A 72,089-nucleotide genomic window follows, 5' to 3' on the forward strand; every position below is an offset into this window, starting at 1 on the left:
GTAGTACTTTAAAGACTAACAAAATAATTCATTAGATGATGAGCTTTTACGGGGCAGACCCACTTCTTCAGATCTGGAGATAGTGGCATACTGGAAATGGCATGATGGTTTTATAACACAGAGATTCAAAAAAAATTGAAATAAAAACTGACAAATCAGATATACAGGACAGAAGGGGGGTGCAAGAGTGAGGATGAGGGGAGAGAATTACTAACTAAGTGTCCTGCCTGATATGACTACGAATATCAAAGAGAGGGAAGCTGTCTTTATAATTCGTGAGGTAATTGCTATCTCTATTAAGACCTAGTCTCAAAGTATTGAATTTGAGCATAAATTGCAGTTCACACTTCTCCCTTTGTAATCTGCTGTTAAAGTCTCTTTGTTTTAAGATGCATATTCTCAGGTCTTTAACAGTATGGCCCACTCCGTTGAAATGCTCAAGGACAGGCTTATGTGTATTCAGATTCCTAATGTCTGCTTTGTGTCCATTCATTCTTTGGTGAAGTGATTGTCCCATTTGTCCCATATACATAGCAGAGGAGCATTGCTGGCATATGAAGGCATAGATAACATTGGTTGAGGTACAGGAGTATGAGTCCCTAATCCTGTAATTAATGTAGTTAGCTTTTGTTGTTCACAGGTGCTTAAACACCCCTCATCCCCAGACTGACAAAGGCTTTGCTGCTGCAAGTACTGCACTAGTGTAAACAGTGCTTTTCTGTAAACAAAGCAAACACCACTTCTAGTGGTGGAAGATTTTTGTCAGCAAACATGTCGGCAAACAGTGTTTATGCTGCCTGATTTTAGCCGTGTCTACACGTGCACGCTACTTCGAAGTAGCGGCACTAACTTCGAAATAGCGCCCGTCACGGCTACACGCGTCGGGCGCTATTTCGAAGTTAACTTCGACGTTAGGCGGCGAGATGTCGAAGTCGCTGTCCTCATCAGGAGATGGGGATAGCGCCCTACTTCGATGTTCAACGTCGAAGTAGGGACCGTGTAGTCATTGCGCGTCCCGCAACTTCAAAATAGCGGGGTCCACCATGGCGGCCATCAGCTGAGGCGTTGAGAGACGCTCTCTCTCCAGCCCCTGTGGGGCTCTATGGTCACCGTGGGCAGCAGCCCTTAGCCCAGGGCTTCTGGCTGCTGCTGCGGCAGCTGGGGATCCATGCTGCAGGCACAGGGTCTGCAACCAGTTGTCGGCTGTGTGTATCTTGTGTTGTTTAGTGCAACTGTGTCTGGGAGGGGCCCTTTAAGGGAGCGGCTTGCTGTTGAGTCCGCCCTGTGACCCTGTCTGCAGCTGTGCCTGGCACCCTTATTTCGATGTGTGCTACTATGGCGTGTAGACGTTCCCTCGCAGCGCCTATTTCAATGTGGTGCTGCGCAACGTCGAAGTTGAACATCGACATTGCCAGCCCTAGAGGACATGTAGACGTTATTCATCGAAATAGCCTATTTCGATGTTGCTACATCGAAATAAGCTACTTCGATGTAGGCTTCACGTGTAGACGTAGCCTTTTAGTGATATGACTGAGTCACCACAACTCTGTCGCCAAAGGCTGTGTTGTGTGGGCATATTCTGAATAGGGAGCAGGCACAGTTTTGGTATGTACTTGGGAAGGTTGTGAAGGCAGACTTGCAGCCAGGAAGCAACTGAGGCATTTGGTCCAAGGCAAAGAGGGTAAGGTACATTTAACAGCATTGCTGGGGAAGGAGGGGTGGATTTCCTCACCGCTCCGGTTGACTTGTTTGTACCGTTTTATTTTCTGACACTAGTCTAGGCTTTTGGTTCCTCAGGACAATTCTGTGTCAAGAGGTGAGGTTTGCAATAAATTTCCCAGTTGTGGAAAATGGGAGTTTTCATTTGTCCTGCTCACCGAGGAGCATTACATAACATGAGCTATACATCTAAGCTAATATTCTTGAACTCCTGACATTAAAGATGAACTGATGGGCAGCCAAAATAAACTTCATGTGATTGCATTTAATGAAGCAAGTGGTCATTTGGGCTTATCCTAGAGGAGTATTGTCTTTCCAAAATTATGTCTACCACTCTAGTGATTTTGGCTATTTGGGATGAAAGGAACTAATCTGACATCATCTCTACTCAGAGTTTAAGACTGCTAAAGAAGTCAAGTGACAGCAAATGCAGCTTGTATCACTGATATTGCTCTCTATAAAGCAACTCTTACTGATGTTAACATGAAAAATGGCAATCTAGCAATTTTACACTGGATTTCTGCCCCTAGTTGATCTGCAGCAATAACACAATTTCAGAACAGCATTCAGAGTGAATTGAATATGATAATCAGTGCTCCAACTGGAAACCACCCATTCCTGTACAGACAGGAGAAGGTGGATGGAAGGAGGGTTTTCCTGGTTGACTTAAGGTTAAGCCTGTGATTGTGACAATTTATGTTTCTATGGTAGTGATGATATGTTCCCTTCTGCAATCTTATTTCACTGTCACATCAGCATGTGTCATGAATGAACATTAATTCAAAGCAAACATGTAGTGAGGCTTTTGGGAATATCCCAGGATTAATAAGTGACGAACAATACAGAGCACACGTTTTTGGACTTGAATGTTCTGAAATAAATTCTCTTGTAGACTTCAGCACCAATAACAATGACTAATGTTTCATTTTGTGCTTGATCTTTTTGTGCCTCCTTTTTAAAAATTGCAGAAAGTTTTGTGTGTCTTATTTGCATTACATTAGCATATGGAGGCCTCAAATGAGATCAAGGTACTCAGAGGTCTTAGGTACTCTATATGTCCATACTACAAAACTGTCCCTGCCCAGCATTGCTGGCCTGGGGCTCTGCAGCCACCTCCAGCTGTGGCTATGTTGCCAACTCCCCTGAACTGCATGCCATTTGCAGCAATGGTGTCCAGTCTGTCTGGCCCGTGGGCTTTGGCAATCTTAGGTGTGTCCCGGCCTGGGGCAGTGAGGGGCATGAACAGATTTTGGGGGGAGGAATAGCTCAGCACCCTACCCTAAAATAGCTCCAGTGCCACTCGTCTGTGCCCCCTTTGCAGGAAGATCTGTCCTCACTATGCTATGAACACTGTATTATGGGATTTCTTCTTTCTGCCAATGTGCCAGGTCTTCTTGCTCCCAATCCCCTAGAACATCCCAAGTTAATCAGTAGTGCCTATTACTGGATCTGCATAAAAAATCTTTCTGTACACAAGTGAGAGATGAAGAAGACGAAAGTCTGTCAGCATTTTCAAGTGATAGACTGAATGAACACCTTCACTTTAACCCTTTTCCCTTGCCTGTCTATAGCATAGGTCACTGCTAGCTGAGAGAAATCCAGGGTGAGGGAACCCACCCTGAAGCAGGTAGCAATGAGACAGCTGCCATTTTGTATTTCAGTTCAGATGCAGATTGTTGCCAAAGGAGTCTCTCCTCTGGATATTTATTTATTCTTTTTTTTGCTCATTATTTTTCCTAAACTGAAATAAACCATCAAGATGGAAAATTGCTTCTCTTCCTCTTTTTATGTGAGAGAATATGTCGCTAGCAAACACATTTGTTATGATCATAGAGGTCCTACTGCTCATGTCTACATTTTCCTTTATCACATGTAGGCTGGGTCTACATGGACCCCTAGTGCTGGCATTTCACGGAAATGAGCAGTCTCACAATTGCAAATGGCTGCTCATTAGCATAATCCCATGGCTAATTAGCATAGTCACGTGAGATCTGAATTCAGGCATAAGGGGCTGGCGACAGAGGGTGTTTTTGCTGTCAGAGGTACATCTACATGGCCTGTTTGCTGCCAGCAGCAGCCTCAGCTGGCAGGGAGATCTCGCATGGCTATGCTAATTGGTCACATGATTATCCTAATGAGCAGTCATTTGCAATTGTGAGACTGCTCATTTCCATGAAGCTGCTGGCACTGCAGGTCCATATGGACTCAGCCTTATTGTAACCCGAAGGACTCTGCATCTAGTTTAGTGCAAGGTCATAATCCACCTTTTCTCCCAAGAGGAGTGTAGTATTTTACAATAATTGGCAATATTCAAAGTTTTACTGTTTTGGCACTGTTGTTTCTTGTGGAGTGGCATTGGACTGCCTCTTCTTTGATGATCTCTGTCGACTCCTAGGTTGGAAGATGGCCATGGATTATTCTCTGAGCAGTAAAGGTATCAGCAGTTGGCTGTATTATCTAGAGGAAAGGTCTTTTTCAACAACTTTTGTAGAACAAAGTCTAAGCCTGTCAATAAACATAAGATTTTTCTTACAAAGGGTTGTACTACCCCTCGATCCAGCTGCTATAAGATATTTTCCTGTGCATGGGTTTTGAACTGTCCCCAAGGGTAAATATCCATCAATGAATCCAGAGATACTACTGGTGTGAAGTCCATTACAGACTTTGGACGTATTTTGAAGATATGTGACAAACACAACTATGTAGATTTCTTTGAATGTTCACCTGGTACAGCAGAAAGCAGTGTCTGGCCCTTGAGGAATTGGTTTTCAGGAACTAGTCTGAGCGGATCAGTGCTCTGAAATTCTAAGAATTTTTCAACTTCCCCTTTTGATTCATTCTTGACTCATTCCATAGTAGAACTTAGATACTTTATGAAATGTCCGAGTTCACTTGTGCTTTCTTGGGTAACCGCTGGCACTGAACCTAGGCTGACTTTCCAATTATGATTCAGTTACACTATTTTGCTTGACTAGCTGAATGATCAAATACGACAAACTTTGCATCCAGAAGATCTCAAAATTCCCCCTAACACCAGTGCCACATTGGCAGGTCTAACCTCCAGGTTCATTCTGTTTGAAACAATTATGAAGTTTTTAATTTTTCAATGTGTGTTATTTTTTTAAAAAAAGCAGCGACATACAAAGCTTAACCTGTAGGTTTTGCCCTTCTGAAAAATGTGTGTGAATTCATTGCAACATCCTGCCTTTTAACTGGGAGAGGAAACTCAGATATTGTGCCCTGTATATTTGAGAGCAAATAATGGGCCAAAACATAAAAGTTCATCATGTGGTGTTGGGGCCTCCCTGTTAGGGTGTTTGAAATTACTGAAGTGTCTTAGGTTGTGATCTACTTTACTTCTGTGCCTTGTTTTTTTTTTGTGACAAGATTGGGCTAAAAGTAAAAAGTAAAACAGGGGGTGAAAACCCTTACTTCTGTTTGTTAATCTTTCTTCTTCTATCTTTCTTTTTTCCTCCCTTCTTTTTATTAACAGGGCTCTTTTTTTTCTCTCTTTTGCCTCAATAGAAAGAAAAAAAGTTTTGTCAGCACTCCTGTTTCTTTTGTTGTTTTCTTTTTCTCAGAAGTCTTTTCTGCTTTTATCCTAATCCCAGTCATGCATGAGAGAACAGTTGTGCTCTGTTGTTTGTCTGTTCTGCTAGTTTTGAATCAGTAGGGCTCCTGCTTTGTTCTCTTTATTTTCTGAACACAGAAAGGTAAAAGAGTAGAAATAGTGATTGAAACTCTTAAGAGAAATTTAGATTTAATTCATTTTTGCCATGTTGGTAACAATTAAGGGACTATGACAAATAAAAAAAAACCCAAAAAACAAAACAAAAACTCCTCTGAGATCACAGTTTCCTTATCCGGAGCATTTTTTAACTCGTAGCCCTTGAGGCATTGTGTTTTTATCCCCATCAACCAATTTATTCACTCTGTGGAACCAGTTGATGATTTAACAGATGCCCAATTTTTTGCCCACCACTTGGAATTGTTCCTTTGTATCAACTGTTTTATGATTCAAACACATATATTTGAAAAGCTGTATAAAACTGCTCTACCTGTTGTGATGTTAGCATGATTTTCAAGCCAGAACTAGGTTTAAAGCCACACATTTATGGCCTTTAAACCCATCCACATTCTGGAGAGCTGTTTGTTCGAGGCATGCATTGCAAAATGGCATTTTGTACAAAAAAAAAGTTTATTTTTGCAATATTTTGAAAAAGTGCATGATAAATGGACTGAAACAGTTAACAAATTAAACTAAGACTAAGCACAAATCCATCTGTTTCTGTTTCATCCTTGCAAAACAAACCTTTTATGATTTTGGTATCCAGCATGTGCTTGTTCTCTGTTGCCATGGAAATGCTATAGGCCTGAAATTTTTCACAGGCTCTTACTATGAAGTTTTTGAAAACTGTTTTGATTAATTTTTTCTCCACTTCAACTTCTCTCTCACTTAAACTGTTTTCTCTTTTGTTTCACACTTGATTTATGGCAGGTTGCTGTCATTTAAATAGATGTGCGTTTTGAAATTCCTTCTTTCTGTTCTAATGCAAAGAAAAAATAACCCATGCAAGTCATGCTCAAAGACTTGGTTATTGTTGCTTGCTGGATTTCTGCTCTCTGTGGTTGTCGGGCCTAATTCAAAGTAATTCAGGCTACTCAGTGGGGGCAGTGCATAGCTCCACAGGAAATTATGATAGCAAAAGTCTTCCTGTAGAGTTCTGCACTTGGCACTACAAAGTGCCTCAGGCTGCAGTTACCTGAATAGGGTTGAATTAGACCAGACAACCGCATCATCCCACTTCTTAATCTATTAGAGCGATATACAAGTGGCAATTGTTGATTGCAAAAATGGGATTAAGAGGCTCTTCAAGTGAATTGATTTTCTTGTGAGAACAAAAAGAGGAAAGAGACGCCTAGTTTGAATCACACAGCCAGAAAGTTTCGTGAATGGGTTCCACTCCAAATGTTAGAATTAAAGCAATCAGTGTTTCCCCATGGGGTATGCAGGTGAGAGGAATAAACTGCTAGAAAATAGAAAATGATGTCTAAAACTTAAAAAAAAGTTTGTGGCATGCTTGCCATGAAATTTGCCAAAGCATGGGACCCTTTTTCGTTCCTGACACCAGCAAGTGCTTGTTTTAACTGTGGCACACAGGATTTTGTTGCTGTTCATCACTCTCCCTATATTACTTTTTAGTCTTTCTTTTCACTGGCATACTTTTTTTTTGTTTGAACTCAGGTGAGTTAAAGGGAGCAAAGGAACTGTGTCAGTTTCCTTAACACATTCTTCTAAAATTTTCCTGTACATTTAAAACTTTTTGTATGTACCAGGATGAAAGAAATCTTTGCTCTCTAGCATGAGGCATGCCAAGTTTGGTGTATCTGCTGCTCTAAAGGAAAGCCTTTTAGGTTATTTTGAACTGTGTCCCCGGGACATGATAGTAACTCTGTCTTAGCTAATATCTCTTCCGTCTCCCAAAGGTCAGTTTAGAAAGATAAGCATTTTTTGCTTCCAGTGCAATCAGGTTTTATTAGGGCGAATAAGGCAAATCTTTTGTCACTCTTAAAACTGACAATAGGAAAAATAATTTGGCTGCAATTGGTTTAACATACAGGCCTTTGCGGTGTGTGCACCCTGTGCTTGTTGTCAGATGACCCTCCATGAAATTGCAAATCATTCTGCCTTGACTAAAAAGCCTTTGCAAGACAATGTACCTGATATACATGTGCTTGCCTATATCATTTCTGAAATGATATTTAGCTTTCCTTGGAAGTTAGCTGGTTTCTATGGCATATCATGCATCACAAATGTATCTGGAATGATAACCTATTTTGCAGCTTTAGCTGTCAGAAGTTCCAGGAGTGTGGAGAATAGAAATGACACACTGATGCCAGCTGGGGAAAAGGAACTGACCAGAGCAGATGGAGGGAAGCCTTGTATTACCTCTGGCTTTAGGACAAGTCACATAACAACTTGTAATAAATTTCCAGTTCTTGGACACTGAAATTAATGGTTTCAACATCTGTCCTGTTTAAATAACATCATTGTGCAAATGGTCATGATTAGAGCACTAAATGTGAATATAAAATCTTCACCTTCCTGAGACAACCCAGAAGAAAACTCTTAAGAGATACACATAGGAGAGAAGTGCGTGGCATTAACTCGCCAGTCAGGAGCTGGAGTTAGGGAAGGAGCTGATAGGTGATGGCACTTTCATTACAGCCTCAGAAAGGAGACTGTCTCTTCCAGCTTCAAAGATCTATTTGGGGAAGGGAAAAAGAGGTGGAATGTAGCTCCTTATGCACACTGATGTGACTATTCTTCTGAAGTGCACTTCAGCAGGGCTGGCTCGTGGTTTCTAATTTGTCATTTTGGGATTTTGCTTCCTAAGCCTGGACCCTTATTAGCAAACAGCCCTGTAAGAAATGTATTGGAGCAGAAACATCGGATGGAGTCATTACCGGTTTGCAGCTCTGATGGCAAGCAGAGAAGGATGCAGCTGATCAGATCTTGACCTGTGGGTGGCACTACATTCAATAAGAACTTTGTAAGAGGGGCTGCAGGCAAAAGGGCAGAAGCAAACTCAGAACAAAAGCAAGGCATCTGGGCATTGATTGGTAATATTTTATTTAAGAAATCAACTAAACTAATAGATTGCAAAATATTCCCATTAGTAGGTGGGAACACATATTTAAAAATAAGTGGCGGCATTTTGGTAAGGAGATATATTTTCTGTGGCAAAAAGAATAACTGAAATTAGTCTTGTCAGAGCTCAAAGTTTGAAGGACATAGTGAGAAAAAATGTGTATCATACAGAAAATATTGCCTTCAGTTTTGTCATGTACATGAAAATGTGATCACAATCAACCACGGTAATGCTTCTTGCAGTAGTCAAGGCTGTTTCGTTATTTCTGTTGTGTTTCAGTTAGAATAGCCTTTCTTGGTTTAATGCCAAAGATGTAATTTAATGGGGATATTGCGTCGTCAGGTGACATTTTCCAAAATCTTAGGTGGTGAAAGAGGAGTTGTCCTAGTTCTGCATTCTATGGTATACATTGGGGGAGGGGGGGGGTAATTGCCTCTTTATGGTAATGTTATTTTCTCTAATTACTATGCATTAATTGTTTCATATTTAATTACCTACAATTGCTTAAGACTTGAGTAGTGTCTTGGCACATGCTATCAATTATGTCATAATAAATTAATTTACTTTTCAGGATTCACCATAGCTGATTGTTGGGCTTCTGTTCCTGCTTGACTGTTCTGACTCTGAACAGGTTTATTCAGCTGTTGTCTGCTAAGCTCGACAGAAAAGAACAATGGCTTCTGATCTGCCTTTTATGGTTTATTGGGAACTGGTGGTCCGCACTACAGCTTTGGTCAGTGATTAACCAGAGTGAAAACAAACTACACAAGGCTAAGTTGATGTTGGAGGAGGAATGAGCCCACTTCATTAAGGCTTTAAGAGGAAACCTTTTCTTCTTCAATGCTTGTTCAAAACTTTTCAGGTCTCTATTTAATCACGTAATTCTCTCTAAGTAGCAAGAGAAGCTTGCTGCACAGCGAGAGGTCTTTGGCCACATGACAACTTAGAAAGATAAATTATATATAAATATCTTCATGGTTTTGCGCAGAGGAAACCAACTTTAGTTTTACCGTGTGAAATTAATTCATGCCTTTCATTAAGGAGGAAGAGGTAGATTCTTCCTCATGTCAAAACGTACAAGGAATTAACACCATTTTCTCTTTTGGCTTATATCTGTAAGATAAGCAATTCATATTGGGCTAGAGCCAGACCAAGGCTTTAAAGGGGGAAACAATAAAGCAGCAGCAATAACCACAACACTTTAAAAAGGACAGTGAAGCAGGTGTCAGCTGAGCTGAAACTAAGTGATTCCTATGAGGTAGCTGATTCTGGCTTCCTGAGAAATCGAAGCCTTTAAGGCCACTGCAAGGGTTTTTGTGGGGTGAAGCTGTAACCAGCCACAAGCTTGGGAAGTTTTGTATTACAAATACTGTGGCAGGTAGGAGACGGGCTAATTAGGTGCTTTCAGCCTTTGTCTCCATGGGTGCCCAGTGTCTCTCCTCCTCAGCTGCCCGTTCTGGCGTTGTGCAGCGAAGTCACACAAAGTGAATTATATTGCAGTGGACCACATTCTGTAAATTTATTTTTAATACGGAAATTCATTATAATTTGGGGAGTGTAAGACTGAAATTCAAAGCAGGGTGATGCCCAGCCATCTTGCAATAGCAAGCACCTTGCTGTGATTGCAGCCCCATTCCCCCTGCACTGGCTGCACTTAGTAACTCAAATAGCCCACTATGACAAATCGTTGGTGAACATTACAAAAGTAGGAACAAATGGCAAGATGCTATTTAGACATATTTTAGTCTTTGAACTGTTGTCTTTGTAAACTTTGCCATCTTTAGCAGGCCTTTAATAGCTGATGATTAAGGCTGTGATTTTGCAAATACTTGGAACACGAGTAACTTTACAGATGCAAATAATGTTTGTAACAGAAACCCAAGGTCCCCATTAAAAAAAGACACTCGAGCATGAGCTAATGTGGTTTATTAAATGGGGCCTACATTTTGAAGTGTGTTTTAAATGTTAAACTGGTCGGGTGTCCTTGCCAATGAAGGTTGCGATTTGTTTTTTGTGATTTCGCTCTTCTGTTTTGAGCAATTGCTCTTTGAAATGAAAATGGAGAGCTATAGAAAATACAGTCCTCGATAAATAAACCATAGGTCAAAATTAACATACAGCCAACTAGAGTTTAGATGCTTTGCTTCTTGGCCTGGGTATTTCAAACTGTTCAGAAACGTGTTTGTTATAGTAAACTCATTCTCATTCTGCCAAGGCTGCCAGTTATATGATTTCACATAGGCCACCTTACAGATGTGCTACAGCAACCCCATTCTGTCCCTGCTGTTATGGACTGGCTTTGAACAAGCCATCCAGAATTGAAGAGCTGCCTTATTCTGTGACTTATCCTCTGAGCACTGCAGTCTCCCCTTGCAAAAACCTGGAGAACTTGGAGACTCCGATTTAAAGCTGTGCTGCTTTTCAAAGGCTGTAATTAGTAAAACCAGAGGTAGGACTGGGAGACACACACTGGCTGAGCAAACCAATAGACTGACCAAAAATGGCAGCTCCCATCTGAGGTGTCTGAAGGCTGGGACGAGCATTCCCAAAAATGGCAGCACCCACCTGAGGTGTTTGAAGGCTGGGATGAGCATTCCCACATCTGCTCTGAGGTGTCCCCATACACCCCTCCATCTCTGTTGATGTCTTCTCAAGATAGGTCTCAACTAGTCAGCCTGTCTGCTGGGCTCCAAGATATGCATGCTCCAAGGCTTCCCTGAGGTCAGAGGTAGACTGTGCAGAGGAGGGCACTTCTGCTGTGGGGAAAATGCACAATGTGAAAGAGCTGAGGACTGCAAACAGCCAAACAGGGCAATTATCTGCCTCAGTGAGTCTCTTGGCTTGGACCCAGTGACTTCCATTCCCTTTCTCTCCATGCTGTTCTCTTCTCCTCATGACTTGGTACAGAATAGACAATACCCAGGTCTCTTACCAACAACTGTTCTGACCAGGGAGAATTCACCACCCACCATGAAACAGGCAGTCCTCCAGCCACTACAAAATAATCCACTGCTTTTCATAAGGTACGAGCACTGAAGGCCAGAAGGGACTGTTAGATCATCTCATTTGCAGTGTAGCCAGGGCTGACTGAAAAGAGTTTCACTGTAGCAAGAATGTCAAGATTTTGAAATATGTTTTCATTCCTCTTTAAAACAACAAGGGGACCCTTCGAAAAGTTCCGGATTGGAGAGCATGCATATCTAGATGGGTGGTTAGGGGCCTGACCAGGGATGTGGTTGACTTAGGTTTCAGGCCCTTTTCTGTCTGATTCAGAGCAGAGACTTGAAGCTGAGTTTTCCCTGGGGCTGCCCCAATCACTAGGTTTTTCTGGGTGGATCTCTCTCTCGCTGCCAGTGGTGACTGGTAAGAGACCTCTGGGGTTATGCACATCCCTGCAGGTCTTCTGCACCTCAAGGCCCTCCCCCACATCCTGGCTCCACCCTTGCACCCCCTCTTCCTCCAGAAACACTGCACCACTTCAAGTGAGCATGAGGGTGGTCCCCCTCTGCCCCAGAGTGGCATAGCCCGAGAGTCGTGTGAGCTCACCTGACGCAGCACAGCATAGTGCTGATCAGTGAGTGCAGGGGGGAGGGAAGCTCTGGGCTGTGTGTGTGCATGTGACCCCTTGTGCACCCCCATGAATTGTTTGGATCAAGAAGGCCAAAGTGCAACTGGAACTGCAGCTAGCATGGGATGTGAAGGAACAAGAAAGTTTCTGCAGGCATGTTATCAAGAAGGTGGTCAGGGTAGGTGTGGGACCCTTACGGAATAAGGGAGGTAACCTATTGACAGGTGATGTGGAAAAAGCTGAAGTATTGAATGTTCTTTTTGCCTCTGTCTTCACAGACAAGGTCAGTTCCCAGACTTATGCACTGAACAGTAAAGTGGAGGGAGGAGGCATCCTTCTGTGGAGAAAGAACAGCTTAAAAACTATTTAGAAAAGCTGGACATGCACAAGTCTATGGGGCTAGATCTAATGCACCTGAGGGTACTCAGGGAGTTGGCTGATGTGATGGTAGAGCCATTGTCTTTGAAAACTCAGGTCAGTCGGACAAAGTCCTGCATGGTTGGGAAAAGGCAAATGCAGTACTGATCTTTTAAAAAGGGGAAAGAAGGAGCATCTAGAGAACTACATAATGGTGTGCTTCATCTCAGTCTTGGGAAAAATCATGGAGAGGATCCTCAAGGCATCCATTTGAAGCACTTGACTGAGAGGAAAGTAATCAGTCAATATGGATTCACCAAGGGCAAGTCATGCCCAGCCAACCTGCTTGCCTTCTATGATGAGGTAACTGGCTCTGTGGATATGGGAAAGCTGGTGGATGTAATATATCTTGACTTCAGAAAAACTTTTGATATAGTCTCCCACAATATTCTTATCAGCAAGTTAAACATGTATGGATTGGATAAATGGACTGTAAGGTGAATAGAAAACAGGCTAGATTGCCAGGCTCAGTGGGTTGGGATCAATGGCTCGATGGTAGCAGGTATCAAGTGGCATGCCCCAGGGGTCAGTTCTGGGGCCAGTTTTGTTCAATATCTTTATTAATGACCTGGATGAGGGGATGGATTGCACCCTCAGCAAATTTGCTAGGGGGAAATGTAGCTATGCTGGAAGATAGGTATCGGGTCTTGAGTGACTGAGACAAATTGGAGGGTTAGACAAAAAAGAAATCTGATGAGGTTCAACAAGGACAAATGCAGAGGCTGCACATAGGGTGGAAGAATTTCAAGAACACTATAGGTTGGAAACTCACTGGCTAAGCAGCAGTTTTGCGGAAGAAGACCTGGGGGTTGCAGTGGATGAGAAGCTAGATTTGAATCAATGATGTGTCCATGTAGCCAAGAATGCTAATGGCATATTGGGCTGCATTAGTAGGGGCATTGCCAGCCAATTGTGAGAAGTGATTATTCCCCTTTATTCATCACTGGTAAGGGCATGCCTAGAGTATTGTGTCCATTTCTGAGCCCCCTATTACAGAAAGGATGTGCATGTATTGGACAGAGTCCAATGAAAGGCAACAAAAATGATTAGGGGGTTGGAGCACATGACTTATGAGGAGGGACTGAGGGTTTTGTGCTTTTATAGTCAATAGAACAGAAGAGGGAGGGAGGATTTGATAGCAGCCTTTAACTACCTGAGGGAGGTTTCTAAAAAGGATGGAGACAGGCTGTTCTCAGTGGTGTCAGATGACAGAAAGAGGAACATTGATCTCAAGTTGCAGTGGGGGAGATCTAGGCTGGATATTAGGAAAAACTATTTCATGGGAAGCATGGTGAAGCTCTGGAATCGGTTACCTAGGGAGGTTGTGGAATCTCCATCCCTAGAAGTTTTTAAGTCTTGTCTTGATAAAGCCCAGGCTGGGGTGAGTTAATTGGGATGGGTCCTGCTTTTAGGAGGGGGTTGGACTCAGTGGCCTCCTGAGGTCTCTTCCAACCCTACAATTCTAGGATTCTAACACTTACTTTTACCAGCCAGACTTGTAACCTCAATTTAGGATTGAATAAGGATCTTCACTAGTTAATGCACTACGAAGGCAATTTCCCTCTCTTGATAGTCACAGCTCCACAGCAAATGCTGCAAATAAGATGCAGTCTTCCCCCACCTTACGAGGGTAATTCGTTCCTGAAAAACTCCTCTTAGGGCAAATTCTTGTAAGTCAAAAATATAATTACCATTAATTTCAATGGGAAAAAATGTTGTGCGTTCCTGAGCTCCAAAATTTACACCCACTTACACTTATCTGGCAGAGGGCACAGCTGCGCAGAGCAGGTGGTGGTGGCCCCCTAGCCGCCCGGGGAACGAGCGGCAGGGGTGGGGCCAGGATGGACTGTGTGCCCGGCAGCCACGTCTCCCAGGAGTGCCTGGGAGTGGCCGCCAGCTACTGCAGTGCCGAGGCAGACACCAGACCAGCCCCAGGTAAAGGCTGGGCTGGGGGATCTGGGAAACTGCTGCCAGGTGGCGAGCAGCGCCCAAGGCACAGCTGTGCAGGGCGGACAGAGGCAGCCTCCTAGCTGCCCGAGGAGCGAGTGGCAGGGGCAGGGCCAGGATGGGCTGACTTTCTCCAGCTGCAGGGTGTCCACATCCCACTGAGGCACTCGTAAACTCGAGTAAATGCCTCACAAGGTGAAGTAGTGGTCCTCAATCAAGCTGCTTGTAAACTTGAATTCTTGTAGCCTGAATGGGCGTATCTCAGGGTATGACTGTATATTATCCAAATTGACTTGATTAGACTCATTAATACCAGTCCTACACTTAAGAAGTATTTCTTCGGTTGTTCTTTTATATCTACCCCTGCCTCTGCAATTTCCACCTAGCTCATCTGATGAAGTGGGTTTTACTCATGAAAGCTTACGCCCTAATAAATCTGTTAGTTGCTAAGGTGCCACATGCCTCATTGATGGTGAGCTGCAATGAAAACCATATAGGACAGCCACAGTAATCCCTAATATCGCAGAATCATAGAATCACAGGGCTGGAAGGGGCCTCAGGAGATCATCTAGTCCAGCCCCCTGCTTCAAGCAGGATCAACTCCCACTAAGTCATCCCAGCCAGGACCTTCTCCAGCCGGGACTTAAAAACCCCAAGGGATGGAGAAACCACCACATCTCTAGGCAACGCATTCCAATGCTTCACCACCCTCCTGGTGAAGTAGTTTTTCCTAATATCTAACCTACACCTCTCCCTCTTCAATTTCAGACCATTACTCCTTGTTCTGCCATCTGACACCACTGAGAACAGTTTCTCACTCTCCTTTTTAGAGCTCCCCTTCAGGAAGTTGAAGGCTGCTATTAAATCACCTCTAAGTCTTCTCTTCTGTAAACTAAACAAGCCCAAATCCCACAGCCTATCCTCATAGGTCTTGTGCTCCAGACCCTTAATAATTTTTGTTGCCCTTTGCTGAACTTGCTCCAGCAAATCCACATCCTTTTTATACTGGGGGGGGGCTCAAAACTGGACACAATATTCCAGATGTGGCCTCACCAGTGCTGAATAAAGAGGAATAACTACTTCTCTAGATCTGCTCGAAATGCTCCTCCTAATGCACCCTAGTATGCCATTAGCCTTCTTGGCTACAAGGGCACACTATTTACTCATATCCAGCCTTTCATCCACCATAACCCCTAGGTCCCTTTCCATCGTACTGCTGCTGAGCCAGTCAGTCCCCAGCCTGCAACAATGCTTGGGATTCTTCTGCCCCAGGTGCAGGACTCTACACTTCTCATTATTGAACTGCATCAGATTTCTTTTGGCCCAGTCCTCCAATTTATCCAGGTCCCTCTGGATTCTCTCTCTACCCTCCAATGAATCTACCTCTCCCCCGAGTTTTGTGTCATCTGCAAACTTGCTGGATAGAGTTCACAGTGTAAATATGTGAGGGGCACTTGCTTCCATTATATCCTTGGGTCATATTGTCAGAATTTCTGTGGTGCGGATAGAATAGAGGTGGACCATGTGGATGAGCATGTATTGTACATGATGTGCCAGATCACAGTCTTCAGCCGACAGGTGTCTGGGGGAAGGGGAACATTTTGGGCATTGGAGGAACACCTTTCTGTTTCCCTGGTAAGTTCCCAGAGAGCACAGTCCTGCAGGCTGCATAGGCAGCTGGGGCTCATCAGGGGTCAGCCAGCATCAGGCCAAAGTGGAAACACCAGGGACTAAAAGTCCTTCAGGCTCTTCTATGAAAGGTTTTCCCCAGGCAGCAGGAGGGGAGGGGCATGGTGCCTGGAGAGAACAAGGCTGGAGGTGTGGAGAGTGGAGACCAGGCCAGTCCTGACCCAACCTGACCTGACCTGACCCGAGCACAGCACAGCACAGTACTGGGGAAAGGTCTCAGAAGGTGGTGGTGGGGTGAAGAGACCCAGGGAAGGAGAGCTGTCGTGGGGCCAGGGCAAAAAGCTCCACTGGCTCCCTCCTTGCCTTGGTTCCCTGGACTGGAGTCCAGGGCAGTGGGTGGGACTGGACTCCCCCCACCACTCTCCCTGGTAGGGCTGACTGACTGGGCCAGAACAGCTCAAGGCAGGAGAAGAAGGGAACCTCCTCCACCCCAAATTGGGACTGGCCTATGATGAACATGGCTTGGTAAAGGGAGACCCTTGCCTTCAGGAAGACCCAGGGCAACAAAGGTGGCCTCCCTGAGTTTCTGAGGCCCACAAGGAGCCAAGGAGCTGCCTGGAAATGCAGGACCCTTTAGGGATGGTCAAGCGGTTTGTCACAATACTTATTTTCACTTTTTTTTAACCTCTATTTGAGGTCTGGGAATATCTGTGCTCCACTGATCACCATGCTTTCTAGAATCTTTACTGAGGCTACATAAATATAATACTCAAATCCTTGGTTACACTGTGTGTATGATTACAAGTTTAGAAAACATGACCTATGAGGAAAGATTGAAAAAAATGTGTTTACTTATACTGAAGAAGAAAAGGGTGAAGGTGGGAGGGGGCATAATAGTTTTCAAATATGTAAAAGGTTGTTTTAATGAGAGAGTCACCAATTCTTCTTCTTCTCCACTGAGGACTGGACAGGAAGTAATGGGATTAAATGCAGCAAGATGGATTTAGGTTAGACATGAGAAAAACCTCCTAACTGTCAGTGTAGTTAAGCACTAGAACAAATTACTGAGGGAGGTTGTAGAATCTCCATCATTAGAGGTTAGTAAGAAGAGGTTAGACAAACTGCTGTTAGGCATGGTTTAAAAAATACAAGCAATACAGTTCCCTTGTTAAGAATACAGATATCGTGGCTGCTACATTATACACTCCTTTTCAAAACAACTGCTTTTTTCCAAAACAATAATAAAAAATCCAAGTGTGTATGTTTGACTTGTGTGAATTGTCAATTAAAAATCTGAGGAGATTGTGACTGAAAACATGTACCCAAATAATGTGATTTAGTATTGGGTTGAAATTCACGAATGATTCACTTTAAAGGACTTGCTGAGGTCTCTGGCTGAGCTTTTCTTTGCTGTCTGATAGAGGGACTGGTATTTTTCATCTGTCTACCCCATGGCTGTTAAGAGCAACACAACATTTATTCCCCACTTGTGGTAAAGTGAGGATCAACTTTGCTGGTTGGGAGCTATAGATGTTCTAAGAGGGTCACATGCTCCAATATACCTGGGCTCTTGTGTGTCATCTTCTTCATCTTTCCCATGTTTCTTAGCTTCTCCAATTTTATGATCAAATCAGGTTGATTGGAGTGCTTTTATATCTGGGATCTTGCAAATCATTCCTTTGCTGGAAACCTAGGATTGCGGGAGTTTGCTGTGGAACTCCATGATGTCTGGGCAAGCAGGGAGGGAAGCCAAAAGAGTGGAAAGGAAGAAGAGGAATGCTCTGGAAACAGATTACCAAAGGCTTATGGCAGCCCTTAGGTGAACTTAGAATACTGGGGAGAATCCCCATTGGTGGGGACCGTGGAGAGATGCCCAAGTTGGAAGCTGGCTGATCCATGAAAAACAGAACACATGAGGTGAACACTCTTCAGTTAGGCAGCTCTGGAGTGAAGGAAGAGCCTGTAGCCTATAAGTCAAAGGTGAGGGTGGCCTGGTTGTCTAGAAGCTGTAGTTGACAGGAACAAAATGGAGCAGACGAGAGAGAACTGCTATAGAACTGCCTCTTCCCCATTATGTAAACTCTGCTTTGAACAGGGAGAGCATGCATGGTTCCTGATGCTGCTGCTCGCAGGAAGCCGCTGCTCAGGTTTTTAATTTGAAGCTTTAGGGACAATGCCATTTTAGTGCATTCCACTGCAGCATATTTACTGGGTATCATAAGACCTGAATTATCACGGCACATTAAGCTCTTGTGCTAGCTGAATGCATCAGAGTTGTTGCCAGTAGATCCTCCAGCTGCAGAGATAAACTGAGCTAAAAGGCTACCTGAAGTGACGGACACCTTGCATGGGGGTGCAGAAAGGAATGCAACAAACCACCCACTAAGGCCCTCACTTTATCATGCAGGATGTGTGAAACTCACCCTAGAGTGGAGAGCCCAAGCAGGTGCACCCTGGAGATGGTTTGCTTGCCACGCCTATGTCAGGTAAGAAGGGTCATGATAGCCATGACAACATGCATTTGGCTGGCCCTGACATCCTGTGCAACTGGTGCAGAGGGAGTGTGTGGCTACTATCCCAGCCTGTAGGCTGGAAATAGGGTGGGGGATGTAGGAGTATGGTGAGAAGAGCTGCATTAAGCTCCATATCCTGGGCTTGGATGTGGGTCAGAGCTTTTTGCTCCTCCAGCTCCTTGCCTTTCACTCATTCTGCAGCCCAGTTAATTAGTCTTTGTTCAGGCAAAGTGGATTTCACCTGGGCAGTGTGGGTGCCCTCTCAGTGCAAACACTCTTCTGATTGAGGGGAGGGAGGGCAGATAACTAAATCGCTGCCTAATCAGGCTTCTCTGCTATGGCCCCTGTAGTGAATAACGCTACGGATGCAGTGATGCCAGGAGAGACATATGTGTCAATGCAGAGGAAACAAATGATCTGCTCCAGCTCTAGTCTGAGTTACAGGTTTGATGCAGGAACCACTTTAGGAAATTCTCTGGCCTCGGCTGTGTGAGAAGCCAGATTGAATACCGGTCTCTCCCACCTTCCAACCTGTGACAATGAGAACCTGCCCAGTCCCTTGCAGTGAAAGCAAAACTGAATCCAACTAACCCCCCAGCTGGATTATAAGGAAACTTATTTTGAAAATAGCTCTTGAGGGTTTCTCCTTCTTCTCGTCAGGCAGGAGGCAGAATAATCAGAATAGTGTGGGAGAGGCCAGTCTCAGTATGTTTACTATTCTGGGAGTAAATCAGATGGAAATCTCTGTTTCCATACAACTTGTGCTTCAATTTTCTCCTCCTTCAAGATGTTACCAGGGGCTAACTGGTGTGGGTGAAATAATAGCACCAAACTTTAAGCAATTTTATTACAACTGCATCAAACTTCTTTTAACTGATCAAGGCACCCAAATAATAAATGTCTGGTTTGTATGTATCCCCTGGTTTTGTGGGAATGGATATATTAGATTGTAAAGGCATCTGTAAACAAGAATTTTTTACAATTGTGCATTAGGGTTTTTGTTGGTTTGTTGTTGTTTTTTTCAAATAATTCCAAAAAGTACAGCTCTTGTAAGTATTTCAGTCCAGTTTGCGGAGCAAAGAAATTTCAGATCCAAACAAATGAACATCAGACTTTTGGATTTGTCTCCTTACTGAGCTAACCCTTAGAACTTTCTGAGGTGGAGCTATTACTAGCTTCTTGTGAATTTGGATGAATGTTTAGAAGTAGTGCTGTGTTATTTATAATAGGAATTGTGGTTATCTAGTGCTCTTGTGACTCCGATCCAGTAGCTATTTCTAGCTTTGAATGTAGAATAATAAACTTGCAAAGCCTCTTTTTAGGCATCATGAGTTATATTTTCTGTCTTTTTGGAAATAATGTAATTGGTTCCAGCTCTTTGCTGGTTTCTCTTTGCTTTATAATCCTATGGACATAACTGATATAGGTCCCAGCTTCTGTGTGTCTCTCATATTTATAATTTGATGTGTTTTGGTTGGTATTTGAGCAGGTTTTGATTGGTGATTGCTTCTTTTGATTCCTAAAAAGACAGGACCTCTTTGTCTCTGGATATAAGCACCCTGACTTACTTGTGGTTTGACTCAAAAGAGAACTATGACCAACCCACTATGGCTAGGTGACTGGTTCGTCATGATCACACCAGGCCATTTGACAGAAGATGAATGTGGAGATGGGACAGTGACTGACATGACAAGCACTGCAGAAGATATGAAAACTTGTATTTTATAGGAAACTGAACAGAAAAGAACTGTACAAGTGTCTTGATCTTAGAGATCTTTGTCATATGCACCTTTCTTCAGTAGTCCAAGAAAATCAAGGAAATATACAGAGAAAGTAAATGAGAGTGGGAAGCAAACCCCCAGCAAGGGCATGGACAAGCAGTATCATTAGATCCCTAAGCAGGATCAGCCTGGGGAGGCAAACAACTGACTGAAGATGGATCTGGGTTAAGCAGAAGTGGTTTTGATGAAAAGGGGGCAACAATGTGTGTTGGAGCAGCACACATCAGCTGCGTCTACACGTGCACGCTACTTCGAAGTAGCGGCAGTAACTTCGAAATAGCGCCCGTCACGTCTACACGTGTTGGGCGCTATTTCGAAGTTGAAATCGACGTTAGGCGGCGAGACGTCGAAGTCGCTAACCCCATGAGGGGATGGGAATAGCGCCCTACTTCGACGTTCAACATCGAAGTAGGGACGTGTAGACGATCCGCGTCCCGCAACATCGAAATAGCGGGGTCCTCCATGGCGGCCATCAGCTGGGGGGTTGAGAGATACTCTCTCTCCAGCCCTTGCGGGGCTCTGTGGTCACCGTGGGCAGCAGCCCTTAGCCCAGGGCTTCTGGCTGCTGCTGCTGCAGCTGGGGGTCCGTGCTGCATATACAGGGTCTGCAACTAGTTGTTGGCTCTGTGTATCTTGCACTGTTTAATGAAAGTGTGTCTGGGAGGGGCCCTTTAAGGGAGCGACTTGCTGTTGAGTCCGCCCCGTGACCCTGTCTGCAGCTGTGCCTGGCTCCCTTATTTCGATGTGTGCTACTTTGGCGTGTAGACGTTCCCTCGCTGTGCCTATTTCGATGTTGGGCTGAGCAACGTCGAAGTTGAACATCGACGTTGCCAGCCCTGGAGGACGTGTAGACGTTATTCATCGAAATAGCCTATTTCGATGTCGCAACATCGAAATAAGCTATTTCGAAGTTGGGTGCACGTGTAGACGTAGCCATCTTGTTTTGGTGACTGGCCTGTGGTGTGTACAACTTCCTTCCATCAGATACTGCCCTCGAGCAGTGGTTCTTGATCTTACCCATACTGAGATCTCTCTCCTATTGAGTAACATGGGAAGTGCAAAGTGCTTGCTCGTCTCTGACCCTTGCAATCCCTAATGTGATTAACCCACAAGAGCTACGTCTACACGTGAAGCCTACTTCGAAGTAGCCTATTTCGATGTGGCGACATCGAAATAGGCTATTTCAATGAATAACGTCTACACGTCGTCCAGGGCTGGCAACGTTGATGTTCAACATCGACGTTGCGCAGCACCACATCGAAATAGGTGCAGCGAGGGAACATCTACACGCCAAAGTAGCACACATCGAAATAGGGATGCCAGGCACAGCTGCAGACAGGGTCACAGGGCGGACTAGCGCTTCCAGGGCAACAGCTAGCCGCTCCCTTAAAGGGCCCCTCCCAGACACACTCAGCCTGCACAGCACGCGGTCTGAGGAGCCATAGGCACGCACACCTCGGGCAACGCAGTCATGGACCCCCAGCAGCAGCAGCAGCAGCAGCCAGAGGTCCACCCAGCCCTCCCTGCAGGAGCAGTACTCGCCCTGATCCATGCCATGCGGGAGGCAGCTGAGCACCTCCTTGCCACACCGGAGGAGGAGCGGCCCCCAGGGGAGCAGGGCTCAACCCCCAACCCAGAAGCACCCCGACCCCCCCCGGCCTCACATGCCACCGGCTGTGGAGCTACCCCACCAGCACCGACTGGTGGGAGCGGCTGGTGCTTGAGGAGTGGGACGACGACCGCTGGCTCAGGAACTTCAGGATGAGCCGGCAGACATTTATGGAGCTGTTCCAGTGGCTCACCCCAACACTCAGGCACCAGGACACTGCCATGCGGCGTGCCCTCCCAGTGGAGAAACGGGTCGGCATCGCTGTCTGGAAGCTGGCCACTCCAGACAGCTACCGATCCATGGGACAGCAGTTTGGTGTTGGCAAGGCCACTGTCGGGGCTGTCCTTATGGAGGTAAGAGGACCCACGGGGGGTGGGGGCCAGGGGGGCCCTTGCAGGGCAGGGGAGGGGAGGGCAGGGCAGGGGGGCCCTGGCAGGGCAGGGGAGGGCAGGGCAGGGCAGGGGGGACCCGGCAGGGCAGGGGACGGCAGGGCAGGGCAGGGCCACGCACACCCTGCACACCCCTCATTGGTGCTCTCCCATGTGCTTTCCCTGCAGGTCGTGCGTGCCATCAATGCCATGCTCCTCCACAGGCTCGTGAGGCTGGGGGACCCAGATGCCACCATCGCGGGCTTTGCCACGCTGGGCTTCCCCAATTGCTTTGGGGCTCTGGATGGGACTCACATCCCCATCCGCGCCCTGCAACACAGTGGAGGACGGTACATCAACCGCAAGGGCTACCACTCAGTGGTCCTCCAGGCGTTGGTGGACAGCCGGAGCCGTTTCCAGGACGTTTATGTGGGCTGGCCTGGCAGCACCCGTGATACCCGGGTTTTCCGGAACTCGGGCCTGTGCCGCCGACTGGAGGCAGGGACCTACATCCCCCAGCGGGAGAGCCCTGTGGGGGACACCACCAGGCCCCTCTGTGTCGTCGCAGATGCGGCATACACACTCCGGCCCTGGCTCATGCACCCGTACACGGGCCATCTCTCTGCCATCCAGGAGCGCTTCAACCAGCGCCTGAACCACGCGCACCAGGTGGTGGAGCGCTCATTTGGCCGCCTCAAAGGGCGCTGGAGATGTCTCCTGACCCGCCTGGATGCGGGCCCCAACAACATCCCCCAGATTGTGGGTGCCTGCTGCGCCCTACACAATTTGGTGGAGAGCAAGGGGGAGGTCTTTTTTCAGGGCTGGGCTGTGGAAGCTGGCAGGGGCGACGTGCAGCCACCCGCTGCCCCCAGTCGCCAGGTGGACCCCGAAGGGACCTGGGTCCGGGAGGCCCTGCGGGCCCACTTCGAGGAGGCTGCAGGGTGAACTCTGCCAGGCCCCCCACTGTGCCCCCCCCTTCCTCCACAACACTCCCTGCCCCTACGCCCACACCACGGAGCACCCAACAGCACACCCCCCCCGCCACTTCTCCTGGACAAATAAAAGCACGCACTTGTTGGTAAAATGAAACTGGTTTTCTTTTTTCAACTGGTTTTTGAACTAATAATGACAAAACTATGTACAAAACCTACTAACTAAAGCATAACATAAGTGAATAATAAAAAAGTTTCCATATATTTACATGTAACAAAAAACAGAAAACCAGGGATTGCAAGGACGGGGAGAACTATTTACATGGGGGTGGGGACTGGGCAAACGGGGGGCACAAAAACATAAGTCCAACTATATACAAGGGGGGGGGCCATGTCCTGGGCCCCACGCCCCTATAGTCCAGCACTGGGGGTGGGCGGCCGGGAGCCCTGCTTCGGCCGCAGCCCTGTCCGGGGCTGGCTGGGGGCCGGGCGGACCGGAAGATACGTCCGGCGAGTCTCAGCTGGCGCCAGGTGTCCCTCGGCGGTCCGGCCCTCGGTGGCGGGTGGCGGGGCGACGGCAGACGGCGCGGCGACGAGCGGAGCAGCGGGTGGCGCGGCGGGTGGAGCGGGCAGGGCGGGCACTGCGGCGGCCGGCGCGGCATGGGGGGCCAGGTAGTCCACGAGATGGTTGAATGTCTCCATGTAGGCCCCCCATGCCTCTTGGCGCCAGGCCAGCGCCCGCTCCTGCAGGTGGAGGCGGCATTGCTCCACCCGCAGACGCTGCTCCGCGACCTCCAGCTGCCGACGATGGATGGCCAGCAGCTGGGGGTCCGTCACCGCCGTGTGGTGTTGCAGGGTCTGCTGTCTTGCCCGCCGAGGGGCTGGCCTGGAGCGATGGCCCCGGAGGGGATTCCGGGACCACTGAAGCCTCGCCAGCGCTCTCCGGTCCTTCCAATGGTGCAGCTGCGGAACACAGGAGCGGGGGAAGAAGAGTGGAGACAGGCGTTAGTGTGGGCCCCGAGCCGTGGCCCTTGTCCCCCCACCCCTGTGCTGCAGGTTCCCCATCCCCGTCCCCAGGAGATGCTGCTGTGATGGGGTTCACGGGTCCCCCTGCACTGCACCCCGTCCCCTGGCGGGAGTGACTCTCACTTCACTCAGCAGGGTCTGACAGCAGAGGTTTCTTAGGCCACAGATGCCCAGTGTCTCCCAGAAGTGACAGTACAGCAGTCAGAGACAGTCCTTCCAACCCGTCCTGGGGAGAAGACCCCAAGGGGTGCCCCTCTGGGGTGTAGCTTTCCCCCTCCTCAGGCTGGCTGCCTTCCAGCTCTCCCTTCCCCTAGCCTCTACCTGCGGCCCCCCCCGATTCATAGCCAGCTCGGCTCCTCCCCCCTCTTTGTTCAGGGCAGGGGTGTCACCTGCCAGTTGTAGCCCCAGGATCATCCTTTGCCCCTGGGAACTATTCAGCTTGCTGCTCATATCTAGCCTGAGTCTCGCATTTGCACTCCCCCCACTCCATCACATGCTGCTGCAGCTGCTGCTGCTGCGGGGTGTCCCACCCCCTCCTCCCGGGGGACCCTAGAGGTTCCGCTCCCCCCTGCCCCAGGGATGGGGCATGGCACTGTCGTGCTGGGGGTGGGGGAAGGGGCTGATGCCCTCCTGTGAGGGATATTGCACTGCTGTCCTTGGGGCCATGGCCATCTGGGCATGTGGAGCACCCTGGCCACATATCTCTTACCCCTGCCCCTCAACCCCGGGGGTGTACACCGGGAGTACATACCTGTAGGTCCACTCCCACGGTCTGGGGACACCCGGGGGGCGGACACCCGGCTGCTGCTCCGGGAGGGGAGGATGATGTGCAGCCCCGTCTCAGCAGAGGAGGAGTCCCCCTCCTCCTCCTCCTCCTCCTGCTGCTGCGATGCCCCGGGGGTGGGCTCCAGGGGGGGCCCCCGGTGTGAGGGGCTTACCTCCGGGGCGGACTCCGGCCCCGGGGCCTGCTGGGGCTCCTCAGCCGAGGTGTCAAGAGTGGCCGGAGGGAAGGAGGTGTGCCGGGGGCCCAGGATGTCCCTGAGCTCCCTGTAAAAGGGGCAAGTGACGGGGGCGGCCCCAGATTGGCCAGCCGAATCCCGGGCCCGGGCGTAACCCTGCCTCAGCTCTTTCACTTTACTCCGGACATGGTCCAGAGTGTGGTCAAGGTGACCCCGGGCAGCCAGGCCCTCGGCCAGCCAAGCGAATGCATCCGCGTTCCGCCTCTTGCTCCCCATTACCTGGAGCACCTACTCCTCACTCCAGAGCCCCAGCAGGTCCCGAAGCTTGGCCTCCATCCAGTAGGGGCCCCGCTGCCACTTGCTGCCCTGGCTTCCCTTGGGGGGGGTTCCCTGGGGGGGCTGCCATGCGGCCATGAGGTTGGTTGGGGGTTGTTGGGGCTGCTCAAGAGCGTGCAGGCTGGCCGCATGTCTGGGCTGCCACCTGCACGCTCTCTCAGCTTCCTGCACAGAAAGGGAGGGGGAGGGGACCTTTAAGGGGCCGCTTCATGCGGCCACCATTGAGCTGAGGGGCTGGACAGAGCGTCTCTCAACCCCCCAGCTGATGGCCGCCATGGAGGACCCCGCAATTTCGATGTTGCGGGACGCGCAACGACTACACGGTCCCTACTTCGACGTTCAACGTCGAAGTAGGGCGCTATTCGCATCCCCTCATGGGGTTAGCGGCTTCGATGTCTCGCCGCCTAACGTCGATGTTAACATCGAAATAGTGCCCAACACGTGTAGCCGTCACGGGTGCTATTTCGAAGTTAGTGCCGCTACTTTGAAGTAGCGTGCACATGTAGACATGGCTAAGGAGTGCTAACTGCAGAAAGATCCTATATTGTGTGCTTTGCAGTACTGCTTATCGATGTCAATGCACCAGAATAATAACTCTTGAAAAGAAAGAGAAGGAAATGGTATTCCTCAAGCAACAACACCTACTGTACTTTTACTGTCTCTTTAGGATTCAGGATTAACAACATTGCTGCACCTAACCCCAACACATGCTCTATCTTCAAGAAAGACCCTAAGAGAGAAGAAAGGCCAACTGTTACACTGCCTTTGTGGCAATGAGGGTTGACCTTCTAGAGAGAAAGCCACACCATGGCTGCGTCTACACGTGCACGCTACTTCGAAGTAGCGGCAGTAACTTCGAAATAGCGCCCGTCACGTCTACACGTGTTGGGCGCTATTTCGAAGTTGAAATCGACGTTAGGCGGCGAGACGTCGAAGTCGCTAACCCCATGAGCGGATGGGAATAGCGCCCTACTTCGACGTTCAACATCGAAGTAGGGACGTGTAGACGATCCGCGTCCCGCAACATCGAAATAGCGGGGTCCTCCATGGCGGCCATCAGCTGGGGGGTTGAGAGATACTCTCTCTCCAGCCCTTGCGGGGCTCTGTGGTCACCGTGGGCAGCAGCCCTTAGCCCAGGGCTTCTGGCTGCTGCTGCTGCAGCTGGGGATCCATGCTGCATATACAGGGTCTGCAACTAGTTGTTGGCTCTGTGTATCTTGCACTGTTTAATGAAAGTGTGTCTGGGAGGGGCCCTTTAAGGGAGCGACTTGCTGTTGAGTCCGCCCCGTGACCCTGTCTGCAGCTGTGCCTGGCTCCCTTATTTCGATGTGTGCTACTTTGCCGTGTAGACGTTCCCTCACTGTGCCTATTTCGATGTTGGGCTGAGCAATGTCGAAGTTGAACATCGACGTTGCCAGCCCTGGAGGACGTGTAGACGTTATTCATCGAAATAGCCTATTTCGATGTCGCAACATCGAAATAAGCTATTTCGAAGTTGGGTGCACGTGTAGACGTAGCCCATGTGAGTATTTCTCAATAAAATCAGTTTATTTCCCAAATTACCAGCAGAATTTTCTTATGCTCATTCATGCATCATACTCACTTATCCTGGGGTGGCCAGCCCAAAGTATGAGTGAAACTCGGAGGCTGGAGCTCTAGTGGTGCACATGATGCCTTGCGTGATGTTTGCTGGTTTGTCTCCACGCTATCCCCAGTGCCTGGGCCTTTCATCTGTGACTGGTCATGTACACAAATTCCTCATTCCAAATTATCTCCTCTTTGCTAATGCAGCATCAGACTTGTTCCTCCAGCTGTTGGTACATCAAACTGCACCTGGTTCTTCCAGCCACGTAGGCACCTGGCATGACTGAGTCCATCTTCTTTATGTGGCATTATTTACTGCAATCAGTTGCCCATTTTATTGCTTGGTCAGCCATACCAGACAGTTCCAGGTTCCCCTTGCTATGTTTCAGTGTTTTTCCACTCATTCCTCCACTCATACTCTCATTCAATTACAGGGATGATATACAATTTTGTTTCACTTCATATCACAACTAGACCACCTGAAGACTTTCCAAAAACAGGCTAGAGGATGGAGAAACATTTGCCCTTCATCTCCTTCTGCACTCTATTGAAGAAGCTCCTGGCTTTAGGCGGTAAATTCCTTGTCACGGCTGTCTTGCATTTCTGATAGCTCATCAAAGGCATGCTCACACACTCAGACGACCAGCCAAATAATTGCATATCTTTATTTTACAGCACAGGAAGCAGGCTTTGAGCCTGAGGGAGGTTGACTTCTTATTTCTAGCATAGCTTCTGGGCACAATGCCGAAACTGGGATGCCATTTGTATGATGAAGGGAGGCCACCAGCAGGGCTTGTACACGTAATAAACTGATAAAAAATAATGTTGCTTTTCCTTCAAAGCCAAAAGTAGATAAACAACTACGTAGGAAATCAAGAACAAAACCTACCTTTCTGGCCCTCCAAGAAAGGCAAGGATTATGGCACAATATAGCAAAGAGACCATGTGGGATCTTATTAACAAGATCTGAAAATGCAAACATGCAGCAGTCATGCTTCATATGCAAATGACATCTTCATTAACTAGAGGTGGATTTGAAGCAAAGTAGCAAATCTGCACATTCCTGAACTTTGTTCTGTGCTCAGTATCGGGCTACATCCTAAATGATGACTCAGGCCATTTTGTATCTGTGGCCTTTCCAATGGCAACATTATTTCACACTGAAGCTATGTCTAGATTGCTGAGAACTGTTTTCAAAAGATATGCCAATTGCGCATCACATTTGCGTATCTCTTGCTGACAGTTCTGTCAGGAGAGTCTGTCCCGACATTTGGCCTGTCTGCATGAGGTCAAATCTAGATCATCCCTGACAGGTGTTTGTCTAAACTGCTCTTAAATATTTCCAGTTAGGGGGATTCCACAGCCTCCCAAGGCTGTTGATTCTTAGCTCTCCTGACAGTTGGGAATTTTTCCTCATTGTCCAATCTAAACTTCCCATGCTGCAATTTAAGCCCGTTGTTTCTTGTCCTATCAAGAGAGGCTAAGTGGAATAGTTTTTCTCACTCCTCCTTGTTATGCTTGTTTACGTACTTGAAAGCTGTGATCATATCCCCTGTCTTTTTTTCAAACTAAATAAACCCAGTTCTTTCAATCTTCCTTCATAGCTCATGTTTTATAGAACTTTAATAATTTTTGTTGCTCTTCCCTGGACCTTCTCCAGTTTCTCTACATCTCTACATATTTAGCTTGTGGTCCACTATGACCGCTAGATCCCTTTCTGCAATACTCCTTCCTAGACAGTCATTTCCCATTTTGTATATGTGAAACTGATTTTTCCTTCCTAAGTGGAGCACCTTGCATTTGTTCTTATTGAATGTCATCCTATTTATCTCAGACCATTTCTCCAGTTTTGAAGTACTGGCAACTCCTCCCAGCTTGGTATCATCTGCAAACTTCATAAGTGCACTCTCTGTGCCATTATATAAATATAAATAGTTGATGAAGATATTGAACAGAACGAGTCCCAAAACAGATCCCTATGGAATCCTAGTTGTTATGCCCTTTCAGCAAAACTCATCGTCATCATCATCAACAACAACAACTACCATGGGCTCAGTGTCCATTGGTGTTTGATGCTTCCCTCACAATTTCCTTCCATCTTTCTCTGTCCAAAGTGAAGTGGCTTAGTTTCTGTAGACTAGCCCTGCACCAATCTACTATATCATCCACCCATTCTCTGTGGTGTTTGCCTCTCCTATTTGAGTTGTCCATTATGCCAAATACGAGGCTCTTGACTCTTTGCTCATTGTTCATTCTGTAGATATGCTCAAATAGCTGTAGCTTCTGTTGTATAACCTTCTGCAGTAGGTTCTCTTTTGACTGTATCCTCCAGTATAGTTCATCGTTGGTGACCTTCTGCATCCATCCTATTCTCAGGATCTTTCTATAACAACTCTTCTTGAACGCCAATGTCCTCTTCAACTCTTTCATTATCACCTATGTCTCACATCTGTACAACATACTGCTTAATACACATGTTTTCAAGACACTCAGCTTCATTCCTAAGCTAATTGCTTTGATTTTCCAGATCTTATCCATCACCTTTAAACTTGCTCTTGCTTTTGCTATTCTAGTCACTATTTCTTTCTTACAGTGTAGATCATATGCCATGTTGCTCCCCAGATACCTGAACTTCTCTATGATCTCTAGTTTGATCCCATCTACATGGATCTTTCGTCCTATTCCTTATCTCCAAATACCATTATTTTTGTTTTATCGATGTTCATAATCAGTCCATACTGCTTTCCTTCCTCATTTAGCACCTATACTGTTCCTCCTAGCTTCTCTTCATCTTCCTTGATGATAACTATATAATCTGCAAACCTCAAGTTGTTAATTCTCATTCTGTGCACAGATATCCCTTCTACCTCTTCCTTGATCTTGTCTATTGCTCTGTCTAGGTGCGTGATGAAGATACTTGGTGATATCAGATCTCCTTGTCTCGTACCTCTACTCGTTCTAAACCAACTTCCCAACTCTCTGCATGTTCTCACTGCTGCCTCCCCATTGTTACTGATATTCTTCAACAATGGTATCAGTCTGCTCTCCACTTCATACAACTTCAACACCACCCAATCACTTTCTGACCTATATTGTCAAATGTCTTCTGAAAATGGATGAAGCAATTGTAGATGTTCTTGTTCTTCCGTTGAGATTATCTTCTGTCAGTCTTAGTGCCAATATCTGCTGTACGGTACTTCTATCTTTCCTGAATCGCACTTGCTCATCTGCTAAATGTTCTTCTATCTGCAATTTCAGTCTCTCCATCAGTATCACCATCAGGACCTTGCCTAAATGACTTGTTAGGGCAATAGTTCTGTATTTCTTGCACTCCAACGTTCTTCCGTAAGAATGATGAGGTGCTCCTGAACAAGAAGGTTGTACAATGGTGGATGAGAGATTGCACTGATCTGTACAAAGCACAGTTGGACCTGAATGTCTCAGAGAGACTGATGGAAGAACTGAAGGAGATATCAACACTGAGCATTGAGAGCAAGAGCAATATTTTGAAGGAGGAAGTAGAAAGAGCAGTGAAATGACTAAAGAACAATGAGAGCCCTGGAGATGATAAGATCATGGGAGAGATGGTCAAATACAGCAGAGAAAGTATGATTCAGGAAACATACCAACTGTGTCACATAGCATGGAAAGAAGGGAAGGCACCAAAAAATGGACAAGAGCTATGCTAGTGACAATGTACAAGAAAGGAAGCGCGTTGGAGTGCAAAAACTACAGAATGATTGCCCTAACGAGTCATCCAGGCAAGAAGATGATGATGATGATGATACTGATGGAGAGACTGAGATCCAGCATGATTGTGAATTATTAATAACTACTCTTTGGGAATGATTATCCAATCAGCTATGCACACACCTTACTGTAGCACCATTGATAAGAAACTCATGCAAGACTGGATCAGATCCTTATCTAAAGCCTGTGTGTACCATGTCGGCCACTTTCTTCTTATCCACAAGACTTCTTATCCTAACTAAGTCCTCAAACAATATTTGGTCAAGTAGAGGGTTACTATTGCTCAAGAGCATATGAAAGTGTGTGTCACTGTACAGGTACTGCCATCTACCATCTTGTATCCTGTGGCTTTGTTTCGTGTTCTATAAATTGTCTGAAAGAAACCAAATGACAGTTCTTCCATCAGTCTCTCTGAGACATTCAGGTCCACTTTCTTTAAATATCTATAAATGTGTAAAATCCACACAAAGTAAAAAGTAATTAGTCTGAGTTATTAGGAGGGTATAATAAAGTTGGAGCACCAGTGGGGTTGTATCTAGTGGAAGGCAAACAGAGGAAATATTGTTTAACTATAAGCATGTCCTTCTAATTTCTGCTTACAGTCATACTCATCAGAAATCCAATTTTACTGATGCTGGCATTGTAGGGATTTTAATCTCCTCCTTTCCCAGGAGGGAAAAAAAATTCCTTCTCTGGTTAAGAGTTTAATCTTTACTATGGTGACTGCACTTGGACTGATGTGGGCATGTGCCTCCAGCTCCCACAGTGACCATCTGCATGGAAGATAGCTTTAACGTGTGAACTGAGCTCTATGGAGTGGACTACATCTGTGTTCTCAAGTAAGAACTCACATTGATGAGGTCACTGCAGATAGAAGACTTTAAAGGCAAATGTGATGTTTGACACAGGCTGTTTTTCTGGCTCTTACCCTTGTGAAGTGCATATATAGTTGGGCGGTTATTTCTCCTAGAAACATCTGTAATCCTGAATACCTCTCATGGCATGGAACTGAAGTCCAAAAGTTTGTGGGGGAGTGGCATGCAAAAGAATTTTTCTCTCATCTCTCTTCTGAAACCATCTGGTTAGGTCCACCTCCAGAAGGTTGAATGGTGTTCTGTGTGGAAAAGCCAAAGAGCTCATTGGTTGCCATGTGTCACACCTTCCTACATTTTTCTAAGAAGATGCATCTCTGAGGGTGACAAAGTCACTTGATTGGTAGATGTCAATTTCAGAATGCTGTGGCCGTCATTGATGCACAGAAAAAGAAATAAACTTTACAGTGGATAGTGCCAGACCTGGGTGAACAAGGTGCCACCTATCCTTCCTTTCCAACAGTCCTTACTTAGGCCAGGTCTGCACTAGCCATGAAGGATGATTGTAGATATGCAATTCTAGCTACAACAATTGCATATCTAGAATCAACTTATCTGCAATCAACTTTCCTGACTGTTCTCACAGGGGGAGGTCAATGGGAGAAACTCTCCCATAAACCACCCTTAACGTATGTCTATACAACGAGGCAGATCGACCCAATTAGGGTCAATATTCTGGGGTTTGATTTTGTGTGCCTGGTAGGGGATGTATAAAACTGAACTATCGGGAGTCAGCAGTTGTCCCCGGTACTCCTCAATATTGCGAGGAGTAAGGGAGGTCAATGGGAAAGTTTCTTCCTTTGACTTCCCTCAGTAAAGATGGCCAGGTATTGCAAATAAGTTGTTTCTAGCCATGCAATTGTTGTAGCTAGAATTGCATACCTACAATCGATTTTAACGCCTGCAGTAGACCTGGCCTTTCTCCTTGCAAGATTGAGGACTGTAGGAGTTAACTGCTGACCCCAGATAGTTTGATTTTGGGCATCTCTAGCATGCATTGCCAAATCGAACCCCAGAAAATCGATCTTTACCAGGCTACTCTTCCGTGTAGTATTGACATATTCTTAGAGTCCAGCCCTGCAGAACTTTACACTAAATCCTAAGGTGGCATTTTGTTCATACAGGCAGACCCAATTCCTCCTGAGCCAATGAAATCTCTTGTGCTAATCAAAGGAATGAGCATGTTCCACATAGGATGACCAGATATCCTGATTTTACATGTCTCGTCCTGCTATTTCGGTCTTTATCTTATAGCGGTGCCTATTAACCCTGGCCCTAGTCCTGATTTTCCACACATGCTGTCTGGTCACCCCAGTTGCAAGGTTGTTTCTATCACTGTTTACAGAGGTGAATTCCCTTTGACGTGGGAGTTTTGCTGGAGTCTGGGGAGTGGAATAGTACTCCCCAGTCCTGCAGGCAGTGAGAGGAAGCAGCACTTCACAGGAACCGGCCTCAAGTTTCAGTATTTGGTTTGTCAGATTCCCATTGAAAATCTCAGCCGGCACAGTGCCGCATGCCTGTGATTAAGGGGACATTGCATAAAGACCCCTGCTCGGAGCTGGATTAACTTCAAAACCAAACCAAAAAAATACCCCACCCTTCTGTGGCCATGTAAGGAGAGAGTCTGGCTCTGGTGAATCAGGATTAGTGCTCTACAAAGGGAGGAAAGGACTATTATAGTGAAATCTAGCCCCTGAGCAGCTCTCCCTAGGAGGCACCCACAGATCTCTGCAAAGGAGAGAGGTGGCAGGGGGCAAGGGGAGGGGTGAGCATCTGTGTCCAGGCCAAATTTGCAGAGGGAGCCAGATCGCCACAGCTGTATCACAGAGCAGGTGTAAAACTTCCTTTGAACCAAGCGCATGGAAATGTGACATGGGTATACCAAAGTAATATTCATTTTCAGCTTATTCACAATCGGATTGCCCACTGGAGCTATTGAGTGGATTAGCTTTTGTAGTGATCCCAAGCAGACGGGAACAGGGAATGGTATATATGAGATGAAATAGTGTTCATTCTCTCACCTCTTTTGCTATTTGTATGAACATTTTCCCTCACTCTAGTTAGCTTTTTTTGCCTCTGCAAACTTTTTCCTTTGCTTTTAAGCTACACAAGCAATGACTATTTGGATTAAAGGATCATGAAGAAACCAAGTGCATAAGTACATAAGGTGGGAGGATAAAGCCATGCATCTATATAGAGCTAGTCTCTGTGAAACAGTATGTACCAGCTGCTTGTAGACATGCCTGGGGAAGAAAATATGGTGCGTAGTTACATATACACACACACTAAGAATAATTCTTTTACAAAATCCAAACCAAAAAATGCATGTAGTGGTACCTAAAAATCACTGTGTTTTCTGTCTCATACCTGTGTGTAATTTTAACAGGAATTATTTTGTAGTTATTTGTTTTTGCCCCACTGTGTAACTAAATCACATAAACTCATCTGTACAGTGTTGAAGAAATTAAATCTGAAATGGGCAGTGGTTGCCCACCCCCCATAGTTAATGTGTGGTGGGGAGGGTTTATGGTTTGGGTTTATCAGAATTTTCTGCAGTTAGTTTAATCAGAAAGAGGATCATCCTATTTAAAAGCAAAACAGCACATCAAAATGATCAAAATCGTCTGATCTTATGGTGCATTTTTAAATCAACCAAAAAACTCCCATTGATTCTGGAGAAATGAAGGGTCGGGAATGGTCTTACATTTTTTCTGTCAGTTAAATCTGTTGACTGTTGTCTAAACACTCCTTTCTCTTAACAAGCTGCTCGCTGCAATGTGTTGAGACGAACAAGGTAATTTGGAAAGTGCCGCAAATGCTACAGCCGTTTCTCTCCAGTGGTTAAAGAAACTCAGAAAGTCCCTTTCTGGGATAGAGGCAGAGTGGGTAACACTTTCTAAGGCAATGCCCATTGGGGTAGGAGCAAAATGTCCACAAACACTGGCAATATCTCCTTGTGTGTTGATTTCTCCAACTTTCTGGGCTGTGCTCACCCCAGGCTTGTTTAGAAAGGTCTGGGGAAAATAGGATACAGTGTTGTGGTGTTTAAAAATTAACTAATCAGGCTTAACCTGCTTCAGTTTACAGTGGAAAAATGGCAATTTTTATAAAGGCTGAAGACTCTTTGTGAACAGGGACCTCAGAGGGTAAATAAAGGACTGAAACCCAAGAATCTTAATTTTGCCTCAAATTTTGGCGATACTGTTTCTATAGAGACCAAAAGGAAGCTTTGGCTCCCCCACTCAGCTATTAAAGTTTAGTGCATTGAAAACTGTCTTCATGCTGTGATACCCTTTCAAGGAGTAGAATAGGGTCTGAGCTAATCCATGAAAGTTGTCATGCTATGAACTAGTAGTCAAGCTTTTTCCTTTCAATTGAGTCTAAAACTATACTGTACTTCACACTTGATTGGCCCTTCAGATGGCAGGACTCAATATCCCTGCTGGAAATAAGCTCGTCTTCACACAGTGATGTTGAACGTGGAAAGATCTTGTTTCTATGGCATAATTACTAGCTCGATGATATGCAAGTGGCAAGAAAAAGGGTGTGCTTTTTTTTAAATTGCCTAACGATATACATCAAACTTTTTTAAAAACCACCTTTAGCAAGATTTTCAGCTTGCATGTGTCAGTGACATTGGCGTGCTGTCTGCCAATAGACCATGGACCTAATCAAACATTCCTACCAACTTAAGAGCCTCTCCCCTCCCCCCACTGTTAGATGCATAAATATTGCAAGGGAAAGCTATCATCTGAATACAAGCCTCTGCTTTGTCCCATTGGGTGTACGGTAGCAAAGGTAATGAATGGATCATTTTATTTACCATCAGGGCTATCAAGATAACTGTATAAAGCAAAAGTCTGTACTTCGGCAATTTTGAAAATGGAAAACTGCCTCTTTTGACCTTCAGGTTGCTAGTTTTGTTTGTTTACACATGGGATAGATCAACAGCTATGTGAAATAACAACAGGTGGAGGAGCCAGCAACAAGTCTAAATTAAGACTTCACAAGTTAAGCACTAATGTATTTTTATTAATAATTTTTTAAGAAGGAAAGATGTCTTGATCTATGCAGACCAAAAGGGGGCACCAGGGTATTAAAAAAAGTTATCGCGTTTTGAGTAGTTAACAAATATAAAATTAAACATGGCTGATACTATGTTTTAATTTTTTCCCTTGTGTATCTAGTGCATGAAAAAGAGCTGTTCTCCTCAAAAGTGGGGTGAATTTCCAGTGTTTTCAAAACCCCAACAAACACTTTGATTCAGAGATCAAAGTATGTATTTGGCTGGGTTTTTAAAAATATTGTTTGAGTTTTTAAATGCAGGAATGTGGGTCTTTTTTGTTTTTAAAATAACAAAAATGATTTAAAGAGAATGCAACAGAACAGTTTGTTTAATGCATTTTAAAATCTGATCAAAATGAACTCTCTTTTCTTCACCATTTAAGATGTGACCCTGCCAACAGTTTTAAATGTAGGTTTCCTTTTTGCTAGATTAACCACTTACTCATTGTAACAGGATCTTTCTTTACAGTGGTGTGTTTTGAAGCTGAATCAATCAGTATGGTATGTTTTCTGTGGCATTGATAGCACATAGTGTATATTCGAAAAGGCATCATTTATCGCAAATAGAGGCTAATTTATAGATTATGCAGAAAACAGCAGCAGTCAGAGCGAGACACAGACTTTAGAAGAAATTGTACATTTTGAATAGTATAGCATGAAAAGTATTCATTCTTATGTTATGGTAAGGTAAGAATTGCGTAGTATAGGACACATTTAGGTTACATACCTTTGCAATCATCGGAACGCTGATTGGTTTAAAAGTTGTCTTTGAGTGAATTAATAGGACATTGGAAGTGTGCAGATTAATTGTGTTTCCAGGTTGTTGGTTTTTTGCTTCCTTAAATTATGCAGGATTTTATTATACATAAAATATAAATCTTAAATTTTAAAAAAGACAAATGTGTCTACTTGTTAAACACGAGCCAGACTGTTACAGCTATTTTGCATCTACCAATCACTGCTGTTTTTATTTGTATTTTTGTAGCTATGTTTGGTCAAATGTCCTTTCATAAAATTGTCAAATTCAATTATTTTTAATGCTCAGTTTGAACAAGTTTGTTTCCCTTGTTTTCTGACTCCTCTTTTATTGGATTTTAAATTAGAATTTACACGATGAAATATGAAGATTTCTCAATCATTCACCATAATGTTTTATAGTTTAATTTGTTTCTGGACTCAAGCTTAATTTTTGGTTTTGTTATGAAATCCTTATTTATTGGATCATAGACTATGCAATGTCAGGCATCTGACTAGCTGTTGTTACAGTAATAATTGTGATGCATGTAACTAATTAGTTTGTGTCATCTGCAGGACTGGATTTTTAAAAAAAGTTTATATTATTTTAAATGTGTAGATTTAAACAACAATATGAAATTTGTTATGAAAATGAAATAGTTCATGTACATATACTTCTAGTTTTATTTTTAAATATAACCAATTTTATATTTAGAAGGATAAATATAACTTTGCTGTGTTATGATTTACTTGAACATAAGATACAGTGGCCTTATGGAATGCACACCATTTATTGTCATTACTTATGACTCTCTACTGCACTAAAATCTCTGATTTTGATTTAAGGGATGGCATTTGGATTGTGTCAGTTATTTCACAAGAAATGTAAACAAATGCCATTTTATTAGATTAGACTTCAAACGAATGTACGTAAATATAAATGAATGAGCACTGAGTTACATAAAAACTATTTTGACTAATTTAGTTGAAAAAAAATGCCAGTATTCTGTTCAGAGAAAATATATAGTTGGTGCAGTTTTTTTCAAAATTATTTTATTCCATGTTCAGTCTCCTGCACTCTTTATATTTCCACAAAGTGCACTTCAGCTGTGCGTTCTGTGAAAAATAATCACTGAAAAGTGTAACAATTAATTTGTCCTGTTAATGATTTCTTTTTAAAAAAATTTTGTAACATGCTCACTCTTTCTGTACTGCACAATGAATCATATCCTGAGTTCTGTGGTCCTGTAGATTTTGCTTGGTTTGTTTACAAAAGGATAACATAATTCATTAAATTAGTTGCTGGAAATTTACAACGAGAGAAGTCTGGAAACCTATCCAGCTCTGGTTCTTAGAACATAAATCTCCTCAATCAGAGCATACAGAAAGGTAGTTTCTCACATTAAATTGTAATTCTATAAATAATGACGTCTTGCTTCGGGATAAAATTTGTGCTATTTCAAAACATTTATTTGGCTATTTTTATATGTAACAGAAGATAAGGGAAATAAAATAAACAAAGAAAATTCTCAATCTTGTATATGTATCATGCATCACTTTCATATAAAAGAATTAGCTTCTTAATTTCACTACACAACAGGACAAATGCTGCTCTCTGTTGCATGGTTGCAATCCATATTGAAATTAACCCTCGGTATAATTCAAGGCAAAATTTAAAGTCAATTATTTTTCCTTTATACTGTTTCTATGTAGTCAACATATTAATGTATGAAAATTGGCTACCTCATGTGCTCAGTGATTTAACTTGTTTTCTTAACTCACATTTGTGTACTGTATGAGTGTAAGTAAGGTCTCTGTACCATGTAAAACCATCATTCTGGACTTTATGCTTCATAAACATAGAGTCACTAAAACAGTAACTTCCATTTGCATGTGCCAAGGTGGAGGAGAAAAAAAACCATACTCATTCTACTTCACTGTAATAGCAGTATTACTTTATCCAACTTGGCTGTAAACGGATATTAGTGGGTGAAGTTCTTGCTGATTTCAATATTATATGCTATATAAAGGAGAATGAGGGTCCCTCACAGTTTATTTAAAAAAACCAAATAAGCTAACAGCAAACAATGTCAAACTCCTGTTAAAAAAATAAAGCCTCAAGTTGCTGTAAGAATGTGATGATGTCATAAGAATCTGTGAATAGTAAGTGAACACTTGAAAACCTGGGAAGTTTATCTTTTCAGCTTCGATACAGGTTGTATTTTCACACTCGCATAGTGCTGATTCTGTCTCTCTTTAATGCAAACATTAAGAAAAGGAAACTGCATCTCCAAAATGATTGTTTCTCTTCTTTAGCACACAAAATCCAAGACTTGTGAAGTTAAAGCAGAAACCCAAGAAAGATCTTGTAAATTGTACAAGATGTAATGATGTAGCACACACCTGAACTCAGGATAGAGTTTTAGCCATAATCCTGAATTTCTTTACCTTTGCCTGTTTAACTCAGGCACCTGATACCATTTCCATGTAACATTTTATGTATAACAATTGATTTCCAATCATCTTACTACATGCAACACCTGAAGATAATGATTATGTTGTGATAAACTCAGTACTATTAATTCTCTGTAGAGTTTTGGATGCCTCATTACCTACTCATAGAGGAAACCTTTTATATATCACGAGCATCCACTTGCGAAAGTAAAAGTCCTCAAATTTAAGCCATGAATTAAAACAAAAGTCTAATAGTTTATTCTGAAGCAGACAAGTTAAACACACTAAGGCGGAACAGGTTTTTAACACTGCTCTGCGTAATTAGAGAATTCAGAGTGCATGTATATGGTTTTATTTTATTACTTATTACTGATCAACCTAATGTTGATACAGAACAAGTGATAAAAATGGGTAACTGCCAAGTGATTAGGACCGAAGACCTAAGTGTAGGACAGCATTAAAGATGTTTTGTCACAACAGACTCATAAGGAAAAGACAAGACATTCCGTTCTGTTCCGTGCTCTGGAACCATTTAAATTAAATGCAGAGACTCTTTCACATTGCACACTGTTTTTGCTCATTTGACATTTAATACTGTGTTATCAGCACTGCTCATCTTAGATGAGACACAAAAGGAAAACACCCGATTTGAGTGTGATAGAAATTTAACTAATCCAATATCTGTATACGTTCTTAAGGTATGAGTCAGAAAAAAGTGCTTAGTTTTACACACTGTAAAATGTAGCGACAACTCTAAAAAATTGACTTCTGTGGATATGTGTAATACTAAAGTAAGTGGGATTTGGGCTAAAAACTTGGCATTTTATTTTCTCTACATATTGTAAAGGAATTTTTTCAGTAACTTGCATTTCATAACGAACCCAAATATAACATGGACTTTTCTCTATAAAATTATAATTCACTTTGAATAAAAATTATGTTTAAATAGTTTGCTAGAAGGAAGTTAGTTCTACTGTTTTATATACTTTTCACCACAGCTAAAATGCTAGTGCATTCAATAAATGTCATGTTATTGAATGTTTGAAGTTTGCAACTAAAACCTTTTATTTTTAATCTCTAATTAAATCCAGTAGGAAGTATTTCCTGAATGGCCAAGACCTTTCACACTCTGTTACCTAATTCTTTGCAGGTGATTTTTTTTTGGTCCTGTGAAATGCTAGCCATAGCAAAAACTGTTAAACTCCCTAACATGCGAATGTTATCTGACAACCAGGAGACACAGAAATTCGGCAGTAAATAAAGAAATTTGTCAGCCAGAAGCCATATTAATTTTGAATTTTCATTCATGAAATTAATTCGAGGTGTTTAAAGGATAACTAATAATGTTCTAGTGCTATGTAAAATATTCTGATAGTTATGCAAATATTTTAAAGTTATTTTGTCCTTTTGTCGTGTAATTTATAAAACATTTGTAAAGCTCTGTCAAGAGCACTATCGACAGAACTATCGACAATCTGTAAAAACAAAAAAAAATTCAAATAGTATTACACAGATATTTTAAACAAACAAACAAACAAACAAATACTGAATGTTCAATAAATACTGAAATGTCAGAGATTGCTTCTGCATTTACATTTAATAACCATGTTCAACTTGTATCCTTTTCTTAGTTGTCTAATAAGAGGGTTTTTCCCCTTTAAAGGCTGCTAATTCTTAGGAAACATTGGAGATGAAGACAAAGTAATATTGCACAAAAGAGAAAGGGGGGAATTGTTGATTTTCCTCTCCCCACATTTAAATAAGTTACATACCAGGCTAAAGTTCTATATATCTTTTTTTTTTCAAATGCACACACTGAAGACCAGACGAAAGGGCAGCAAATCATGTAAACTACAACACAGTAACAATGGAAAACACACAACTCACAAGAATGCCTTTTCTCTCCCAAAGAAGAATCGGCCCCTCACCTCAAAATGCTTCTCTGTAAAAAAGGACTTTCCCAGGCGAAATAACATACTTACACTGGGAGGAACCTTTTATAGTGTGGCTGTTTTTGTGGTTAATTTAAAAAGTGGCCTTTTTCCTCCCTATGGAATAAAGCAATGTAAAGCAACATAAACAACACTGCAGTGACTTGGGTTTTCTTGCTCGCTCCTTCTTACGTGAAAAACTGATGAAATAACATGAGTTCTGTATGTCTGTGCTGGATTCTACAATTTAAATCCGTTTCAGTTTTCTTCCAAGCTGCACAGTGAGAGGCTTTCCGTAGGATTTAATCATGCCAGTTGAAACACACACAACTCCGTGAGCGAATTACAACCATATTTCTTTCAATACGATCTGTAAAAGCAAACAAACAAACAAACAAAAAAACCCAATTAGTATTACACAGATATGTTTAATGCTAGTGAAATATCATTTGGGGATCAACAAAGGGTAAGAATTTTATTTGATTCATCATATTACAGTTTTTTAAAAAGCAATAGATTTTAAAAAGGAGAATTAATATTTTGGATAGAGCACAATTTTTATTTTAAAGCTGACATCTCAGTTAATGAGCGACTTTTGCTTAATTTAGTGTTGGTATTTTTCCTCTCTCCCTGCTCAGATATGCATACAACTTAACGAAATACATATCAGCGCGTGCATTCTCACCAGTGCCTATAGTTTATTATCCCTCAGCTAACTTTTGTTTGTCATTTGAGCCATGCAAAACCCATAGCTGATGTTTGCCACTCTATTATTTACTGTTAAGGCACTGCTCCTGCATGTGCTGAAGGGTGTGTACTATCATTTCCTTTGAGATCTGCTGATAAAAAGCGTGGTATAACAGCTAAGTGTTATTGTGTGGACTAATCTCAGGCACTGCAATGGGCCTATTTACAGTGTGCAAAGTGAAGTGTGTGTGTAAATCTTGTAGGCTCAGGGCCCTAAGTGAAGTTTTTTTCTTCACACAGGGCAGTGCATGGTCAGCCTGTGGAACTCCTTGCCAGAGGGTGTTGTGAAGACCAAGATTTTAACAGGGTGCAAAAAAGGACTAGATAAATTCACAGAGGTGAGATCCATCAATGGCTCTAAGCCAGGATGGGCAGAAATGTTGTCCCTAGCCTCTGTCTGTCAGAGGCTGGAAAAGGATAACAGGAGAGGGATCACTTTGGTGATTACCTGTTCTGTTCACTCTCTCTGTGGCATCTGTCAGATGACAGAACACTGGGCTAGATAGACCTTTGGTCTGACCCAGCATGGCTGTTGTGTTTTTATGTTCAGGACCCAGTTTTGTCTTGCTTTCCCCTATGTTTCACATCACTTAAAAATGACTTGCTTACAAGTAATTCCAGGACAGGAGAATATCCCGCAGCTAGCTGCTGGGGTGTTCTTATGCCATCCTCTGAAGCCTCTGCTACTGACCAGTTTGTGACAGGATACTGGGCTAATGTAACCTCCGGACTATCCAACCTGTCCATTCCTGTGGAGTTTCTTTCCCTCAGAATTGTTGTCAGGCTTTGCTCTGCTAGTCTAATATTTCTGGACTGTTCAGAATTTCTTCCTTGTCTGTCCATCCTATCCATTACCCCAGATATATGTTCACTTCTTTCCCTGTGTTCTTTAATTTCCCTCCACGTCCTTTCTGCTCCCTCAGGTTCCTTAAACTGTCTCATTCCTTCTTCTCTTTTCCTGACCTCCTGCTCCCCCTCAGTTTACTTCTATGACCTCCACAATCACTTGCACCATCCAGGTTCTCACACCCAACCAGTCCCATTCCCCCACTCAGCTGCAGCTGCTCACAACACTCAGGCAGGGAAGGGAACCATCCACTTTCCTGCTCCCTAAGTTGCTTCCAAATGAGTGGAAAGCGCCTCTCAGTGGCTTCCCTCCTCTTCCAGGGATTTCAGTTCGGTTTCAGTACTGGTGCAGGCTTGTTTGCATACTGGGAGGGAAGAAGGTTCAGTCTGGCCTACTGCGGTTGGACATTAGACCCAGATTGGTCTTTCTCCTGTGTAGTGCATGCGTGCATGGGGTGGCTGAGGCCCAGACTGTGCCCCAGTGGTAGGCCGTGGTCTCTCCTCTGGTGGCTGCACTGAAGGGCTCTTATCTCTCACAGAGCGCAGCCTGCCTGCAACATGCTTGCTTGCAATGCTGTCTCCTGTGACTGTGTTCTGTCCCTAGAATGTGTGCGTAGGAAATTCCATTTGAAAGTGAGCACAGACTAAATTTCAACCCCCCGCCCACTCCTTCAGGGAACAGTCCCCCCTCCACACCTCAGGATTTGTGCATCCGTCAGAGCACCATTATCTTGCTGAGACTGTCTCTGCCAGTCTTGCAGGGCACGTGGGCTCTACACTTGCTCCCATTCCATTCAGCGCTTGGCTTGCAGAGGGTTGCTACAGAAGTGCTAGGGACAGTCCCATGCTGATATGAGATATGAGGATGCAGCTGGTGCAGCCATTAACGATAAAACCACATCTAGCTGCTGTGTATCTGAGGGCAGAACTGAGCCCAGGGTACTTGCCAGAAGCCAAAGCCAGCCATTTTTAGCAGGGTAAAGCTACTTTCACCTGAGTTAGGGGGTCAGGGTTTGGTACCAGAAGCTCACGAATGAAGTCACTTGGACCCTGAAGTAGGAGGAACATTGCACAGGTAATTACAGATGGAAGCATTTGGTACTATGAAGAGAGGAAGTTTGGCTGTTGCTAGGGTAGTTTTATTATTTGCCCCAAGCCCCTCCCACTCCCCCTCCCTCCTCCACCTCCCTTCTACACTCACCCTCCCCCACTTTCCTTCTGCACTCCCCCTCCCTTACTCCCCCTCCCACTCTCTGTTCTGCACTCCCCCTCCCCCACTCTCCCAGCTCAGTTGGTGGAAACATGGCCACTGCACGTGATGTGAGATCGGAGGGGATGCACAGAATGGAGGAGGAGCTGACCCTCAGCCCCAAAGCCAGAGACATTGCCATGGAAGCCACCTCCTGAAAAAAATCCATACCCAACAAACTCCACACGTTGGAAGGTGGAGGATGGAGCCCCTGGGTTGTACCACATGGCTGAGGGAGGTAACCCCATCCCCCAACAGAAGAATGCTATGGAAAGTTGCTCTCAGAATTCATGGAATTGCTTGTCCTCCTCTCCCAGAGAGGAAAAGAAGATGGCAGCTCTTTGTCTGCAGGACACAGACATGGTTTCCCTGTCGCTTCCCATATTTCTCCAGACCACACCCTCTTTGTTGGAGTTTGCAGATGTCTTGAAGATCTTCTACATAGGTCGGTGTTGGGTTATCAGTTGCTATGGGTCCTACCCCTGCAGGAGGGTTTACCTTGTGCTTGCCGCTCCATAACCAGCTCTATAACAATTGCTGTGCCTTTCAGTGCGCTAGCATGGAAACTTGGGGCCCCGGTCAGCATTTTACCTGTATGTAATATGATCTAAAAACAGGGCTCTCTACTTTAAGCTTGTTTGTAGCTATTCTGTATTTTCTTCTGGCTTCCTTGTCATTTCCTTTGTGGATATAAACCAAACAAACAGTGCCTGTTCTGTAGGGAATAAATGATCTTTCTTGTACCACCAGGGTCCAAACGTCTTGGCTGATGAATGTTTGATCGGAAAATACAGTATACCAGTGATCTCTTTTGCTCTCTATTCCCGGCACAAAGCAGAAGTGGCTCAGCTATACCAAAACTCACTAATTTACACTTTGCTAATCTCCATAATTTACACACACAAAGCCATGAGTTCTTCCCATTTATTAGTGTGGACTAATAGCAGAACAGTAGTGAGGCTTTTTGTTACTAGGCCTTTTGCAAAGTATAGGCCGGCGTGCTTACTATTATGCAGTACATTGGGAAGACTTACCAATAATTAATACCAAGTTACAATTGTCAAAATAAATGAACAAGGTACAATTTTAGAGGCAGCATCTTTTCCATCTTAGTGGGTGTCATTGCCTTGCTTATTTGTAACGATCAGCAACTTGCAATGGAATTCAAAGGCATTAGTGCTACTTAGGTGATATTTAGATTAGAGGGATTTGTTGGCAGAAGTTTGTGTATCTTGCAACATAATTTCTGTCGACAGATTGCGTCCAGACTGTGGGACGGATCGAAAAAGAGGTTTGCTTTGTTGACAGAGAGCAGCCAGGCTGCCTGCCCACTCTGTTGGCAAAGTGGCCACTCCGAAGCACAGCAGACAGGGTTGTGAGGCCTCCCAGAGGCTTTTTCTGTTGACAGAAGGCCCCCCAGAACGTCCAGACCAGCATTTTGTTGACAGATCTCTGTCGACAGAGGCGTTCTCCTCATAGTGAGTGGGGTACTGCTGTCAACAAAAGTGCTGTGTTCTGTCGGCTTACTGTTGACAGAACATGCTTGGCCGTCTGGACACTTCATGGGTTTTGTTGACAAAACAGCTGCTTGTCGACAAATCCATGTAGTCTAGACATAGCCTTAGAGAGGTTCTGCTCTGTTGCGCGTATTTGATCAGTGTGTTGCACATGAGACTCAGGAAACAATTTCCGTTGTGTTCAGCATCGATATTACATGTCTTACAGATATAATAAAAGTTCATATACAGAGCAGTGTAATGCACTCATTGATGTACAGACCTGGACTGCCCTATGGATTGTCACAAATGCACATCGTGTCTTGACACCTGGATTTCATAGTTGGATCTCTGAGTTCACTGAAAGACGTTGGAAATCACATTGTGTTCCCTCTGGGCCTAGCTCCCTTGATTATGCATCCAAGGTGGCACAGAAGTGGGATTTAATTAATCAAGGGCGTGGAATCAATTATGTTCTTGAAATTTGCTACAGATCTTTCTGGTTCAAATGATAATAGGCAAACAACTTGTGCACAGGGCTGGAGTGTTTCACTCTCCTTCAAATCACTCCCTGTTGGGGGATTTCCGTTACAGTGAGAGAAAATAATGTGCATCTTCCCAAACCCCTAAGTTTAACATGCCCCATTCTGCACAAAAATACAGAATGCTCTGATGCATCATTTTCTCTGAAGGGAGGAGTTAGCAGGTGCATGTGGAATAAACAATGTGCTTCCAATTGCCATGGGACATAGCAAAGGCTTTGTGTGGAAGCTGTGTAGCTGCAGCAAAGCACTGAAAGTGCTTGGCAAGAGAGTGTTGCTCGGTTTTCTTGCTCTGTCGTGGTGCTGGGGTGGCTCCCCTTCCAAGCCTTGTAATGAAGAGATGGTTGCAGGGACGCCTTTAGCACATGAGCCCCTCAGACCAGCTCCAGCCAGCTGAAAATTCTGTGAAGCCTCAAGGGTGAGCAAACGCTGTGTTGACATGCTCCTTACATACAGAACAATGCTAAATACCGTGGTGAAACAGTCATTACTGTTGTCCTAGACTCACATCTGCCCAGGTATGGAAAGTGCGAGTTTTGTCATAGATTTCATTAGCAGCAAGAGAGGGCACTAACTGGAGAATCTGGTACAAACTTCTGCTTGATTTACTTTGAACAAGATCAGTTATTATGAGCTTGCCCTGGCTAGTTTATATAACTGTCATAAATTGCTGTTGTGTATATGATAAATGATCATGTGCTGAGTGTTGTATGGTAAACAAATTACCAGGGGGCTAGGATTCTTGCTATCTCTGTAATTACTTGGAGTAACTGATTTTCCATTTGTGGCATAGCGCCACCTTGTGCACACTGCAGATGTGTAACAGGAAGTGGAGAGACCAGAGGAAGTCAGCCGGAGGGAAACATGAGGATAGGCATATTCTGGGGCCCCTGCAGGAGAAACTAAATCTAACTTCATCCCTTATTGTTTACTTGTATTTTTTAGTACCTGGAGGGCCCAGCCCCCATTGTGCTAGGTGCTGTACACGCGTATCACAAAGAGCACTCACATATGTGGCATAAGATGAAAAAGAAGCTGGGGGATACCCCAAGTAAACAGGAGGAACATACAGAAACAAAGACACTCCCTGGATGAGCATGAAAAGCAGTGGTCTCAGCACACCTACTGCTTGACCACAGTCAAGTCATATTCTTGATGTACTCATTGAATGCAATTCACTGAAACCTGAGAGTCCATGCTTCTTTGGACACTGCAACCTTTATAATCTATTCTAAAGTTGTCCTTACCCAGTCTTGGTTGGGGGCCAATGTGTAAACAGAATTTATTTCAAATCCCTAACAGCAGTGATGTTATTATGTAAATCAACATCAGTAAAGAAGAGTATGTTCTTATTTACGCAGAAATTATAGTCTCAGAGAGGTAGCCGTGTTAGGCTGTATTTTAGCAAAACAAAAAAGCAGTTGTGTAGCACTTTAAAGACTAACAAAATAGTTTATTAGGTGATGAGCTTTCGTGGGGCAGATCCACTTCTTCAGATCTGAAGATAGTGCTGTACTGGAAATAGTGCTGAAAGTGAATTGGCATGATTATATAACAGGGATACTACATACTGAAAAAGTGGTCTGCCCCACGAATGCTCATCACCTAATAAATGATTTTGTTAGTCTTTAAAGTGCTACATGACTGCTTTTTTGGTTTGTTATGAAATTATAGTGTCATTGATCATGTTTGAAATGATGGGAGTTCTGATAGTCTTCAAATTCTTACCTCCTAAATAGTTAAGATAATCAGGAAAGAGAAGATAGGTTGAAGGATACCACATTTATTTTAGTAGTGTGACTATGAGAAACAAAAGGGCCAAATGAGTATGGTCAAACTATGGAGAAAAGAATTTTGTGGTCCAGGAAGTAAAAATCCTCCCCCAGTAAAGGAAGAGTCAAACTGAGGACTAAAGAAATGTCGTAAATATGGTGCAATGAAAAGAAGGATTAATACTGGGGATCTGAAAAGATTGTATAATCAAAGCACAACAGATGATGATTCTGCTGCGGGAAAAAAAACCAAGAAATGGAAACCTGCTGCTGTGTCTTTCCAAAGTGCTGTTCAAAATACAAGTACAGAGAGGGAAGGCAGCCAAGCAACATTTAGCTAGTCAGATAAGATCACAAGCAAATGGAGGAGCAAGAAAAGCAGGACAAGTTAATAGTAGCTGTGGGCTAGGGCAGGGGTCTGCAACCTGCGGTTCTTTAAAGACCTCTTTGTGGCTCCTGATGTCATAATTGCAAAGTAAAAAAAAAAAAAGCCACTTGATTATTTCTGATATTTCGGTGAACATCTAAAAGCCCAACAATGAACAACTCATATCAAAATAACAAACAATATGGCTATGTCTACACTATAGAGATCTTTCCAAAGAAGCTCTTACAGAAGAACTTCTTTTGAAAGCGTGTGTCCACACACAAAAAAGCAGATCAAAAGAGTGATCTGCTCTTTTGAAAGCGAGTGTCTTCAGAGTCCCTGCTCTTTCAAAACAACAGGGCAGGGATCAAAAATGAAGACTGTGCTTTTCGAAAGAAGGGCCCTGCAGAGCGTCTACACATGTTTTCTTTCAAAAGAAGCTTTCAAAAGGGGGCACTCTTCCTGAAACGGGAAAGGAAGAATGATTTCTAAAGGACCACCAGATTCTTTCAATGTACTTTACAAAGAATGCTTTTTGTGTGTAGATGCTCCATGGGCTCTTTCAAAAGAGTCCCCTTCTTTCAAAAAATCTTTTGAAAGAACTTGCTAGTGTAGATGCAGCCATGTGATGTTGAAACATTGGATAACTCCCCCTTTAATATGTGCAGTGCATTGTGGGATATGTGTGTTTGCATTTCTTAAAATGGGTTACAAAAAGTATGATTTGACATTATTTATTAAAGACCATCTCATAATCACATGCATTGCAGCTCTTGAAATATTGATTTTTTTTTACTGAATTCGAAAAAAAATGTATCTTCTTGCTTTTCTGGTTGATGATTCCTGGGCTAGAGGAATAAAAAGATAAGTTAGCAGTGCTCCAAGAGGGAAAGGGAAAAGAGAGAAATTCTGGAATTTACTGTGCACTCTAAGTCCAACATCTGTCCCTGGTACAACTGTGGAAAAATTTGTACAGGGAAACAAACCTCTTGATGAACAAAAACGATTCTATATTCAGTATCAGATCCTGAGTCATGTTTTGAGCCCTCACCATTGCGGGACAGTCTGTTTGCACTACCCCTAGAATAGCGCCTTCACTGGTTAAGGCACAACGGAGAGTATCAGAACTAAACTTGCTGCCTTTGGTGGAAACGCAGTCTAAGATTATGTCTTTGTTACCCAGAAGATCTTCTGGGGGTTTGATTTTGTGTGCCTAGTGGTGACACACAAAATCGAACTATCTGGGGTTGGCAGCTGATCCCTGCCTACCTCAATATCGCTAGGAGTAAGGGAGGTTGATGGGAGATTTTCTCCTGTCGATCTCCCTCTGTCAAGATGGCCAGGTAAGTCGATTGCACGTAAGTCAATTCTAGCTATCCAATTCCTATAGCTAGAATTGCATATCTATAATAAATTTTCCTGCCTAGTGTAGATCAGACCAGAGTGAAGGGTGTCTGGCTGCAGGGCTCAGTCACAGGAGATTATGGTGAACTCCTGGCTAGACTCATTGACTACATCTACATGAGAGGCTTTTCCTTGCAAAACTGGGCTTTTGTTGGGAAAAGCTGCTAACCGTCTACGTGCAAAATACGCTTTGTTGACAGTTTGTTGACAAAACCTGGCACATCCGCTAGCAGCGTTATACCTCTTCCTGTTCAGGTCTAACGCCTCTCTCAACAGTGTTCTGTTGATAAAACAGCCATGTAGATGCTCTGGGGCCCTTTTGTTGACAGACAGAGCTTCCTGTTCACTGGGCAGCCCTGTTTGCAGAGCTTCTGGTTAACTGGTCTGTCGAGAGACAGATGGGCAGTCTGGCTGCTCTCTGTCGACAGAGCGGATTACTTTTTCAATCTGCTTTTATGTGCAGACACAATCTGTTGGCAGTTTTGCCAGGTAATCCTTTCCAACAGTGACTTCTGTCAACAGAGGCTTCTCGTGTTGACATAGCCATTAGGGCAACTTCTGGGCCTGATTCTTCTCTCCCTTAAACTAGGGTAAATGGTGGAGTAAGGCCACTGAAATCAGTGGAGCTTCTACAGAAGTAAAACCTGGTGAAAGAGAGAACAGAACCACACCATATATTTGCACTAATTTTTTCCCAGGAGAGGTGGCCACATGTGCTAAATGGCTCAATCTACAGCCAATCTTCTTCATGTGATGCAAAAAATAAACTAAGCAGCTCTGTGCAGATGCTGAAAACGTGCTGTAATTTGTGCTTAGAACTGCGTGTGACTTACAAAATATTAGTGCATGGATGGGTAGGAAGCAGCAGGCAGCATGTGTTTATGGAGAAGAAATTTTGCCAGAGGAATCTGATTGCTTTTTTGATGGAAGAGAAAAATTAGCAGATGAAGGCAATGCAGCAGTTGTAATACATATAGATTATTTTAATTGAAAAAATTAGTTCAAATGATCTTGGCTAGGTAGACTGCAAATTGAAAACTGACTGAATGGCTCTACACAAAGAACAATGATAAAATAGTATTGTATCAAGTTGAGGAGAAGTGCCCCAAGGCACAGAGACAAGGATGAATTTACCTAGCATCTCTATTAATGGTCTGGAAGAGTGAATAAACAGCCCTCCAATGAAATTTGCAAATGATCCTAAACTAGGACACTCCTGAGCACAATTCAAGACTGAGAAATAATAAAGAGAGATCTAGACATATTAGAAACATGGGTGGGAAAAATAGTACTCAAACATATAAAATTCAAGCTAGTACATCATGGATGAAGGGTCCATACCAGACAGTACTCCATGGGAAGCAGCCACTTGGGAAGCAGAAATGCTGATGGACACCCAAGTGATAAGGGACAGCAAAGTAGACCTGAATGTGTAATATGATATTTGGTATGGGTGCAAAACACCAAACAGTGTTATCGTGAGTTTATAACCTAGTGGAAATGCCAGTAGCCTCTTTTAGAATCCTCCATCTGCTCTGTATTGGTTTTTGTTGGAGGACCTGTAACACCAGAAACCATGAAATCAACAGACTCATTTTTCTGTTCCAAAACCTAGATACCTATTGGAACCAAATTAAATTTTCAACGATAAGTTTTAGGCCATGTTAGTCAAGCACAAAAATAATAATTTCACTATGGCTTTTTCTCCTCCACACACATACAAATATAGCATAATATTCCTTGTACTATTAAAAGAACCTATAGGAATAAATTGGAAGCATTTAGTAGACTTGTTTTGTTCAGTTTAACTGCACTTGTTTTGAGGGTGTAGCATAAGACTTTTGGACACTTTAAATAAGGTACAGGGCTGTATTGCGGGATATAGGATTGGTTGATTTTCCAGCTTAGCAGTTTTATCCAGTGAATATTATTAGTAGGGAATTGAAAACAAAAAGTCATGTCCAACGTGTAGGTCTCCTTTTTCCTATCATCACGTTTATTTCAGTTAAAGCTGTTTTGAAGCGGTAGATACCCTTATAGGTGGAAGTTTCCTACAACACATAACCAGTTTATCAAAGACAGGATTTGCTGCTGTTGTTTTTCTATTAGGGAGGAATTACACTAAGCTGCTAGCAGACATTTTGTGTTACCATGGCAGCCCATATTTCCTACAGGGTTGTGACCTCTAATGACTACAGTGGAAAGCTAGAAAAAATGGGGACTCTTTGAAGATTAGTAAATAAATGCATACTTATGCAAACTATCCAAGAGATGGCCAAACTATAGAGCAAGAAAACAGGATTCTTAACGCTGAGTAAATGATTATACGTGTGTGTGTAAAAGGAAATCATCTTTGATTTCATTGTGTTTTTTAAAAACCTGTTTTGTTTTTTTCATGAAAGTGGCACGTTGAATGCATTTTCAGACTAGCATATGTATTATTGTTCATGTAAGGGAACAGAAGTAGGGAGTTCAGAATTTCAGCACAGATGCTTTCTTACCATCTACATTGTTTTCATTTCGGACAGGCTTTTCAAATATTATTGCTGTTTTGATTGAATTTTCAGTGTTCTCTTGAGTTCCTCACTGCTAGATGAAATAAGGCAGCAGAATGTACTGAACTTTTAAACAGACATCTCAGTAGGGGCTGTCTTTATTATTTGAAAATAGCACTGGAAAAAAAGCCTCTTTTAAAAAGAACACTTTGATTTTTATAGAAAGAATTTGGTAAAAAGAAAAAATGTGTCTACAGAATAGTACTTTTTGGACCAGTTAATTTATAACATTTGTTTAAACAACGTGAAGTCCTGTAGCTCCTTACAGACTAGCATTATTTGGAGCATAAGTTTTTGTGGGCAAAGACCCGCTTCGTCTGATGCATGTAGTAGAGATTCCAGAGGCAGCTCTAAATATGTAGGCTCATGAAAAGGATGGAGTCCCAGTTAAGAGGAAGGCCAGAGTTGATGAGGTCCAAAATATCTGTTAGTCCTTAAGGAGCCACAAGACTCGTTGTTTTTGTGGATACAGACTAACATGGCTACCCCCACTCTGATACTTGTTAGCATTTATTTATGAATGCCAAATGATTTCGTATTATATTTTCTAATGATCTCTTACACTTTATATAGTTTCAGTAGCCACTTATACACCTTGCATCTTAAGTTAATGACCCTTTTTATGTAAACACCATTGTAAAATAATTTCAAGGAAACTACCTGGAAATTAACAAATTGTGTTGCCACCTGCCCCCTTTATTTACTTTTTTCCTGTAATTTACCAGACAGTTTTATCCTTTAGCGAGTAACATTTTTGACTTTGTAGCACAGTTGTGTGGTATAAAACTATCACAGAGAAGTTATCAGGTCAAAAGGGACATCTTCAAACGGGTATTTTTTTATTTAAAAAACAAAATGAAACTCTGAGTGAGTTGTCCGATCCTGAAGCCCATCCTCTCGCGTCAGGCGTTTAGGATCAGCACAAACGTCACTAATTCCTACAAAGCTAAATTGAGTGTTTTACCTTTTTAGAGCCTCATTTAAGAAAGAAAGTGTGGAACTCTGCAGAACCAGGATTCAACCACACCAGCCTCTCTGAGTGTTCCATGCCAGGGTGGTTTGCATCATGACTGTAATGTTAAATTTATAAAGGTATCCTTAGATCAGAAATCTCATTATCCTCGTGTCCAGGTCCATTTGACTGAACCCAGGTCTGTTTAGGTGTTTCCATAGCGGGCAAGGCCTTGGAAGGCTGCCTCTCTCCAGCATGACTGAGCTGTAGGAACCAATTTTACTTCCTTTGGCTGCTGTTGTGTCCAGTGAAGTCACTGAGGTCTGGGAGCTGGAGGGGTCCTCTGATGTTCTTCTACAGAGAAGCAGGTGGAGGTGGGATTAATGAGCTCTTTCTTTTCTTTGCCTTCAGCTTCCCAGGGCTGGCTTAGGAAGGTCATGACTTGGTCTCCTCTTGGAGCAGAACCTTGAGTAAGTTTCTTCATCTGTAAGGTGTGTGACTGTCCTCTAATGCTGCAAACAGGTCTGGCTGCCTTTCACTGGTGAGGAAAACAGTGTGTGCGCTTGGGTATTGCCTATAGATAAGCAATACATCATTGTCTTGCCAACAAGTGGGAGTGATCCTGCCCCCAATGTTCTCTAAAGAAAATTTGCTGTCTGATTCAGTGGGATCATGTATGAGTTTGTCAGGCTGTTTGGGACACTTCAGAGTGAAGGAAGGTGCTATATTAAGGTCAGTTTGCCATTGTGATATAGGCCCAACGCCTCTCCTTGGCATTTCTCATTGACTAGTTTAGGTGGCTTCCCACTTGTCATGTTGACTTCTGAAATCCCTTTTTCTGGTGCCTCTCTCTCTCCCCATGCAGTGTATAGGGAGCCTGGGTCCTTAACGCAGGGTTGTGAATTCTGCCAGGTGACAAGGTGTCCAAGTCCTCCATATCAATCACACACACAGTCTTCTGTGCCAGGAACACAGCCATTTTCCTTACTCTCAGGCTTGGAGAACTAAGGATCTGAGCACCCTTGTGGTGGGATAGAGAGGGACCTTGCTTAAGGAGTGGCTGTTCATGGGAGCTTATGTACCACTATTCTACAGAGAGCTATTTGTTCCCTACCCTGTGTTGTCCTTCCACAATAGGCCAAACTGACCAGAACAGGTCAGCCCACTGCACAGCCAATGTTCCTGGCCGCCTTGGCCTAGCTGGACTTGGGAAGTTGTTATAACAACTTATTCTGTGGAAGAGCTGTAAGAAAAGTAATAAATGGGCTGAAGTAAGATCTTGCTGTATGAAAGAAGAGAGACCCCCACCCCACACACACACCTGCCCCCTTCTGCCCCACCAGGCTCAACTCCTGGAGAGTAGCTGTTTTGTACTTATGCCAATAACAGATGCAGCTTATTAATTTTTCTTATAATCTTGCAGCAAACTTTACAGCAGTGGCTTGTGTCTCATTAAACTGCTGTCAGAGCAACCACTGTATTTATAATGTCTTTCTGTGAGAGCTGGTGAAATAAAGTGTACACATTTCCCCAACATAAGCTTCTACTTTCTGACAATGGTCTTTGACTCTGTAAGGTTAGAAATAATTACGAGGAGCTCTCCTGATGAGACTGAACTTTGAAACAGGGAGTCATTATAAGTGTCTGAGATCCTAGTTAGATGCTTCTTTGGCATTTGAGTAGCATATTATGCCTTTAATAGAGTAGTGTCAATTTATAGTCAGCCTTCGGGCTGTGTTCATCTTATGAAAACATAGGGTAGGTGACCTAGATGTTTTTCTCTGTACTGACGGCACTGAGAAAAACTAGAGGACTGGTCCACTGGTACCCCATGGCAAATGTGAAAACGTACTTGTTAAGTGTGCGTTACAGAGGCTACGTCTACACTAGCCCCAAATTTCGAAATGGCAATGCAAATGGCCATTTTGAAGTTTACTAATGAAGCGCTGAAATGCATATTCAGCATTTCATTAGCATGCGGGTGGCCGCGGCACTTCGAAATTGACGCTCCTTGCCACTGCACGGCTCATCCCGACGGGGCTCCTTTTCAAAAGGACCCCGCCTACTTCAAAGTCCCATTATTCCCATGAGCTGATGGGAATAAGGGGACTTCGAAGTAGGCGGGGTCCTTTTGAAAAGGAGCCCCGTCAGGACGAGACGTGCAGCAGCAAGGCGTGTCAATTTCAAAGTGCTGCGGCCGCCCACATGCTAATGAAGCACTGAATATGCATTTCAGCGCTTCATTAGTAAACTTCGAAATGGCCATTTGCATTGCCATTTCGAAATTTGGGGCTAGTGTAGACGTAGCCTCTGTAACGCACACTTAACAAGTACGTTTTCACATTTGCCATGGGGTACCAGTGGACCAGTCCTCTAGTTTTTCTCAGTGCCGTCAGTACAGAGAAAAACATCTAGGTATGTACGTACATCTAGGTATGTACGTACGTAACAAGTACGTATGTTCATCAATTCATGTCTCTATAGGTATGGTGTTAAATACAGCTAATGCTGTCTGAAGAAGTAGGTCTGTCCCATTAAAGCTCATCACCTAATAAATTATTTTGTTAGTCTTTAAAGTGCTACATGACTGCTTTTTTGTTTAGGTGCAATACAGTTACATATATGTATATAAGTAGGTATTTGCTGCTCTATGCAGTGTTTGGCTACGTCTACACGTGAAGCCAACATCGAAATAGCCTATTTCGATGAATAACGTCTACACGTCCTCCAGGGCCGGCAACGTCGATGTTCAACTTCGACGTTGCTCAGCCCAACATCGAAGTAGGCGCAGCGAGGGAACGTCTACACGCCCAAGTAGCACACATCGAAATAGGGATGCCAGGCACAGCTGCAGACAGGGTCAACGGGCGGACTAGCGCTTCCGGGGCAACAGCTAGCCGCTCCCTTAAAGGGCCCCTCCCACATACACTCAGCCTGCACAGCACGCGGTCTGAGGAGCCATAGGCACACAGACCCCGGGCGCCGCAGTCATGGACCCCCAGCAGCAGCAGCAGCAGCAGCAGCAGCTAGAGGTCCACCCAGCCCTCCCGGCACGAGCAGGGCTTGCCCTGGCCCATGCCATGTGGGAGGCAGCTGAGTACCTTCTTGCCCCAGGGGAGGAGATGCCCCCAGGGCAGCAGGGCTCAACCCCTACCCCTGCAGCATCCCGCTCCACCCCCCGCCTCACACGCCAGCGGCTGTGGAGCTACCCCACCAGCACCGACTGGTGGGAGCGGCTGGTGCTTGGGGAGTGGGACGACGACCACTGGCTCAGGAACTTCAGGATGACCCTCCAGACATTCCTGGAGCTGTGCCAGTGGCTCACCCCTGCACTCAGGCACCGGGACACCGCCATGCGGCGTGCCCTCCCTGTGGAGAAACGGGTCGGCATCGCTGTCTAGAAGCTGACCACTCCGGACAGCTACCGATCCGTGGGGCAGCAGTTTGGTGTCGGAAAGGCCACCGTCAGGGCTGTCTTCATGGAGGTAAGAGAACCCACAGGGGGAGGCCAGGGCAGGGCAGGGGGGCCAGGGCAGAGCAGGGGGGCCAGGGCAGAGCAGGACAGAGCAGGGCAGGGGGGCCAGGGCAGAGCAGGGGGGCCAGGGCAGGGCAGGGCAGGGCCACGCACACCCTGCTCACCCCTCATTGGGGCTGTCCCATGTGCTTTCTTTGCAGGTCGTGCGTGCCATCAACGCCATGCTCCTGCACAGGCTCGTGAGGCTGGGGGACCCACATGCCACTGTCGCCGCCTTTGCCACCCTGGGCTTCCCCAACTGCTTCGGGGCTCTGGATGGGACTCACATCCCCATCCGCGCCCCGCAGCACAGTGGAGGACGATACCTCAATCGGAAGGGCTACCATTCTGTCGTCCTGCAGGCCTTGGTGGACAGCCGGGGACGTTTCCAGGACATTTACGTGGGCTGGCCTGGCAGCACCCACGACGCCCGGGTTTTTCGGAACTCGGGCCTGTGCTGTTGGCTGGAGGCGGGGACCTACATCCCCCAGCAGGAGATCCCTCTGGGGGACACCACCATGCCCTTCTGCGTCATCGCAGATGCGGCCTACCCCCTCCGGCCGTGGCTCATGCACCCCTACACGGGCCATCTCTCCGCTAGCCAGGAGCGCTTCAACGAGCGCCTGAACCGTGCGCGCCAGGTGGTGGAGCGCTCATTTGGCCACCTCAAGGGACGCTGGCGATGTCTCCTGACCCGCCTGGATGCGGGCCCCAACAACATCCCCCAGATTGTGGGTGCCTGCTGCGCCCTGCACAACCTCGTGGAGAGCAAGGGGGAGACCTTTCTGCAGGGCTGGGCCGCGGAGGCCGGCAGGGCACACGTGCAGCCACCTGCTGCCCCCAGTCGGCAGGTGGACCCAGAGGGGATCCGGGTCCGGGAGGCCCTGCGGGCCCACTTCGACCAACAGGCCGCGGGGTGAACTCTGCCCAGGCCCCCTACTGCCCGCCCCTTCCTCCCCCACACTCCTGCCCCAACTCCCACACCATGGAGCACCCCACCGCCCCCCCCCCACTTGTCCTGGACAAATGACAGCACGAACTTGTGGCTGAACGTAAACTTTTTTTTTGTCTTTCAGAAACTTTTTTTTTTTGGCTCAATAAATATATATGTCAAACACAAACCAAAAAGTAGGGACAAACGTTCCACAAAAGCAATATGTGCACAAATAAAACAATACAACAAAGCAAACAACTGTGCGCCATCAAAAAAGGAAACCAGGAAGGAGAACGGGGAGAACTATTTACAGGGGGGGGACGGGGCAAATGGGGGCACCAAAACAAAAGAGTCCAACTATATACAACAAGGGGGGGGCCACGTCCCGGGCCCCTCGCCCCTATAGCCCAGCACTGGGCGTGCCCGGCCGGGAGCCCCGCCGTGCCTGCAGTCTGGTCCGCGGCTGGGTGGGAGCAGGCTGGACCGGAAGGTATCGGCGCCGGCGAGTCTCAGGTGGTTCCAGGGGTCCCTCGGCGCTCTGGCCCTCGCGGGTGGGTGGTGGGGCGACGGTGGACAGCCCGGCGACGGCCGGAGCAGCTGGTGGTGGGGCTGCAGGAGCAGGCAGGGCGGGCGATGGCTCGGCCGGCGCGGCATGGGGGGCCAGGTAGTCGACCAGCCGGTTGAATGTCTGCATATAGGCCCCCCATGCCTCCTGGCGCCAGGCTAGCGCCCGCTCCTGCAGCTGGAGGTGCTGCTCCAAGACCTCCAGCTGCCGGCGGAGGATGGCCAGCAGCTGGGGGTCCGTCGCCGTCGCCGGTAGTAGGTGCAGGGTCCGCCGTCTAGCCCGCCGCAGGGCCGGTCGTTCCTCAGCCGAGGGGCTGCCCTGGAGCAATGGTCCCGGAGGGCTCTCTGGGACAACTGAGGCCTCACCGGCGCTCTCTTCCGGTCCTTCGGATGGTGCAGGTGCAGGTGCAGGACACAGGAGAGGAGGGGGGAAAGAAGAATGGAGACAGGCGTTAGTGTGGGCCCCGAGCCGTGGCCTCTGTCCCCCCCGCCCTGTGCTGCAGGTTCCCCATCCCCGTCCCCGGGAGATGCTGCTGTGATGGATGGGGTTCAGGGGTCCCCCTGCCCTGCACCCCGTCCCCTGGTGGGAGCGACTCTCACTTCACCCCGCAGGGTCTGAGAGCAGGCGAGCTTTCTTAGCCCACAGATGGCCAGTTTCTGGCAGGAGTGACAGCACCAGCTGTCGGAAGAGACAGTCCTTCCAACCCGTCGTGGGGAGAAGACCCCAAGGGGGGCCCCTCTGGGATGCAGCTTTCCCCCTCCTCTGGCTGGCTGCCTACCAGCTCTCCCTTCCCCTAGCCTCTACCTGTGGCCCCCGCCCTCGCCCCCCAATTCCAAGCCAGCTCGGCTCCTCCCTCCTGTTTGTTCAGGGCAGAGGTGTCACCTGCCAGCTGTAGCGCCAGGATCCTCCTTTGGCCCTGGGAGCTCTTCAGCTCTTGTGGCTCATATGTAGCCTGAGTCTCCCTTTGGCACTCCCCCCACTCCATCACATGCTGCTGCTGCTGCGGGGTGTCCCACCCCCTCCGCCCGGGGGCCCCTCGAAGTTCCGCTCCCCCCGGCCCGGGGATGGGGCATGGCACTGTCATGCAGGGTGGCGGGGGGCAGGGGCTGATGGCTGCAGTGCTGTGAGGGCCATGGCCCTGGTGTCCTTGGGGCCATGGCCATGTGAGCGTGTGGGGGGCCCTGGACACATCTCTGTTACCCCCGCCCCTCCAGCCCCGGGGTGTCCACCAGAGAGGGGTACCTACCTGTGGGTCCGCTCCCACGGTCCAGAGATCCCCGGGGGTCGGAGGCCCTGCTGCTGCTCCGGGATGGCAGGAGGAGGATCTGCAGGCTGGATTCTGCGGAGGAGGAGCCCCCCTCCTCCTCCTCCTCCTCCTCCTGCCACGATGTCCCGGGGATGGCCTCCGGGGGGGGGCCCCCGGGGTGCGGGGCTTGCCTCCGGGGTGGACTCCGTCTGCAGGGCCTGCTGGGGCTCGTCAGCCGAGGTGTCAAGGGTGGCCGGAGGGGAGGAGGTGTGCCGGGAGCCCAGGATGTCCCTGAGCTCCCTGTAAAAGGGGCAAGTGATGGGGGCGGCCCCAGATCGGCTGGCCGCATCCCAGGCCCTGGCGTAACCCTGCCGCAGCTCCTTGACCTTACTCCTCACATGATCAGGAGTGCGGGCAGGGTGACCCTGGGCAGCCAGGCCCTCGGACAGCTGAGCGAACGCATCCGCGTTCCGCCTCTTGCTCCCCATTACCTGGAGCACCTCCTCCTCGCTCCAGAGCCCCAGCAGGTCCCGCAGCTCGGCCTCCGTCCAGGAGGGGCCCCGCTGCCGCTTTCCAGACTGGCTGCCCTGGCTCCCCTTGGGGGGGGGCGCTGGGGGGGCTCCTGGCTAGCCATCGCCGCTGGGTGGGTGGCTGATGGCTGTGCAGGCTCGCCGTGTGTGCAGGCTGCAGCCTGCACGTTGCCTCAGCTTCCGGCAGAGTCAGGGCCGGGGAGGGGACCTTTAAGGGGCCGCTTCATGCGGCCACCAGTGAGCTGAGGGGCTGGAGAGAGCGTCTCTCAACCCCCCAGCTGATGGCTGCCATGGAGGACCCGGCAATTTCGACGTTGCGGGACGCGGATCGTCTACACTGTCCCTACTTCGACGTTGAACGTTGAAGTAGGGCGCTATTCCTATCCCCTCATGGGGTTAGCGACTTCGACGTCTCGCCGCCTAACGTCGAAGTTAACTTCGAAATAGCGCCCGATGCGTGTAGCCGCGACGGGCGCTATTTCGAAGTTAGTGCCGCTACTTCAAAGTAGCGTGCACGTGTAGACACAGCTTTTGTGTGTCTGAATAAATGGGGGGAAGGTTCCTCATCTGGCATGAATCAGTGTAGCACCATTAGCTTCATTGTCAGTGTAGCTTTCCCTTAATTAGGAAATTAGGGGTAAGATTTTCAAACACATGCAGCAACGGCCTAACTCTGCGTCCATTGACATTTCCATTGAAATTGTGAGCATCGTCCTCAATGGGAGCAGAGTTGAAAATCCCACTCTAAAGTTTGAATGTATTTTCAATCAGCTGTAGATAATGAGACCCATTTTTGTATAACAACACAAATGTACAGCAAATGAGGTTTTGATGCAGTGTTGTCATGGTAGTGGAGGGCCACAAATCTACCTGAATTCCTAGGTATAATAGCTGTATCTTGCAATTACTGTCTAAAAGTAAAATCCTGGCACTACTGGAGTCAAAGACAAATCTTCCATTGATGCCAGCATGGCCAGAATTTCACCCATAGTGCCTTGCAATTTTCCCCTTGTGTCATGTGAGTAGTGCTTGTTCAATATGTTGTGGAGCCCACATTTTTTAAGCTGCATTGTAATTATAGGGGTTTTACTCATGAGCTAGAGAAAGAAAATACTTTTTTATGGGTTTGCTTTTTTTTTTTGCTGCTGTAAGATTAAACTTTCAAAATCACCATGTGACCTAAGAGCCTAAATTCCATTGAAAGTCAATCAAACATAGGCTCCTAAGTCACTTAGGACCTTAGCCATTATTACCCATTGCCAGTTTTCTGAGTACTTCTCCTTCCATTTTAGCAGATGGCTGGGAGCTTTGCTTTGCATATACCAGGTGGCGTTTCATTCTAATATACAGCAAAGGCTTTCTCTAAATTCTTGCGTTTCTGTGACCAAAATATTTGGATCTGTGCATAGCCCTAGAAAGCATACGTGGCCTATGTCCACATCTTCTACAATGGAGACAGGGGTGGTTGAGTTCATGTGTTCATGAGTTCATGGAAGCAGTACATGATTACATCCCTTCAGAATTCAATTGGCAGTGGTGAGGAAAGAGGTCTCCTGATGGACCCTGTAATTCTGTTTCCCATTTTCCTTGAGCCCCATCTACTTTAGGCACAGTTCTGCTTGTGTGCTAGAAACTATCTTTTCTGTCTTTTATTAGCAATGTCTGCATGATAAAGGGCTCTTTGCTGCCTGCTTCTGCTGCACATTCACCCACCTAAATCACTGCTGCAACCCATCCTCTACTGAAAAACTTTATCGGCCCTGTCATTTCCTTTTCCGTAATGCTGCCCTCCTCTATGGCTTCCCTGTGCCCTAGCTCTCCAGGTCAGAGCCTGTACAGAGCGCTGCTTCCAGCCTCTGCATGTGTAAAGAAGGGAATCTCATAAATGACCCATTGCATTCCCATCAGCCACACTAGCTCCTGCTTCATCTGAGAATCTGCTTTCACACCCTTGCCAGTCCTATTTCTCTCTGTTTCCCTCCCTGCTGGCTTGGTGCTGGCCTCTTGCTCTCTCTGACCTTGGACATGTTCTGATTACTGATGTGGACACAGGCTTCTCTTCTGCAGCTGCTGCCTGGAGGTACAACCTCCATGTGTGTCCTGACCTCCCTGTCTGTGTGCAGCTCTTTGTCTTTCACCTGAAAACGTCAATGCCTTGATTCACTAGGACAGTGGCCCAGCTGGTGAGCCCTAGAAATGGTACACCTGCCCAGATGGGGGAGGTGGGAGCAGGGAAAGCTGCCGGAAATCTTTGCTGCTCTTGGTGGGGAGGGGCAGGTGCCAGTTAATGTGGTTCAGAAATATGGTGGGAGCAGGAGAAGGAGTATGGCAGATTCCCTGATTCTGTGTACATCCTGGGCAGTGTTCCCTCTAATTTTTTCCATCCACGGGCAGAGTAAATTTTGTTATGTGCACCAAGACATGCGTGGATGTGCGCAACACTAGTAGAAACATATGCCGCCCTCTGGGGCAGCTGTGGGCTCTCTGCTAATCAGCTGGGCAGCACCTGAATCTCTCCTGGGTGGCTGCCCAAGTGCTCAGCTTACAGGGAACACTGGTCCTGGGCAGACTCCCATAGTACTTCAGCTGTATGCTAAAACTGCCATCCCTTGGCAGAGACCCACAAGGAGGAGCATGTACTCTGCCACAGCAGTGAATTCTCCTCCTGAGGAACTGCCCATGTTGCCATAAGACCTGGTAAATTGCACCCTAATGACCACCTTTCTCCCCTCTTGTGATTTCTCTCTCCTCCTGCTCTGAAGTCAGCCTGAGCTCAACCACTGATTGCTGTACTCTGCAGAGCGTTTGCTTTGGGTTCCAGTGGGTCTGAAAAATACTCACCTAAACTAAGTACCCTTGTGCAAAGCTATAATTCTGAGATCATAATTGGTTGCCATGGAGCTGATTCCAAACAGGCTTACAAGTTCAAGCAAGGAACTGGGTGCTGAAGCAGACAAGGAAGCAGGAAGCTGTTTTCTCTGCAAACTTGTTGAGTTAGGAAGAAGAAAATCATAAGATGTGATCTATAAATCAAACTGCACCCAAACAGGATATTTGCCAGTCCTTTTCCATCAGATGCTGCCTGATGCTTTGCATAAGCCCTTTGCTTTCTGCTGGAATTTCTGGGAAGATTTTAAAGCAGTTCTAAATGTCAAGCAGAAGATGTACCCAGATTTCAAAGCACAGCTTGAATGAAAATGCAGGATCCTTAAGTGCACCAGAAAGCATAAAACAACATAAATACTTTGGCTCAGAATTTCCAAAGCACCCAACTGATTTAGGAACACTGGGGCCTAGGGAAACTAAGTGGGACTTAGCAGCATAGCTACTCTTTTTACCTTTGAAAATCTCCCTCTTATTTAATCAAATTCTTACTGGTCCACTCTTGTCTTGATCTCGATTAACTCTCTTGGCAAAGTATAAGAAGCTTGTCTGATTCTGCACGCAATGCATGAAACTGTGGCCAGGTAATCCTGAAGGCCTCTTTAAAAACACTTGTACTGCAGCAATAATGGCATGCAGGGGTGAGGGGTGTGTGAATTTGGAAGTAAAAATATTTGATACTTAGCTGGAGACCTGGTCCAACCTCAGTGTTCAGGTTGAACAGAAGCTCTACCTATAGCCTTGCTTGACCTCAACATGGAATAAGGGGGTCGGGGGGCCAGAGTGGATGAGCATGGTGTGTAGTGTCTTTTGTCCTAGATTTTATGAGTCTTAACTCCTATGCTGCACTGTGAGATGCGTTAGGTCCATATTCAGCCCACTTTGGAGGTGAGGGGGGAGAGAAAAGAGGCACAAAGACTATCACTTGCACTGTCAGGTAAGAAGTGAGAGCAGAACAATAGATTGCTCTCTACAGATTTCTCAACCCCAGAGACACTGTCCCTTATTTTGTGTGCGGTGGTTGTTAAGCAGGTCTTAATTCAGAAGGCGAATGATGAATTGTGCAACGTGGCTGAAACGAAAACCTCCCCATTCTTGTATCTGCTCTGATCCAATAATATTTGCTGCACTCTCTGCATCCAAATTAAACACTCCGATTGGACAGCGTGCTTTTGTGAGCCAGGCCCCTTGCTGTGGGAGCGTTCTGGTTCTAGATGTTGAAGCAGCTTCCTCTTTGTGAGAGTTCAAACAACTTGCAGTTGCTTTTAAAAAAAGAAATCAAAGGGGAATGGCAATCATTGTAACTGAAAATTTCCCAACTTTCTGATCTAAATGGCTGCATTAACATAAATTTTATGGCCTTTTCATAGGCTGCATTGTTTTAAAAAGCATCTTTGTACCTATTGTTGGTGTTGCTGCTTTTGCTTTGTATATTATATGGTTTATGAGCCTGAGACTTCATGATTTGGTCAGTACTCCCCACCTGAAAATCAAATGTGTGTATCTCCCCTGTTCTTTTAGTTCAGTTAAATAAACTTAAATTATGTGTTCAGCCTTTTCAGCATTCAGCGCTTTCAACCCCAGTCCCTTTTAGCTCTGCAGCATTGTACTTTATTAGCCTATCAGTTGAGTCATAAATATGCCCTCTACTTTTCTCCCTAACCTCTTTCCCCCCATCCTATGTTTCAGTTCGTGGCATTGGGCAACATTTTCAACAGCAACTAAGTGACCTAGGAGCTTAGGTCTTATTAAAAGTCAGTTGGATTTAGGCTCCTAAATCATTTAGTTGGTTTGGAAAATTTTATGCACTCCTGCTGCGTGGTTAGACTGAGCCTGTGATTTAAGATTTCTCTACCCAAGTCACTGGAAAAGAGCCCTTTGAAACAGTGGATTTGTCATCAAAACCAAAGGATCACTAGCTTAGTTTCAAGATCGGCCAATTTATTGACATATTCTACTTTTTGCTTCTTTCGCTGACTCTGAGCTAATAATGTTGCTGACATCAATAGCACATATTCTGATAGATCTATGAGGTGAATTCTTATTTTTGATGTTGGGTACTTACCTACATAATAACTCTCTTGGACAATCACAGGAATTACTGTGTGTGCCCAAATCACCATGAATCTTTTGGTTTTCAATTTTATGTGGCTCCACCTAATAATTTACTGACATAAAGTAGCCTTGTTTTGTCCAGGCCTCTGCTCTGTGCTGATTTATTTCATGTAGGTCCATAAGACTGCAGACTGGAAAATGAGATGAGTAGAAGAGAGGTGACAGATAGAGAGAGAAGAAGGGTGGAGAGCTGCCTCTGAGGTTGAGGTTCCATTGCCATGTGAGTTTTTCAAAAGTACTGGCTACTTTTATCTATATCCATTTCTTTAGCAGTTTCCACCATGACAGTTAAGATTTATGTGATGGTTCTAGCATTGTGTTTCCTTCAATATCCCATCTGTATGAAAATATGCCTTCCACATGTTACCTGTTTCATGCCATGTTTTGAATTTTTTAAGCAATTTTATGTGGTGGATCTGTGTCAATGACATTTGCTTGAGAATTGTGTTTATCTACTATCAACAACTTGATCAGACTGGTTTCAAGCTTAGAATACATTGGTTTAATTTATTTGTAGCATAAAAAGGGCCATCGCTTTACAAGGTGCACTGCTGAAATTGAAGCAGGGTGGGATTTTCAAAATGTTAGATGTTTGCCTAATTTTGCTGCTCTTGAAGCCAAAGTCTCTTCCCACCAAGGCCAATACTAAACTCACATTGACCTCATTGGGAGAAAAATAAGGCAATGCTGGGTGCTTTTGAAGGTCTCACCTAGAGGTCCTGCCCCAAACTGGTTACACTCTGATGCCCCTGCAAGCACTTGTAACTTTCCACGTGTGACTCATCCCATTCAGTTCATGGTTACTAGTCTGTAAATGTTTGCAGGGTTGGGATCACAACTGGATAAACTGAACTGCAATTAAAATAGGTAAAGGAATAGAACAGTTAAGGAGAGATGAAGCTTAAAACAAAGAATAGTATACAATGTAAAAGTATGTTTAGAAATCTTTTAAATAGCGCATCTGATGTGAGGACCCATAAGAGATGGTTATTCTTGTTCCTCTTTGACCCTGACCTCATTCACTTGTCAAGGAAGAATAGAGAACCATTGTGTTGTGCCCAGTGATTTTATAGGACATCTGATTCTTCCAGCTTTACGATTCATCTGTTTCAATATACAGTGTTAGTCCTATTAGACGTTGTAACCTAAAGCTTGGTGTAGGATCTGATAAGCGAGGCCTGATCACGTTGCAGTCAAGCGTATGTTACTTTACTAGTTTGTTTTTAGTATGACTCCATTCTTGCTTCCTGAGATACTTATTTTGCATAGTGATTTGCAGTGTGAATTTTGGCAAGCTGCATTGTCCTTTGCATGCCTAACAGTCATTGTTGACTTTCATTTTTTTCTGTCATCTGGGGATATTGCATTCATTTTGTCAACTATTTCTTTCCATTTATTTTGCAAGGAAAATGTTGTGATGTTATACGCATGTTTTGTTGGTGAAAACTGTTTTTTGATTATTGCAATGGGAGACTTCACACTCAGGCTTGAATTTATGCAACTGGAGCTACTACAGTCATTCTAAAAAATGATTGTCAGTGGAAGTGCTGTAAAAACTTGGCTTTTCAATCATTTCCAAGAGCAGTCATTGCTAACATGCTTGTAATGTAAATTCATATCAAACACAGACAAAAATATTCTTAACAAGCATACTAGCTGGAGCTATGCTACGGAGTTCCTTGTAGGCTGAAAGACTGGAGTGTGATTTATGTTACAATTAGATGTGAGTGTACTATTACTTGATGAAGTTTGCTCCCTTCCTTCTTTTGGGATGTCTAAACCCAGGCTGTAATTTCTTTAGATATTTTTAAAATTTGCTCTGGGTTGATGGAAGAGTTTTCTAAGTGTATGTGATGATACTTAATATTTGATATTCAAGGTTGGTTGATTGTGACTGGTCACATAAGGCACCTTGCTATTATTTCTGTTCCCTGATTGGCTGTGTGTACGCCAGATAAGCTGGAGGAAGGGTTGAAGAAGTCGTTGGGGATTTCTTTTAAAAAGACATGCAGTCTTGATTTAAGGACCCTAAGTGACGGAGAATGTATCAAGTTACATAAGGAAGCTGTTCCAATCATTAATTATCATCATTTAAATACATGCATTGTATTTCCAGTTAAACTTTACTAACTTCAATCTCCAGTCTATTGTTCTGATTTCCTTATTGTTTTACTTTTAGCCTTTTTTTTGATGACATTGGCTGACCCGCTCTTCAATTATGGGGCTCAGACCAGCAGAGAAATAAAATATAGTTGAGGGAATTTTCCAATGTGAATAGAAGAACACAAGGAACTCTATATCCCAGGAATGACAAGGTGATTTAGAGATTTCCTGAAAGGGAAGCATGCGTGCTGGGAAAGGAGAAGGCTGTTTAGAAAGCGGGTGTTGCTAAAGAGACTTTAACCTAGAAAAGAAAGTTGTTAGGTACATGGAGCATCTGAGGTTCTACAGAGCAAACCAATACCTGGCTGAGAGAGCCTGAACTCAAGAGGATGGGTCTATGGATGAAGACTATGATATATCTGGATTTGGGAATGAGTCTTTTGCCTGGTCTACAAAAGGAAGTATTCTGGAGCTGCTTTGAACTAGGTTAGATAATATGGTACTAACACCAGTGTCCACCTGTCTGCATTAGCAGCTTCCTGCTGCTTCTCCTGGAGGAGCTGAACGGCAGTCAGCAGAAGTGGGGAAACAAACCATAAACCCTTAGCATACAGAAGCCCCTTGGAGGCCCAATCCTGAGCTTTAAAATCCCAAAGTTAACTGTTCATTACAAGGAAACCTCCCCACCATGCTCTGTCCCCTGAAGCAGGTGGATACCTCCCATTGTCAGGGGAGGGTCTTGTGTGAGATGGATGTTTCGGTGTGATTCCAGCAGTTCCTATGATCCCAGTGGATATTTGCTAGCACAAGGGCAGCTGGATCAACAGATGTTTGAGAATGAAAGAAAAGAAATGTTGAGCAGAAGCACTTTGTTGGCAGCAGGTGGCAGATTAGCTTCCCCTTAGCCTGGCTACAGCCTTTTGGCACCTCTGTCAGGCCTCGGCTATGGCTTTGTAGGCAGTGGGGCACCAAGGGTGGCTGGGATAGGGAGGGTCTATACAGGACTGAGCTCTTCAATGCTTTTCGGCAAAGCATTGTTTCAATTATCAATTGGGGGGGCGTTTTTGGGGGGATGGGTGGGCAGGGTGGCCCACTGAAAGTGAATCCCCCTGTCCAGCTCCCAGCCAGATTAGTGAGAGCTGCTGCATTTCAGGTTGATTTATTTTTAAATAGGCAGGTAGTAGCCTATGGATTGCTCCCACCTTGTGGCTGCTGGCTGCCATTTAATAAGGAGGCTCTCCAAAGTAGGTCAAAATAATCAAAGACCTTTCTTTCGTTCCAGACACCTAGAGCCGCACCAGGCGCTGCTTCTGTTTTGTTTGAAGTGCAAGTGGCAAATCTGCACCTTTAAGGGTATGGAAATGTCTGTCAGACTGAATTTGCACCTGGGCCATGAAGGGTGAGGTATAGGCAATCAGAATGTCTGAGATAAATTGTTCAGGAATTCATTCAGGATTGTCTATGAGGGACAGGGGCACAAAAAGATTAATAAAAAAAATCTGTTCCTGCTAAACTAAATCTTGGTTCCGGGCCTGGTAATTTGTAATTCTGCCTGGGAGGGGAAAAAAAAAAGTTAATGTACCTGGATCACCAAACTGAAAACTGCAGAAAATGGGTCCCCATGATTAAGAAAAAGAATATCAAAGAAACATAAAGCTTACACCCAGGGTCTTGTGATAGGTCAGAATATTTACTTTCATCAGCCTGAGGGCAAAATGTCCCTTCTTCCATCTCACTGCAGCTCCGCATTGCCCTCATTCCTCACACAGAACTCCTGACGTCAGGGGATGTTCTTCCTGAGCAGTGAGGGCAGACTACACGGAAGAGCATGGCAGTGCAGACCGGAGAGGAGAATGTTGCTCTGAAAATGTAAACTAATAGGCAGCATTGAACTAGGGAATTCAGGCCCAAAAATGGTGTTGTATTGACCACAAGGTATGGGAGAATTTTCACAACATACATCCTTCCTTCTCATCATTTTCTGACCACAGAGTAGTTGGGAATGGGAATCAGGAAGACTCGCCTCTCCTGCTGTGGAATCAGACTTTTCTAGACTTCTTCATTTGTTTGACATAACTGTGTGCTTGTGTTCATTGCCCGTAGTGTGTACAAACCTCCAAGGGAGCTGAGGCTGAAAGCTGCACATCCCCTGTTGGTCTCCCAGGAGAGGAACTTCTTGAGTTTTGTCCTGGAATTGCTGCCGTTCAATGGGAGTTTGAAAATCACTGGACCTGTAGGGGAACAGTTTAACCACTCTGGACATTCAATAGTGGATTTAAAATTAGCCATTGTACAAAAGAATTTCTACACTCAATTACAGAGGGAGACATCTGAATTGGAATTCATTTACAAATTTAACACCACCAACTTAGGCTTGAATAAAGATCTTAACTGGTTAACAAATTACAAGGGCAATTTCCCCACCTTTGATAGTTGCATTTCTACATCACATGCTACAAATGAGACACATCTAGCCTGACTTATAATTTGCTTCATTAACTGGCCCTGCTAATGACAGATAACTGTTTTGTATTTTGCTGCTATATATATATCCTGGACTCTAATTTCCACTCCAACTCTTCTGAGGAAATGGGTTTTACCTGATAAATAAATAAATACATAAATAAATAAAGCTTATGGCCTAATAAATGCGTTAGTCTGTAAGGTGCCAGCAAATTGCTTGTTCTCCAAGGAGATTGCCAAAGATAGTTTGGACACTTAATTCAAGATGCGAACATGTTGTACAGAACCAGCCTGACAATCATTAGCAGAACAATGAGCAACAATGCAGGAGAACTTTGTGTGGGAGAACTTCCATCCTTCCTTGATTGGTCAAGTGGTTGAGTACAGCAGAGGTGATGGTTAAACACCTGGAAAATATTGGGTCTCTTGTTATTCATAGTTTCTGTTTACTCTGGGAAATGATGGTTCCATTCTCAGTAAACTTCGGCCTCTGTCCTTGGCATAGAGAGCGAGAAGCAACTTGGTTCCCATGGGATCATTTTCAGGGAAAGATCTACAAATGCTACTAAGATCTACTAACTGGTTTTCTCTCTCCCGTCTCTGTCAGATATGTATGCTCATCATGGAATGGAGAAGGGACAGAAATTACCCAAGTTTTAATACAACAGTCTTTCTTCCATTTTATGATGTGACAGAAGTAACAAAGAGATGTGGTGGAGAGATGACTGATGTCACTTAAGCCACCTGAGATTGATCTATTTTATTTCAGTCCAGAAGGGACTTTCCAAGGACTAGGATGACCTTGCAGGAGAAACATCATTTCCCTCTCCCTTCCTGCCCCCACAAAGAGTCAGTGGAACAGTTTTAAAAGTGCTTCACACCATCCATCAACATAGGAATGAACACAGCAAAATATTTAGACTATGAAAGAAACCTCAGGTGTAAGGTGGATGTGTAGCTAAAGTGGAAATTCATGTTCTGTGCTGAACTTTCTTGCACCTGTGGTGAAGTCCAGGATCCTCAGAGATCAGGATTGCATGGTACTGTGCAGGAATCCCCCAACTAGCATGAAGCATGCTTAGACTAAGCTCCTCCTTTGATTACTTTGGCAGCAAACTGGGCTGGTGGTTGGATTCACCCTAGTTTACAATGATCAGTGGCTTCAGTGAGAAAGGAAGCAACTGCTGGTGTTGTTAAGACTATGGCAAGTAAAAGACTGTGGAGAAGTAGGAAGGATTCTAATAGTGTCATTCCTCGAGATCTAGAAGGGTACATCACAGATGTAGGTCTTGGCTTCTCTAAGGCGTCTTTATGTCTTGGCAAAGACAAGTTGGGGCCAGATCTTTCCATCTTTAGATAGTTGTGAAAATAATCCCTGCTGTTATTAGGAGTATGGCTGAGTTCAAAGGAAAGGAGGGAGTTGGCCTGTGCCCAGGAAGGGTCACGAACGGGAGCTTTGTCTGATCAACAGGGGAAGTGAATTTCTGAGTGGAAAGCACTGACTTAAGGATGATTTCATTCCATCCAACTTCAGGCAACTTTTCTCTCCTTCACCCAAAAGCCTGAAACAAAGCCTCGTGCAAGAAAGAAGATGATGGGTTTACAGTGCTGCACTGTCAAAACACTTCAAAGAACCAGCAGTACAAGGAGAGGTGCTCAAATTGTAAAATTATACAATGTGCCTGCTGCCTAATTTGCTGTTCAACTGATTCCAGCTGCAGCCCTTACTCAGCTAGGCCTTTTCAAAAGGCCATTTTTCATGCTAAGAACCTCAAATTACTTTGTAGTGGAAGGGGATAGCAATATGCCTTGGGATTCCGGCTTGCCAATAGCAGCAAGGGCAGGAAGAAGGAACATGAGCAGAGGGTCTGGGAAGGAGATGGCTTTTGCTGAAATGTTGCTGTTAAAGCCCTCTTCTTCCTTGGTACCACTCCAGACACATTCCCCCACCTGCAATCAGCTGCTGGATCCATGTCCCTAATGGCATTTGATTCTAGCTCCTCGCTGTCACCAGCAAGTCTGTGCTTCATCACCACCTGCATCTCTGATCCCATTTCCCCCCGCTATCTGTCCTGCTTCCCTCTCAGTTCCTTTGTCTTCTCTTCGTACTCAGGCTTCACACTCTCTCTCAGGCTGGCCCAGCCTGGCTTGCTGTCAGCCCCACTCTTTTCCTTCAAACCAGCCTCGGGAAGTGGCTGCTCCTCTCCTTTTTGCTTGCCATAAATAACCCTTTGCCCAGCCTTCCATTGATCACCTGTCACCTCTCTCTCTTGGGCTTTGTTTTCTTTTCCCGGAGGTCTTGATCCTATAAGCACAGGTGTGCTTAACCCTGTGCACCTGGCTCATTCCACTGGCTTCAATGGAACTACTCCCAGGCTTGAAAGTGAACCACATGCATGTTTCCAGGATTGTGACCGTGGACTCTCCGTTCTCCAAAGCAAGCAGTGTGCTTTCATGAGCTTATCAGGTGAGACTCAGACCCAGAAGTGGCTTTGTTTGAATGACAGTGAGTTTGTGTTTGATGCAAATACCAGTGGAAAATGCACATTGGTTTTGTGTGTATTTGAATCCAATTCACATGGTGCTAAATCACCCTCCCTCTGGGTTAGAGCTCTGTTCCATGTGCTCGGGGAACGTCAGCTCTCCCAAGGCATTTAAACATATGGGTGGGCTACATCTCATAGCCAAGGGGAAAAGTGACGTAAGTCATGTATGTGACATCAGGTTCCTGGGCATGGTGGGATATCATAGATGTCAGTTCTGGGATTGGACAAGTAATCATAATTAATGTGATCTTGCCTATGGGTTTGTATGGTGCCTGGGACAATTAAGTCCTGTATGGGCAATCCTAAAGTAAAAGTAATAGACTGAGGGCCTTGCTCAAGAAGCCTTTCCAAGCTCCTTTGAGAAGGAACTTCTGATATGTTTCTGTGAAGCACCTAATATGGGTCTGGCTGC

Source organism: Carettochelys insculpta, chromosome 13, assembly GCF_033958435.1.
Source record: "Carettochelys insculpta isolate YL-2023 chromosome 13, ASM3395843v1, whole genome shotgun sequence".
Taxonomy (NCBI): domain Eukaryota; kingdom Metazoa; phylum Chordata; order Testudines; family Carettochelyidae; genus Carettochelys; species Carettochelys insculpta.